General features: G+C 34.9%; 7 protein-coding genes and 1 pseudogene across 7 annotated transcripts in view; 4 read left to right on the top strand and 4 right to left on the bottom strand.

Moving 5' to 3' along the window:
• Positions 1 to 5837: 5837 nt before the first annotated feature.
• LOC106411510 (scarecrow-like protein 22) lies at positions 5838 to 7876 on the bottom strand. The gene is made up of 2 exons (XM_013852286.3): positions 7746 to 7876; positions 5838 to 7646 (listed from the first exon to the last, which is right to left on the bottom strand). Exon 2 carries the CDS (start codon positions 7637 to 7639, stop codon positions 5987 to 5989), a length of 1653 nt encoding a protein of 550 aa, XP_013707740.2. The 5' UTR covers positions 7640 to 7646; positions 7746 to 7876; the 3' UTR covers positions 5838 to 5986.
• Positions 7877 to 8123: 247 nt separating this feature from the next.
• Positions 8124 to 17197, top strand: LOC111215413 (root meristem growth factor 10-like). The gene is made up of 2 exons (XM_022718898.2): positions 8124 to 15365; positions 15982 to 17197. The coding sequence occupies exons 1-2, from the start codon at positions 15225 to 15227 to the stop codon at positions 16276 to 16278; spliced, it is 438 nt and encodes a 145-aa protein (XP_022574619.2). The 5' UTR covers positions 8124 to 15224; the 3' UTR covers positions 16279 to 17197.
• An 8170-nt stretch (positions 17198 to 25367) lies between these two features.
• On the bottom strand, positions 25368 to 27306 carry LOC125608253 (protein RGF1 INDUCIBLE TRANSCRIPTION FACTOR 1-like). Its single transcript, XM_048778303.1, has 5 exons — positions 27091 to 27306; positions 26811 to 26987; positions 26650 to 26724; positions 26376 to 26516; positions 25368 to 25967 (listed from the first exon to the last, which is right to left on the bottom strand). The coding sequence occupies exons 1-5, from the start codon at positions 27091 to 27093 to the stop codon at positions 25638 to 25640; spliced, it is 726 nt and encodes a 241-aa protein (XP_048634260.1). The 5' UTR covers positions 27094 to 27306; the 3' UTR covers positions 25368 to 25637.
• Positions 27307 to 31405: 4099 nt separating this feature from the next.
• On the bottom strand, positions 31406 to 32284 carry LOC106447775. The gene has a single exon (XM_013889744.1). The coding sequence runs from the start codon at positions 32282 to 32284 to the stop codon at positions 31406 to 31408; it is 879 nt and encodes a 292-aa protein (XP_013745198.1).
• A 5639-nt stretch (positions 32285 to 37923) lies between these two features.
• On the top strand, positions 37924 to 43442 carry LOC125608409 (annotated as a pseudogene).
• A 6308-nt stretch (positions 43443 to 49750) lies between these two features.
• LOC106449087 (auxin-responsive protein SAUR36) lies at positions 49751 to 50696 on the top strand. The gene has a single exon (XM_013890894.3). It carries the CDS (start codon positions 49980 to 49982, stop codon positions 50490 to 50492), a length of 513 nt encoding a protein of 170 aa, XP_013746348.1. The 5' UTR covers positions 49751 to 49979; the 3' UTR covers positions 50493 to 50696.
• A 5910-nt stretch (positions 50697 to 56606) lies between these two features.
• On the top strand, positions 56607 to 58594 carry LOC106445050 (plasmodesmata-located protein 8-like). The gene is made up of 3 exons (XM_013886532.3): positions 56607 to 57452; positions 58148 to 58255; positions 58375 to 58594. Exons 1-3 carry the CDS (start codon positions 56720 to 56722, stop codon positions 58377 to 58379), a joined length of 846 nt encoding a protein of 281 aa, XP_013741986.2. The 5' UTR covers positions 56607 to 56719; the 3' UTR covers positions 58380 to 58594.
• A 715-nt stretch (positions 58595 to 59309) lies between these two features.
• The window catches only part of LOC106445049 (tubulin-folding cofactor D-like), a 5902-nt gene continuing 4263 nt past the window's right edge, over positions 59310 to 60948 (bottom strand). The window contains exons 13-17 of the mRNA XM_013886531.3: positions 60593 to 60948; positions 60245 to 60505; positions 60118 to 60162; positions 59858 to 60043; positions 59310 to 59763 (exon numbers count right to left, since the gene is read on the bottom strand). The exon at positions 60593 to 60948 is cut by the window's right edge and continues 142 nt beyond it. Coding sequence (XP_013741985.2) covers positions 59485 to 59763; positions 59858 to 60043; positions 60118 to 60162; positions 60245 to 60505; positions 60593 to 60948 — 1127 coding nt within the window. The 3' untranslated portion in view covers positions 59310 to 59484. The remainder of the gene's footprint in view (positions 59764 to 59857; positions 60044 to 60117; positions 60163 to 60244; positions 60506 to 60592) is intronic.

Raw genomic sequence — 60948 nt, 5'->3', positions numbered from 1 at the left:
TATCATTATCCCTATACCCCCCTCAAGTTGGCGGGAAATGTCTTGAACGCCTAACTTGGACAGTAAGTAAAGGAATGTAGGAGTAGGGAGAGCTTTCGTAAGAACATCTGCTGGCTGCTCCTTGGTAGTAATGTGGTCAGTAGTAATCAGCTTAGCTTTGACAGCATCACGCACCTGATGACAATCTCGTTCCATGTGTTTTGTACGTTCATAAAAAAACAGGATTTGCGGCAATATAAATGGCAGATTTACTGTCACAGAACAAGCGCATCGGTTCCTTGTGTTGAACGCCAAAAGATTCCAGAACTGGTTTGACCCATTTGAGTTCGCGTAACGCATATGCCATTGATCGATATTCTGCTTCAGCAGAGGAGGCTAACACGACTTTCTGTTTCTTGGTTTTCCAAGTGACCGGAGAATTACCCAAGAGTACCACATATGCACTGAGAGATCTTCGAGACAGAGCACAAGAACCCCAATCAGCGTCACAATATGCAGTGATTCGCAAGTCAGAATCAGCACGTAGAAGTACACCCTGCGAGAGAGAACCCTTAAGGTAACGAACAACACGCAAAGCAGCATCCCAGTGATCTTGCATTGGTTTATGCATAAACTGGGACAGTATATGAACAGAGTAGCACAACTCCGGTCTAGTAAAGGTGAGATAGATGAGTCGACCAACTAGGCGTCTATAAGCTTTGACATCAGAAACCGGAGAACCAACTGGTTTTGTAAGTTTGTGATTGAGTTCCATTGGAGTAGAAGAGGGCTTACAGCCAAGAAGACCAGTTTCCGTAACGATATCAAGCGCATATTTGCGTTGAGAGAGGAAAATCCCTGCACTGCTCCGAGCGACTTCGATTCCCAAAAAATACTTCAACTTCCCAAGATCCTTCATGTGGAAGCATTGTCCAAGATAATTCTTGAATTTATGTAGAGTAGATATATCATTGCAGGCGATAACAAAATCGTCGACATAGACGAGAATGTGCAAATTAATCTTTCCTCGGATGAAAGAGAAGTGAGAGTAATCTGAATGACTCTGCACGAAGCCGTAGGAGAGTAATGCGTTGCTGAGCTTAGAGAACCAGCAGCGCGGAGCCTGCTTTAGTCCATATATGGATTTGCGTAAACGACCAACTTTGGTAGGATCCGAACCATGAAATCCCTGAGGTAGACACATATAAACTTCTTCCTCGAGATCACCATGAAGAAAAGCATTATGTACGTCCATTTGATGAACTTCCCATTTCTTGGCAGCAGCAACTTGAAGAAGAATACGAACTGTAGAAGGCTTAGCCACTGGAGCAAAAGTTTCCTTATAATCAAGACCTTCTCTCTGTCTGTTACCGCACGCAACTAGCCGAGATTTATGACGCGAGACGGTTCCGTTGGCATGATATTTGATCTTGTAAATCCACATGCAGTTTATGCATTTCTTGCCAGGAGGAAGAGTTGTAACATCCCACGTGCCGTTTTGAATGTGAGCAGAATGTTCAGCAGTCATTGAATTGCGCCAGACTTCATCTTGTACCGCTTCTTTATAGGATCGCGGTTCAACAGACAGAGTAACAGCTGCAACAAAAGCCTTATGGCTAGCCGAGAAAGTTTCATCAGAAAGATAGTCTGAGATAGGATAAGGAGTGTTACCTGGACGCGTTGAACTAAGACCATTACTGGAGACAGGTGCAGGAAGAGAAGAGTGTGTATTAAGAGCGTAGACAGCATTGGTAACGTAGTTTTTAAGGAGACCAGAAGGTTTGCGTTGTCGTTGACCTCGACCAAGTATTTCGGGGAGTCCCGGAGAGTGAACCTCAGGAGGAGGTAGAGAAGACTGTTCCTTAGTAGTGGGTGAGGTCGGTGCCGTAGGAGACAAGGTAGAAATCGAAGTAGGATTAGGAGTAGGGTTAGGAGATAGGGTAGAGGTAGAAGTAGGATTAGGAGTAGGGTTAGGAGATAGGGTAGAGGTAGAAGTAGGATTAGGAGTAGGGTTAGGAGAAACAACAGGTAGAGAAACAGGGTTCATATTTTCCTGTTGAACTGATTCTGTTGGTGGAGAAGGCTCGGGATTAGGTGATGTAGGGTCTGTAGCTGTAGTATTCGTAGGAATTATGGAAGTGACAGGGGATGGAGACGGAAGCAGCCAATCATCAAAAACAACATCTACTTGAGCCGATGGAGGAGGAGAAACATGTTCTTGATCATCAAAACCAGGAAACTCTGTTTCAACAAACGTAACGTCCCGACTTGTAAAGAATTCATTTGTTTCCAAATCATATACGTTCCAAGCCTTCTTCCCATAGGGATATTCGACAAATATACAACGACGGCTGCGAGAACTGAATTTGTCCTTTGTTCGAGAACGGTTACGTGCATAGCACAAACAACCAAAGACGCGTAGAGAATCATAGTTTGGAGGCTTGCCATAAAGAATCTCATAAGGTGACCGACCCTGCAGTAACCGTGTTGGAGTCCTATTGATTAAATGTGCTGCAGTAAGAACACTCTGACCCCAAAAACTAACAGGAAGTCGAGCCTGAAAGAGGCATGCTCGTGCGATATTTAAGATATGGCGATGTTTTCTCTCGACACGACCATTCTGCTGAGGCGTATCGACGCATGAAGTCTGAAGCTGAATACCTTGTGAACGAAAGTAAGCTTTAAGAGCCATGAACTCAGTACCATTGTCAGTTCGAACTACCTTTACTGATTTTCCAAACTGACGAACACTCATAGCACATAAGTTTTGTATCAAACAAGAGACTTGCGATTTCTCAAGCATTAAGTGAATCCATACTGCTCTTGAGCAGTCGTCAACAATTGTTAAGAAGTACACAGCACCACAAGAAGTGGGTGTGCGATAAGGACCCCATACGTCGCAGTGAATAAGTGCAAAAAGTTCAGAAGCTTTATTAAAACTTTCTTTAAAACTGTCACGAGTTTGCTTAGCACGAAAACAAATATCACACGGACTGGTGTGTTCAAAATCAAACTGAAAACTATCTAAAGACGGTAAAGTAGATAACACTTTGTAGGAAGGGTGTCCAAGTCGTCGATGCCAAAGGACTGAAGAAGACGATTTCTCTGCACCAGTTCGATGAGCACGAGCTACTGTAACACCCGTAAAATAATACACACCCTCTCGTTCCTCACCTGCTCCAATCAGGGTCCTCGTAAAACGGTCCTGTAAAACACATAGAGTATCAGTAAAGATAGCAATACAACCCGTTTGTCTGAGGAGTTTAGAAACTGAGATGAGGGTGCAATCGAAATCAGGCACATATAGAACATCAAATAATGAATAATCAGAACTAAGACGTAGTGTCCCCGATTGAATAGCACGAGAAGCACGACCATTCGGGAACTTGACTGATGAAGGAAGTATATCCCGAATGTCATGCAACAACCGTATATCACCGGTCATGTGATGAGAAGCGCTTGTATCTATAATAACATCTTCAAGTTTAGTTTTACCAGTCATAGTATCAGTAGATAGCTGAGATTGCTGACTCTGTAGAAGTGCAATGAGTGAGGCTATCTGATCAGAAGAAGCAATAGTGTTGCCCGAGAAAGTGTTCGTTGTAGGACGGGAAGAGTTAGAGCGACCACGACCTCGTGCTGTGCTGTTAGAACGTCCGCCACGACCTCGCTGACTGGATGACTGTGTGGAACGTTGTTGTTGTTCATTATACCAGTCCGGATAGCCATGAAGGAGGAAGCATTCCCTCGATTCGTGACCTTTGCGATTGCAGTGAGAACAGAACCGGTTTGGATCACGGTTCCGGTTTGAAGTTGCACCAGTAGAATTTGTATTTGGAGAAGAAGACTCTGTTTTGACAGAGAAACCGAGAATATCTTGTTTTAACTCAGATGAGCGAGTAGTGAGAATGGTCTGTTCAGCTCGTATGACGCGAGAGTAGACAGAGTTAAGATCAGGGAGAGGATCTTCATCAATGATTTGAGAGCGGATTGAGCTGAACCGAGAAGCATCAAGTCCAAACAGAAATTTATGAACTTTAGCTTCTTCTTTTTCCTTTGAGATAGCAGAAGACGCAGCACATGTACATGGCTGAGTAACTTGGAAGTTTTGTAACTCCTCCCATTATTTAGATAGACGACCATAATATTGCAAGACTGAATCTCCGTTTTATTTGCAATTTGTGATATCGTCATGTAGAAGATGCTTACGAACCCCGTTAGTCACAGAGAAACGTAACTTAAGTGATTCCCAAAGTAGAAAAGCATCAGGTACATGACTGACCGTAGAACGCACCGTAGGGTCGATTGAAGTTCGTATCCAACCAACGATCATAGAATTAGCTGAAGTCCACCGGGTAAGATCAGGATTTGTCAATGGTTTTGGAATAGTACCATTAATGAAACCAATCTTTTGTTTGGCCTGAAGAGAATTCCAAAACTCGGTTGCCCATTCAGAGTAGTTGTCGCCTTTGAGGATCACCGGTGTGATTAAAGAACCTGGATTGTCGGAGTGATGAAGTGCGTAAGGCGTGTCAGGAGTAGAAGACGTCATGAGACCCGTAGAAGTAGACACAGTAGAACCAGTAGTAGAAGATGTAAGTGCTCCAGTAGTTGTAGAAACATCAGAAGTAGTAGTAGTCATGATTGATTTTGTTAATCACGAAAAGAGATTTGTGAATTTAGAAAATATTAGATCGATTTTGCTCTGATACCATGTAATGAATATGAAGTGTGTTTATTATTGACAAACGATGAGAGTATATATACAAGAGAACATCCTAGCTAGATAAGGAAAAGGACTTCCTAGATAATTACAAACATAATATATGTCCTTATCGTTAACTACTTATCATTATCCCTATAGTTTGACATAAATATATGCATTATTCCAAAGAAGACGTGGAAAGGAGTTGTTGCATCACTTGTTGGTTGTATTACCATTCCCATTTTACTCTTCAAATTTTTGTCATGGCCTTCGTCTCTTCTTAGGTACCTCAAATACGAGCGACTCTACCAATTTGATGTGTTCTTTTTTCCTTGCTGAATGGTTCTTTTTACAGATAGCTTTTGAAGTTCTTAACTTCTTCGGATCAGTTTATGGTGAATTAAAGGTGAATGATCAAATGTGATGCGGGTGTCAAAGACTCCGGTTCACTCATCCCTGGACAAGGTAATTATTAATCAGGCCAGTTTTTGTTCTAGCCTAATGTATTTTCTAACCTGTTCTTGTGTGATTGCAGGTGGAATATTGGACAGAGTTGATAGTTACGTATTAACCGGTGCATTAGCCCACTCCTTCGTAAGGCTTCATGGAGTTCGAGTCTACGCTGTCATGTGACCTCAAGAAACCCATTATTATAGTTTCAAGAACACATACAAAACCGACGAGAGTGAAATTAAAAAAAGGATAAAGCAAATGATGGTGATGTGGGTAGAAATGAAGCTTCCGGTGTATTGTTTCGTTTAATTGAATATCAGTTCAGTAGGCGCGTTCTCAGGCGGGTTGTATTACCGGATTAAAAAAAAAAAGGCTAAAATCATGTGGGGATGCTAATGAATGCGTTGTTCCCAAGCAGACTATTGTAGATTTTGTTACATAAATAAAAAAAAATCTGAATGAAAAAGGAAACCATAAAATGAATAATCAATTACCAATGATATTAAAAGGTCCGGTAATTAAGAAATGATTGGGAAGAGGAAAGACATGGGTGAGAGATCTTTTTGACATCGATTACAATAAAGAATGTTACCTTCACAACTTCACTGCAGAATCTCAACACTTAAAATTAAGCAGCTGGGTTATACATACATACGTATAAAGTGGTAATACTTTGATTACCATGTGATTTCTTACTTCATTGGACTAACAAAAAGATACTTATATATATCATTTGATTGGTTAATAACATCACAATCAAAGATTAACAACACATTAAAACATGATTAAACCCAAATTAAAAAGCTAAAAAATAACAAAATACTTTTTATTTTTATTTTTTACCCTCTTTTAACATTTCCAAGCTGAGACAGCAACAAGTTCTCTCTTCTGCCAACATAACACGAGCGAAGACTGTCTCTTCTCCAAATGAAACCCTCTCATCGGATTCCTCTGCAGCAAATACTCCGCCTGCGTCTCCGCCGTCTGACTCATCGCCACCGCAGTAAACCCACACTGTCCAAACAAGCTTCTCCACGGCGGAGATTTCTCCATCCAACGGTAACGATTAGTCAACAGTCTCTGCATCCACGGCTGCACGCAGAACCTCTCGATACTCGTAACAGCTTCCTGACTACTATTCGGTGACTCGAGAGACTCGAGTAGAGATGTGTAGTACTGAAGCGCGTCGACCACAGCGTTGGGAAACGGCGCGTCGGGGATAGTGTCTGAGCAAACGACGACGTTTGGAGAGATTTGTTTGAGGAAACGGAGGATTAACGGAAGGTAACCGGAGATAACCGAACTGATTGGGAGATTCACAGCGATTGCTTCTTTCTCAGATGATCGAATCAGAGAGAGAGGTGGATTCAGGAGCGTCTCCATGTTCAGCATCTCCATCTCGAACGTTACTCCGGTCTCTCCGGCGAAGGCTCTGAGATTCTCTTCGGTGAACCGGAGCTCGAACTCGTCGGAGACGGTTGAAGGAGAGGAGAAAGATGTAATCTTTAGCGATGATAACGATGATCTGTTCGCGAGTTCTTGAATCAGAGACGACCATTGACCGCCGTAACCGACGTCGAAATCGACAATGTGGATCCGGTCGAACCGGTCCAAGGACTCGAGGATGGTCTGGTTTGCTGTGAAGTTAACGAATTGGAGAAACGGCGACGTTTCGGAGAAGGCTCGGTAGGCAGCGATTTTAAGGAGTAGCGAATGAGGAGACGGTTGGGAGTCTTGGAGTAGAGATTGGAGAGATTCTGTTACGTAGAAAGCCGCTCTTTGAAACGGAGGTTTCGGATTGTTAAGGTTGTTGCTGAGGTTGTGATTGAGCCGCGCCAATATCCCTTGCGCGAGTACGGGACTGTTGTTATCGGTTCCGGTTAGCTCCGCCGCCGCGTTGAATAGCTGCTCGGTGATCACCGCCGTTGATTCGGGGCCAGCTAGCTTCTGCGGCGGGTCGTGACCCGGATCCGAGAACGGGAAGCCCCAGTGGTGAGAAACGGGTTGACCCGAGTTGAGTCTTTTCGCCGGCGGAGACGACCCGCCGGAGAAGAAACACGGGTCCGGGTCCGGGTCCGCCGTGATCTGAAACTTCACGTCTTCTTCTTCCGGCGGCGGAGGCGGCTCGTCGAGAGGGAAGCCGTAGCCGAAGAGTGGATTCGGGTCGGATCCAGAACCCGGGTCGAAGCCCGTGAACTCAGAGCCCGGATCGGACATAATCAGTCTGAAGATGCTCTGCTCTTGTCCCGGGGAACCGGAGAGAACTCCGTCGAGATCCTCAAAAGTCATCTGATTGCATTTCCCGGCGGCGGCGCCGGGGCCACCGTGAGAGGAAGACAGCGTGGTGGTTGAGGAAGAGAGGAAGGGGCTTGGGCTTCTGCTAGAGTCTAGAACAGAGGTGGGCTCGCTACTACCATTGTTGACACCGACAACACAACAGAGATCTTCACGTGTTCCGTAAGAGAAACCCAGTCCTTGTAGCTCCTCAAAGGGCAGGGGCATGACCAATCTAAGAGAGAGAGAGAGAGAGGTTGAGTTAGAGAAGAAACAAAACCCTAGATCTCAGAAGAGAAGAAGATGAAAGCTTGAAACTGAGATTGGCGCCCACATTTTTCTTTAGTCTAATCTCATGCGTCGTGTCTTCCCTCTACAATAACATACCAAAGTGATGATCTTATTCATCAATGCCCTCTCTCTCTCTCTCTAGATTTTGTTTTTCCCTGTGTGTGGTGCCTTGTGTCTGTAGATTTACTTATCTACATCTGTATCATTTCATATTCCCCTCTCTCTCTGTTAAGCCTACTCGTATTTACAGCGCGTGGTTCTTAATCTCTCTAGGGACATTCATTTGTATTTTTCTCGTATTTTGACTTCAAAATTCGTATTTATGTGATCTGTTCTTTTGGCAAATAGCTCTGAATTTGCTAAGAAAATATTTGACGTTTGCAAAAAGAGAAAGTTTAATGTAAGATTGAGACTCTACTTGCATTATTCAAACTTTGATTTACCATTACTGTTTTATTTCTCGTTGAATATATGTCTAAATCAAATCATAGTACTGACCAATAAATAGTATACGACATTACTATTTGCTCACGATTTTCACATATTAAAAATATTTATATACTAATTGTATTATTTATAATTTTTATCAAAATTCTTATGCCTTACTCTTTAAAAAGTGATTTTGTTATCTACAATATGATACAAACATTTACTAATCAACTAAAACTAAATTTTCAACGCTTTATAATTATTCTACAAAATCAACTCTAATTAATTTTTCTGCTAATAAATATTAGATACTTTGTTATTCACTTGATATATCAATCATACTCAGTGTCCAGTCAAGTAACCTTACTAAACTAGTGAGTCTAAAAGTATATTTCAGTGTTAGTGTTGAGAAAATATAGTTTACATAAATTTAGTTACATGTCAAAGTGGGAACCAAATTTAAATCTTATATATTAAAACAGAAGTCACAACCTTAATGCATGTGTGATTTTTTAAAAAATGGACTTAATGAATCATCACTAAAAATCAGTTATTATTTATTCATTTATTAGTACTAATATGGCTTATTATATCATTCCCTAAATTTCTGTTACACGCCTACAATTTCGGTTTGGTTTACAAACCAATATTTGGTTCCTTAATTATTGAAATTGTAAATCATTATCAAACCAATGCATCAACGTTTTTGCTCAACCGTAAATATAAATCATTAACAAACAATCCTTAGACTAAAACATTAACGTATAGTTCTAGAATTGTAAATGTGAGTTGTTTGTTATTTAAAAAATGCATTAGAACCTCTGTTATATTCACTTACACGTTATATAATATATGATCAAGTGATGATCCACCTCTTACACATCCCCTTGAAGCATTTCACTTGTAAAGAAACATTAAACCGGCGGTGTTAATTTTCAACTTCTTACACATTATATACATAGATGATCACATATTCATCACACTGATCCGGTAAACAAAAAAAAATACTTATTATACTAAATATTTATATAAAAATAAATGAAAACAAAAACTTTGCGCGGGTCGAGATGTAGATCTTTCTCTCACTATGGTAGTTTCACACTGATCTGGTAAATAAAACAAATAATTATATGTGTAATATTTTTGAATATGACAATAAAACAATATTTTACTAATCTATATATATATAGTTACGATTTTAATAATAAAATAATAATCCAAAAATATATATATAGAAGAAGATACAAATGCATGTGAAATTTTAAAACAATTTATTCAATAAAAAATATACCGTATACTTATCATGTTTTAAAAATTGATAGACATATATATATATCAATTTAGAATTGAAAACAAAATGTTTATATAAAAATAAATAAAAACAAAAATTCGCGCGGTTGCGCGGATCGAGATCTAGTACTACTCTTATTTTGCAAAATAATGTAAAGTGAACCTAGAAAGTTTAGTTTTTGCTTTTCTAAGGAGAAACTGTTTAGCCTGCTAATATGGAATAAACAATAAAAATAAATTTTACGATTCAAACTGTACATAAAACTTATTTTATTTTGAGTTATTAGTTGATTGTTTTATAATTCAATATTTATAAATATTAAATAGGAGCGTTTAACAAAATTGTGATTGTTTTGAAAATATTGTATATAAATCTATTATGCTAAGATTTGTAGTGTCTAAAAACAAAAACGGTATTGATCCTCTGTGATTTTAAAAAGACAATACATGTCTCAAGTAAATACCTTCGACAAACTGGTAATATCTTTGTCATTGCAATTAAATCAAAAATATATATGAAGGAAATCAAATAACTCATAAATCACCAAGGTTGGAATTGTTGAGGGTTTTGTGTGTATGAACGAAGGGGGAGACATTGCTTATATGATTGTCATAAAGCCAATTCCATGTTTTTGTTTCTTTTCTAACCAATTAAGACGGAATAGATTAGTCATATTAATTGGATATTACAATAACAGGAGACATGTTTTTTCAACACAAACAAGAAAAAGCCATGTGAACTTCCACCATCTTTGTAATCTGCCTAACATATATTGTATTAAATTATAGATTTTTTGCTTTTTGTTATGTTTACGGTTTAAAAATACCAAATTGCGTATATTTACTTAACTTAATTTCTAGCTGGGCTGGCTAAAGGAAAGACATATAGACCGAATGTTACCTTGCATACATATTAGACTATTTCTAATGTATTCTTTTATTTTTACCTCTAAAATAAAGTATCATCTCTAAAATAGAGATGAATTTCTCTCTAATGTATATTTCTATTGTTGCCTCTATAATTGAATAATTTCAAAATATTATATTTTAATTTTACAAGAAATGTCTTTTATTTATAAAAATTGATAACCAACCCTATTTACTTTTAACTTTTAAAAGATTTTCATAAAATTATGAATTTTTTAAAAGTAAAGTTTTATTAAAAGACTATTAGGTAAATAAAAATGTAATTCCATTATAACAAAAACTTTATTTCTCTATACAATAATTACTTTGATTATAACTATAAAATTTGAAAGTTAAAGAACTGTTTTGAAAAAAAAAATATGACTATATAATTGAGGAATGCTATTTTTTCTCTATAAATAGAAAAAAAATAGCAATATCTATTTTAGAAGTGAAAATAAAGGTGGGATGGAACACATTTGACTCTATTATAACATATAGAATTATAGAGGTGAAAATAATAATGAGTTGTAGATGTTCTTAGACCATTTCCATTGGTTTACTTTGTTTTTTCCTTTAAAATAGAGTGATTTTATAGTAGAGTTGGATGTTGCTCCAATGATATTTTATTTTATAGTGAAAAATAGAGTGATGAACAAAGAAAAAAATATATAGAGTAAATATATTTTTTACTCTATTATAGAATAGAAAATAAAATGTCATTTAAACATTTTTACTCTGAACTCTATTTTATAATGAAAAAATATATTGAGATTGGAGATACTCCAGCGTACTCGTAATTCATTATGATTTAACTTAATTTAAACAAATGTTTTTAATTTTAGTGAATAAAAGAAAAAAATATCCCGACTCTTGAAAGTAAAATAATAAAAAAGGAGTAAATGATATTATCCTGGTAATTACTGAGTGGAAACAAGTGTGTGTTTTTCTTTGTTTCAAATAGTAATCAGAGCAATATAAAAATGTTACACTTCATTGATAAATTATATGTAAATTTAGAGTAATACAATACTTATAGTATATATTTACTCCACAGTGACCAATTAATAACAGCCTATAAGTTTTAACTGTTTCTAGAGTAATACAATATATGTTGATTTTCTACCTCCGATTTTGCTGTCTAAACCGGTGATTTCTTAGTAGAGTAGTTGATGTTATTTAAAAACAAATTTCAGTTTTTATGTTAAAGAAAATAAAAAAGAGATAACTTCGATGAATCACCAGCTAAAAATTTTCTTACCAGTGGTCTAGTTAGTATTTCATAAATAAAATGGAGTAAAAATGTGAAAATATGAAAATAAATAGATAAAATGGAATAAATGTTATTAATCTGATAAATAATAGAGTGAAAATAAGTGTGTGCTTTTCTTTGTTTAAATAATATTGAAAGCAGTATTTCACTTAGCTGATAAATTATAGTTAAACTTAGGGGGTGATTGGTAGTTGATGTAGGTGCTGTCCACAATCCTATTTATTTTTATAGCACCAAATTTAGAGCAATCAAGCTTTAATTTTTTTTTTGAAACCACAGCTCTTGAAATAACCTACAGCTGTACAAGTGCTCTGCAGAGTCAAATATCCAAATCAATTGTTTAGTGCTTTCCATAAAATTTTACAGCAATAAAATCTAAAGCCACAATAAAAAGTCTGTAGATTTTTTTCTACATCAAAAATTTAAAAGCTACAGTCATTACCAATCGGACCCTTAATGTAATACAAGACTTAGAGTAAAAAAATTACTTTATAATGACCAATCAGTCTGTCACAGCCTAAAAGTTTTGATCGTTTCTGGTCAAGAAAGTTTCAATTGATATGTTAAGGAATTTCGAAAGAGGGGTAACTTAGATGAATCATGTCATATCCAAATTAAAGTCACAATCCAAAACAAGGACAGTTTAATTGTTATATGTAACCAGTTATGTTATTTTTGTTGGTTTATGATTGGTTATCAATACTTATTATGATGCACACACTGCTACACACAACCAATAAACCTGGTTCGAATAAAAAAAGATATAGCGACGGCGGAAACAAAACATAAAGTAAAAGATGGTGAACAGATTGTATGAGCTTATAATTTGTCATGACAACAACCAACAGAACCATGTAGTACTAACCTTATGTTTGCTGGTCAAACTATATAGTATTTGTGATTGGCACATTATTAACGTCCCTAAGTTGTAATTTATAAAATCTAGAAACAGTTGACACCAAATTATTAGACAAACAAATCCGACCGGGGCATGGCAGTGTTACTATTCTATTATAATTTATAAGGAGTTCATCTAAATTATTTAATACTAATTAACAAATAAGGTTACGTCAGCTATGAAATTATGTCGATTATGTTCTAGAATTTAGATGACTACTGTTAAAGCTTAGTTTTCAAATCCGTTGACAACTAAAAGTTCAGTAATTTTGGAAGCGAAGAATTTAATCTTGTTCCATTGTTTATTAATCCAAATATAATCCGAGTTGGTCATAGATGTTAGCTGGTTCGCTAATTGCTAGTCAATAATCCCTCTCCCTCATTTCTTGCAATGGATTTATGGATACTTCTTTTTCGTAAGAAACTCAATTTTGGAAAATAGACGAAATGTATTTTAAGTTTTGGAATTTAAGAAGATCTATTTTTTTTCATCTCATATTGATGGTAACTTGTTTGGGGGTTTATGGAATCGTTTGAACTTCATATCTCCTGTTAACTAACTATGGGCCTTGGTCCATAGCTTAACCACTAAATTGTCTTTGTTAAATCAGTTAAAGTTTAAAACGTTCCTTAAGTCACGTTTACTTGCCAAAGAAACCAATCAAATATTACCTCCATAAGCTTGCAGTAATCTAAAAGGAAAGAGGAATCGCGATGTTTAATTCGGGTTCAGTTCGTTAACATTCCCGGATCAGGCCCATGGTATATGTTGGGCTTTACCAAGACAGTGATGGGTTTTGTTTGTACTTGATCCGTAGCCGACATGGCATTAAAAGATAAATCACATGGAGAAGAGACACGTGTCGAACTTAACGGCAATAGCGGCTTCGGGTTGTGGTTAGGGCACGATCTTTCGTAAAGCAAACATAAAAACAGAGCGGTGATGGTCCCACGCACACTTGTCTGCTGCATTGTGGGACCCCACTTTGCTAACATGGACCCACACGTTCTTTGCTCTTTTCTTATTTCCATAAAATGTTTAATCCCATGTCAACTCATACCCAATAACCCAAGTCTAATCTTATTGCATTATTTGACAAAACGCACATAATCGTCTCATCATGTACATAGATGTGTCTTTTAACCATGCAGATATTTTCTCGTTAGGTAACACGTTTATTAAGGTTTCAAGAAAAGTGTCAAATCACATCATTGAACAAGTTTTCCACCACCATCCGATCAAATCGTTGAGCAAAACTCATGAGCATCAAGTTCTTATCATGTCTGCCAAGTTTAGTGTGAAAATTTATAGACATTTCAGTATTGAACTGCAAGGTTTTAATGAGTAGTACGTTGTGATACTTAATTGGTCTTATGTATATTCAGTATAGTTTTGCATGTCTTCAAACCATAATTAAACTTCAAAATCTATATATCCATTGTATTGAACTAAGTCAAACAAATATATATATATATATATATACACATAAATTGCATGCATTCAACCATATATAGTAACTACAAATTATATTATTTGTATTGAATATAAAATACAAATATCTTTGAGACTTTTGGGGGTTTTAGCAGACACTACCAGTGTCCACTTGTTGTTAACATCAAACTATATATGTCCGTTGTTCATTAGAAGCGTGGGAATTAGTACTTTATTAGCATTAGATATATACTATATAATTGCCATAAAGTCAACGTAATGCAACGAAATACCTAGGTGGCTGTAATGTCATTATGTTCAAGTAGATACGAACAACTAAACATGTATCATGTATAAAATTGACCAACATATATTTCAATGTAAATGATTTAATAATACGTACACATACCCACACAATGAATGAATCATATACAGGACGTTGCAATACTTGATAGTTATATATTCAATTAATCACAGATAATATATATTATACATGTGTGGTGTTAGACTTTGAATAATGAGTTTAAGTCAATGAATAAGCCATGCGTATGATAAATAAATTAAACAAACTTGGTTCAATGTTTCTGTGAAAAGAAACGTAGGTTTTACCTGTCAGAAATGCAACAATCCGTTTGGAGAATGTTTTGGCAGAAAAAAAAACTGCTAACCTTTTTGTCAATCGCCATTAGAAATATCGATCTTACCGCGTATGCTAAGGTTCCCGAGAAACATACACATGAAGTGAATGAAAGACGAGTTATAGGGGACAAAAGTTAACAAGGTAGCGTAAAACCATGCAAAGTGTTTGAAGGCTCCAACGTAGAGACAAAGAGTTAGGAGCTAAAAACCGCTTCTTGGGATAAACAAAAGAAGCATATGCATCAAAAACCCTAATCCTACTTTTTGCACGTTTCAATTACCAGCTAGATTTTTGCTCTATTTATTAATACAAATATAGATATATACAAAAAATAACTAAGCGGTGTCAATCTGAGGATGCTATAACTACGAGAGAGAAGACACAAGTTTGGTCTTTTCACTTTTGCTTGGAAGGTTTCTCTGGTTTGCATCAGTGAATCCTTCATAGACATAAGAGGGGCCACACAGACACCCTAATCTGACCATCGCTACAGTTTTCTTCTTCTCACTCAGACATTTGCATGTTCTCTTCTTCTCCTCTACCATCACAATATCTTCAAAACGTCATATCTCTCTCCATCTCTCTATATATATAGGTCTGCAACTGTCTCGGTTATAGTCCAAGTCATATATCTTTCTTGGTCTCTATTACTGGTATGGATCCGTTGAGGACTACTTGCTTCTATTTCCTTTGCATCGTCTTTGTCATCCTTTCTCCGAGTTGCTTATGCGATTCTCGCCGTCTTGGACCCATGGAGAAGAAGCTTGGTGTGAATCGTGACCATTTAATTGCGGAGGTAATCCCCTTTGCTTTCTTATGTTAGAGCCTGAGTTATTTTCAATGATGTTAGGGGTTTTTTCGTGTGTGTGCAATATATATAGGGTATCTTCTTAAGAAAACGTTTTGGCTAATTCACATACGCATATATATAGTATATTATATAACAAAACACGGATTCAAGTATATCATGATCGTTGATACTAGCATGTGCACAATCCCTTAAGAATGCATGTTGGTTCATTGTGTATTAGGTAGGTTATCTTTGAATATGCCTATTTGACAAAACATAAAGAAGCTTTAAATATACTTGTTTTTAACATATAGATGAACTGAATTTCATATTTTCTTTCTCTTCAACCCAAATCTATTTATATTTATGATTTGTAGGCATGGTCCAAATTAACGTACTATTTAAAGTCAACACTAGAAGTTTGGGAGCAGATTATATGGTCAACTAGTACCGTAACTAGTTTCTCTTATATTTCATAGAATCTCATGTATTGTGATCGGGTTTGTACTAACCATAAAACGTACTTAGTGCACTTATATAGAACTATAAACCAAAAGAAAAATAAAAGCTAATTAATCATACACATATACACAACGATACTAATTATTTTTCCATGGCACAGAACAACGAAGAAATTACAAAACATGGCGTTCCTTCAACAAACGTGGCGAAAACCTTATTGAGTGAAGCACCGATCGAACATGACGTAGCTAACCATGGTCAGATAAATGGGAATAGTACGAAGGACGGTTTCAGGGTAAAACGTGCTTCACTAGACAAAACCGTGCCGTCCAAAAGAGTCTCGAGAACTTGGAAAGTTCCTAAATATTCAAAGAAGCAGCCTAGATCAGATCACGAACATCCAGCATTCAGTCTCGACTACATGCAGCCCAGCACCCATCCGCCTCATCATAATTAACTTTCTCTTGATCAAATTTCTACATTTTGACTCGTTTAATGTGGTCACAAACGACCTAGTTTGAAGCTTTATATAAAATATACTATATGTTAAATAAAATAAACTAGTAAAGCAGGTTCTTGATGTTGTACGATACTACTCCGGTTGCATTTCTTGATTTTGTGACTATATCACGCATTCGTGCGCATATATCGATCATGGTGCACTACTATATTTACTCGTCTCTATATACATGCATGGTTACCTCTCTTTTGAATTTTTTTTTTTTTGTTGTTAAAGTAGTCCTTTGAATGTTATGTTAATACTAAATAAGAATGTACTTTTGTTGTTGTAAAAAATTTCGTGATATTAGACTAACTTACTAACGATTGATTGATCATGATTCAAAATTTAAAAAGCAGCGAAAATTTTGATATACTTGATGGTTACATAGCTATAAGTTCTGATGGCATTAAAACTTTGCATAAGCAAGTTTGTAGTATGTACATATGTCAGTCAGTAAAGTTGGAGCCGAGGAAACAAAAGATTGCCCATAGTGACAAAAACCATATAAATTTCATTTGGCACACATGATGGTTGTGCATGGTGTTCGGTGTCTCGTTCGAATTAGTTGGTTCAGATTTTTGGTGCCATGTTCGTAAGTTCCGTTCGGTTTTACTATTTCCAGTTCATGTTAGTTATTTGGGTTCGGTTTGGATTGAATTACAACCAATACATATTTGAAACACCCAAAATTTGAATTAAAAAAACTATTAAGATGGATATTTGAATCACCCAAAATCTAAATTAGGTCAATCTTAAAATTTTAGTATTTGTGATTTGTTTCCTTTTTAACGTATACTAGATTCTGATCCACGCATCTGTGTGGATGTTTTCTAAAAAAATTATATTGTTCAAATTTTCTTTTACCTGTTTGTAGAGCTGGTCAAAAAATAATCAAAAGTAAATAGTCAAAGTAGCTAAACGATATTCAAAACACCAAAAAATACTTAAAATAATTTTTTCTCACAAAAAGCAAAAATACTTAAACGATATTCAAAACACCATAAAATACTTAAATTTAGGTATTTTTTCTTAAACTGCTCAAATTTATATGTTATATTATTTTTATTTTTAGATTTTAAGAAATGTAAATTATATATGAATTTTAAAAAATTTAAAATAATTTAAACGGTTTATCTGAACCCGAACAAAGCTCTTAAAGATCCGAACCAAACGATAATGGGTAACTAAAAACCCACCTCTACATCATTGATTTATATATTTTTACCACTTACCAATTTTTAAAATATGTTTACTATAATTTCCTAAGTTATATGAATCAATTTTATTTTTTATTTTAAATTATCATTTGTTTTAGTTGTTTATATATATCTTGATGGGTCAGAACTGAAATGTAGATTTGTAACAATAATGGTAAATTATCATTATTCGTTTGTTTATCTATTATTTATTGAAAATTACCAGAAATACTACATTCATAGTTACACTTTTTATGTTTACACTAATCATTTTTACCCTCACTTTTAATGAAGGATAAAAAAAAATTATATATTTAAGGTTAACTAATCCAGACTTAGAGGTGGAGAAGAGTTTTTGGAATGTAAAATTAAGGATTCTAATAAATATATAAATAAATACTTAAAAAATATAAAACAGAATTAAAAAAATCATTTCAAACATAATTTTTCGATTTTTAAAAAGCAGTTTTGAAAGAAAAAAAATCAAAAAACAAAAAAATTATAAAAAAAAGTTTGAATTTGAAAAAGTATAATTCGAAAACATAAAAAATTACTTTTTTATCTATTTAAATAATTATTTATTATATATATAGATAACAAGTGTATAAGAGCATGATTATAGCTGCCGATTTCTTTAAAAGCTCTTTTTTTTAGTTTGAAAAAAAAAATAACCAATCGTGGGCCGCCACATGTCAGTGGGGCCCGCAAACAGTGCAATAAACACTCCAAAATTGATCCTTATTTCATATGTTTTATGATCGATTATTAACCTTTTTGTGGGGTACACACTCTAAAAAACCCACTAGGACCCCGCAATAAAGATGGTCTAAGAGTCTTTTGACACTTAATGAAGATTGTATTTTTGAAAATGTTCTTTTAGTGGTGGTAAAGATGAATAATGGTACCATGAAATTGACAAACATGAAATTCTCTCATTATTTATTTATTATCATAATTCATTACTTATGTCAAATTTACATTTTTAGTTCTTAATAGAATATATAAATAGGTATTAGATGATATTTTTATAATAAAATTATTCACATTTATTATATATATTTTCTTAAAATATGTATTTTGTGCAATATGTTATATTTTAAACTATATTAGATAAAATATGTTAATTCCTTTATTACTTTTAATTATATATACATTGTCTTTGGGATTCATATTAATCTATTGTACTAAACCCACATAATCATACAAGTAATCAAAATGGGTAATTATGATATAATAGTAACAAATATGGGCTAAAATAATTAAAAATTTTTATAAGCCCAATTTGGTGAGCAAACAAGAAAAAATGGGGGGGGGGGGGGGGGGGGGGGGGGGGGGTGGGTGGGGAGGATAAGTTTTAAATAGGTACGTGGAATATTGGTTTTAATGTAACTGAAATTTATGATTTAATCGATAGATTTCTAATTTATTTTATAGTATACATATAAGGAATCTTATTATATAAAGTTAGGTTTTTCAAAATTGCTAATTAGCATGATCGCGACATGTGTAAATAATTTTTCTAAGATTGCAACATGTGTCAAAAAATAATCTATTTTCTTAGGATTTAAAAGAGATTTAAAAAAACAAAAGTTATTATTACAAAAATATCTTTTTATGATTATTTTTAACATTTTGGAAAAGAAAAATTACTATTACATAGTCTTTTACAATTATATATTGTTAAAATTATTGGATAGTAATTTTTATTTTTTTTAAATCCTAAACAAGTAAATAATTATAAAAATTTATTTGAAAGTAATTTTTTGTTAAAAAAAGTATAATTTTCGTTTTTAAACATAATAAAGAAAGAAGATTGTAAAAAAAAAATATATGCTAAAAAAAAAACTAAAAAAGCAAATTATGAAATCCTACATATACAAGATATTATTTAATAAAATCAAAAAGTAAAACTGACTATAAAATAAGTAATATTTCTTTTTTAAAAGCCTAAACAAAAGAAAATTGTAAATGTTATACTATTATATTGCTATTACATAGTCTTTTACAATTATATATTGTTTAAATTATTGGATAGTAATTTTTTTTAAAAATCCTAAACAAGTAAATAATTGTAAAATTTTATTTGAACGTAATTATTTGTTTTAAAATATATAAATTTAGTTTTTAAAAATAATAAAGAAAACAAATTGTAAAAGAAAAATATTAACTAAAACAAATCTAGAAAAAACGAATTATAAAATCCTACAAGTACAAAAAATTATTTAATAAAAATCATAAAGGAAAACTAACTATAAAATAAGTAATATTTATTTTTCTAAAGCCTTAACGAAAGAAAATTCTAAAAATATTACTATTGTTTTACTATAAATAACAAATTTCCTTTTTATACATAATTGTATGTTAATAATTTATAAATAAAAAATAGCTACAAATATTTCACAACTATATTTAGGTTTTAGTTCCACATATTATTTTCAAAAAAAGTTATTTACGAGAAAAATATTACCTAAGTATTTTCTTTTAATTTCTTGATACAACTCAATTTTCCTTAGAATCTTATTACATTTTACGATGCTAACGTAATTTTTTCAATTATGATGTGTTGTCGTTTATTAGTATGTGTGAATATAAAAGTATGATAGATATGTGTTTATACGTATAAGACAAAATATTAAATTCGTTAAACAGAAAATTTTATTAAAAATAAATTGATTTTATACAAATTTTAAACAAAAACGAATTAGAGTATCCTACCTATATAAGAAAACTTTTAATGAAAAATATTAAATAAAATAATTATAAAATAAGTAAGTTTCCTTTTATAAAAGTCTAAATAGAATAAAATAGTTAAAGAAATATTAACTAACTTTCCTTTTTCATACGTAATTTTGTGTTTAGAAAATTATAAACCAAAATAACTTCAAATATTTCACTCGATATGATTGTTACATGTGCAAATAAAAAATATTATATTGTTAATGTGTTAATAAAAACCTCGCATTACGTAAAAATATTTTTTCTTTCCTAAAATCCTAAATAAAATAGATTTGTAAAGTATTTTTTCCTTTTTTAATCTTGGCCAAATAAGATTTTTTTTAAAAACAAAATGCTTACGAAAGATAATTGTAAAAGTCTATTTAATAGTAATTTTCACTTTTAAAATTTAATGATAGACATGATACTAAAATCTATCTAATTAACAAAGAAAAATTGTTAAAATAGTTGTGATATTGAAAAAACGAATTTTGAAAATAGTAACTTCTAAAAATAGTTAATATTAACTGGAAATAATTATTTGATAGTAATTTAATTTTTCTAAATCCTACACAAAATTAAATTTTAAAATATTATTTAATATTAATTTTTTTTTCTAAAACCCTAAAAAAACTTTAAGAGAATATTTGATATATTTTTAAAAAATTAAAAACAAAAGAGATTTTATCATATTTTTAAGTTGTAACCAAAATAAAATTGTAAAAAGTTATTTGGTAATGTTTTTAAGAAATATTTGATGATGAACATGATACTAAAAATTACTCCCTCTGTTAAAATTAGTTTAGATACGAATTGTATAAACAATATTTTTTAAACTTATTTAATACTAACTAGAAATAATTATTTGATAAAATTTTATATTTTCTAAAATTTTAAAGAGAAGATAATTGTAAAAAGTTATATGATAGTAATTTTCCTTTCCTAAAATCCTAAACAAAAATATAAAAGAGTATTTATATATATATATATATATATATATATATATATATATAAGGATTGTATATGAAAAGGAGCCCTTTTAAAAAAAATCCAAACAAAAATAAAATTTAAAATGATTTAATAATAATTTTAAAAAAATCGATGGCAAGTATGATGTTAAAACTGTTTAATTAACAAAAATAAAAAATTAGGATGTCGTCATGATTGCTATTTATATGCTTTTGGTCATACGAAAATCATACATATGTTTGATATATATTTTCATGTTTGGTCATAAGAAATAGATTATTATTATTGTGAGCGAAGTGATTTTTTATGCATTTTGTCAAAAAATCAAGTTTCATCGCTATCTTATTACATTTTTTTGTTTTTACTATGTAATGTTGTTATAGAAATATATCATTAAGAAATAATAAATGAAGAAAACTATTAAGCATGAGATAAGTTTTAATAAAATATTAAACTATTACATAAGAAAGTGTATGATGTTGTCAATGACTCGATTGACCTTATTTAACTTTCAATTTTGTTCATTCTAATTCTTAATTCGGGTTGGATTGAGTTTAGATTAATAGGGGCTGTAAAAAAAAAAGAGTTTAGATTAATAGGTATGAGTGTTTTTTCTAGCACTAAGTAGAAAGTTGATAAAAATTTATCTATGCACATGATTATAAAATACAAATATTAACTGGGATTTATGTGTAAAAACGAATTCTTAATTATAAAATAAGTCTCACACAATATATGCAAAAACAATCCTACAAAAAAAAATGATTTATTACTTTTATTTCTTTATTAAATTAAAACATCAAACAAAAACCGTTGCAACGCACAGGCTCATATCTAGTATTCTATAAATTAGGCAAGTGCAGATTTTTTATTTAAAAGTTGATATGGATTGGTTATTGTGACTGGAAATTGTCAGAAATATAGGAGATGTTATTGGTTAAGGGCTAGTGGTATAAACTTATAACTAGATTTTGACCCGCGCTTGGAAAGCGCGGGGTTGTTGGATTATATTATAATAAAAAGTTTTATTATATCGAAAAACATAATTTTTAACAGCTATATAATCTAAAAATTAGTTTATTTGAGATTTTATATGTACACTTTTACGTAAGTTTCTTTTCGACATGAGAATTATATCCGGATCAAAAAAACAAACCGAACCGACCCAAAATTATAGGTTTAGTTCAGGTCCAGAGAAGATAACCTATTGGGTTTTTTTGACCCGCATGTCTTGGTTTGAGCCCGGGTCTTACCCTAATCCCGATCATAAATATGTGTTTATTAGGTATATTTGGATATTCCGAATATGTTTCCGGTATTATGGATATTGTTTTTAAGTTTTTGGTTTACAATTAGAGTTTGATTTCAAGTAAATTTTTCAAATTAAAAAAAAAATTGGGTATTTGGATAAAATTTTGGGTATTTTTCAGTTCATCGTGTCAGATTTTGTATAAGATTTTAAATTTTTAGGTATTTGAATTTTTTTGGTATTTGTTTGGAGTTTCAAATATTTTTCGTGTTTCAGATATTTTTCAGATTTTTCATATATTTTAAATTCTTTTAGGATCTTAAATACCCGAACAGATGTGGACCCATTACGTCCATATCAGGTCCAACAACCTTTTGATATAGATTTTTAATGTTATTGTACAAAAACATGGTTGATGAAATATTTTTCTAAGTAAAGGTATCATAAAAAATAATATTAAGATCTGTTAAAAAATATTTAAAATATTGTATGTTTAGAATAATTAATGTATTATCAGAAAAATAATAAATAGTTATACATAACTCCAACAACTTTTTTATATTAGATTTTTTAGAACTCTTTCCCTTTTAATAGTATTGATTCGTTTTAAGTGAAAATTATATAAAAGTATAATATCTAAACAAATAATTTTCAAAATCTTGTATAATCAATACTGATATCGTGAAGTCAGGTTAGCTTTAATAGAACCAATGAATTTCTTCATTTTTGTGAAGGTAACATGAATATTCAGAAAAATAATTTTTAAATATGAAAATATTATCAAACTATAGACGGTTGAAAGTTTAGTATATGATATGAGATTTTAGTGGGAAAGTTTATATATGATATGATTACTTTATTATAAACAAAATAGGAAGTTCGAATGTACACATATATGTCTTGTAATTTATCTTGCTTTAAATCATATATTATATGATAAAAGTGATAATATAAAACATTAGTTTCAATGCTTTTACGATTAAAATCAAAATAATAAATATAGTAATAGTAATGATTAGGATTTAGGAGTGAGATTTAAATAAATAAAAGAATTGACTAAATTATTGTTAGAGAAATATATGGTAACATATTGTTAGTATAAATTTAAGGTAAGACCAAAAAATAATGAATTAAATGAAAGGGTCCAAGCAATTTTTATAAGTAGATTTTTATAGATTCCTTCCCTTTTAATAGTATTGATATTAAAGGTGAAGTGAAGGTTAATTTCTAGTTGTACTTCAGTTTTAATAGGTTAGACTGATTTTTGATATTTGCTTTGTTTCAAAACTTTACGGATATCCAGATTTTTCGTATCAAATGAAAGTAAATAACAGATCAAATAAAATTTAACGGATAAAAGGTTCAGCTCTATGTATATACTTTGTTCTCGGCCAAAGAGACTTTAGCTAGTGGTGATGCATTCTATTATCTTGTGTATGGTTAATCTTTGGGTTTCGTTTTCAGGAGAAGAAAGGTCGTGGGCCTCGTGGCTCTCCTCCGCTTTGGTACATAACTGTTGAAGAACTTAGTTCCCTCTCATCGTAAGTACACTTTACTAGTGTTTTATGAAAATGCACATTGAGTTTCTGAGATGTTGTTTCCCTGAAAACAAAACCCAAAGATTCTTAGACAGGTTCCATACTGTGAGAAACTACATAATAATTGTCATCTTTTGATGTATTTAAACATGTTCTTAGACACCTTGGCGTGTTAGTGAGACTCGCATCGGTCAAAACCGTGTCATCATACTTAGAAATCAAATCAAGTTTGTCAGTTTCCACATCGTAAGAGGAAGTGGATCTCTTCACCATCTTTGAAGCCTCCTTCTGCGTTAGAAGGTCTACTTGTTCTTTGACCATATTGAATTTGAAGCTACTACTCTTTAGACTGTTCTGCCCAACAAACCTCCTCGCTAGGCCCGGTACGAACTTCGTTGCTCTTTTTAATACTATCTCATATTTGCACAAAAGTAGCAAAACTCGATATCTGTTACTACGTTATAGTTTCAAACTCCAAGCATTTGTGGAAACTATTTTATTATATATATGGTTCAAGTTCCAGTGCACACAAATGGCCTGTCGCATTCAAATCTACAAAGCAGCAAAACTCGGTTTCCGTTTTCATTTTAGTGAATTTTGAATTAACTGTAAGTCTGTAACTTTACATAATCTTTTTGGTCAATACATAGCTTACTTTCTTTATTTTTTTACCTTTTTTTTGATCAAATACATAGCTTACTTATTAATTTACATAAATAGAGCATGCAGTTCAAAAAAAAAGAGCATAAATAGAGCAATAGTATTGAGCAGAGCATTATTATTAGTATTCCCATATGGTCTAAGAACGAGAAAATATTAAGATGAAGTAGAGAAGTGGAAAGGAGAAAGGTGGTCCAGGGAAGCAGGAGAGCAAAGACTATTTGCCTCAGAAAACATTCACAATTTCACGTTTATCCATAATGTCTGTCCCAATCTTTTTGTCTTCTTTTCTCATGTAAACCCAATTATTCATTTTTCATTCGTGCATAAACACAAAAAACATTATGCATACAGACAAATCTCATATTCACATACCACAAACACACTCTTATCGTGGAAAGATTTTCTGAAAAATCTTGTGTCACATTTATTACCAACCAACTGATATCAAATGATTCATTTATAAGTTGTGTAACCTATATTTTCTTTGAATTTATAAGACGAGACTATCATAAATTATTTTGCAGCCACGTTTTTAGACTATATACTAGTATAGTTTCTCCATCACTATTTTACTTGGTCTCTTTTCAAACGTATCATTTATCTCAGCTAAAGAAAAGATATGGTCGGCCCAATGCATTTATTGATTTAGATTCATAATCCTCGAAAGTTGATAATTTACTACACCGCAGTAAATAATACTAGTGAACTGAATATTGCAATCATGGAAGTAAAATTATTACTCCCTCACGAAGACATTATTCATTATTTCCATATGCATTTAAATTATTCGAAACAGATAAACATAGAATTTCACCTTTAAACCATACACAGACCAGACAAAATCAGAAGACTTGCTTTCCTAAAATTCGATTATTTAGATATTTATTTTTTTTTAATTTAAAAACATATACTAATATTAGACGACTATATTGTTACGTTACGTGTATTCATTCTACTTACCACTTTAACCAACTCCATACGGACCTAATAGAGCGGTGCTCGTTGCGGCGGAGTATTCTTCCTCCGGTTGAAAAAGTTCACCGGAGCTTCCGTGTTGGCCGAAGCAACAGCCGTCGTGACTCTCCGGCAAGTCGCCGTCAAGCTGCTTCTCTTCTTCCTAACGACTTCAGTTGACGCGGTGCAAGCCAGCGCCTGACACCAGAACATGTCTACTCCTACGTCACCGTCTGACTCTGTTGCCTCGAGCGTGGAGCTAGGCGTAGTAGATGTTGCTCCTTCGTCCGTTAATTGAAGAAAGTTGCAGACGTGGAGAAACCCCGAGAGTCCTCTTTGTCTCATTATGACGTCACTAATCTACAATTAAAAAAAACAAATTTCCCTTTAATTATGATTCGTACACGCGTTTGATTAATAGTGCATCGAAAAGTAACAAAACAAAAAAATAATTCTATCAAATTAGCCATTTTTAAATTTTCATAAAAATAATTCTTAAGAATCAAAATAGGGCATTTTTATTTCGAAAATTTTATGTCTTATTTTTTATTTTTTAAAATTAAAACCTTATCCCAAAACACTACCAATTAACTCTAAACTAAGTCTAGATTAGTAAAAATATATTTTTATACTTTAATAAAACTTATTTTGATCATTTTCTTTCCTGAAAGTTATTTTAAATGATATTGGGTATTTGATAAAATTTAAAATGAATACGTAATTAACGAGAAAGGATGTTCCTTTTAATTAGAAGAAACAGATTAGTACCTTGCAGGAGAGAGAGCAGAAGACGTAAGGAGACTGGAGAGACCGGTCACAGGTGTAGCAGAAGTTGCCGGAGCCACGAAACTGTCGTGAGTGTGGCCGTTCATTGATGAACACAACTTTCGAACTGTTCGTTATGTATGGCTTTAATCATCATCATCATCAACACATAACACACAAAACGATAAAGAAACGCGTATTAATTGAAAGCAACGTACTAGCAGTATACTTAGGGCGCATGAACCCATTTAAATTAGTTGATTAAGTGTAATTAAACCTGAATTAAAGAGCAGTCCATTAGCTTGGAACCATCCTCTACCCTCAAAACGTCGTTATACACATACCTCCTTATCTACAAAAGATTACAGTAACAGAAAGTTTACAACTTTGAACGATAATTTAAAAAAAAAAAGATAATTTTCTTTTTTTAAAAGAGACCTGAAGAAGACGATGAGAGTTGTGAGAAGGGAGACAGTGAGGGCAGATGGAAAGACAACAGTCGATACACAAGATGTTCTTCTCGTTCTTCTTAACATCTTCGTGGTCCAAACAAGCGTTGAAAAACTTCTCCTTTAGCAAAACCTCAAGCCATGCAGGGAAGTCTTTAGGTTCCATCTGCAAAATTGAACCAAGACCCATGTTTCAATTTCGGATCTTTTGTCTAAAAAATTAAAACTTTATCAGAACCCAGAAGGAAAAAAAAGTGATCATAACGCACCATGACAGAACTTTCTGTCTCTGTGAGGTAGTTTACTCGGGGAAGGGGATAAAGTAGGCGAATTTTGAGCTCTCAGTGGTGAAATTGAGTCACCATTCCCAGAAGGAGAGAGAGAGAGAGAAGAGAGTAAAAGAGAGAGCGGCGCCTGGAGAGAGTGACTACTAACTTAAATTTAAATGAGCCTAGGACGTGCAATCTCTTGGTTAATTAATGTGTTTTTAATTGTGTGATTAGTGAACTTATGATCAAATAGGAATTAGGATCAGGTCTATCTGAGGTTACGTGTGTAGATGAGAACACTCAATGATCAAAAATGATAATTGGGGTAATTATCATTACCTTAAAATAGTTGTAGATGAAAAGACCTTTAACCTACGTTAGCAGAGTTTTAATATGGAATTTAATAAAATGGTTCCGTGATAATTAAGTTAACATGTTAAAGATGAAATAGTGTCAAAATTAATATTCGCTCTTTTTGTAATCTCTGCATACAATAGTTTTAAGATCAGAACAAATGTTTGGTTATTGTTTATATGAGTATCAAATCTTATGTATATAACTTTTTTAGCGTTATTTATTTTATTTGTTGGTCTGTTGTGTATGGTTAACTGTGAAAAAGTGCTACATGACAAGACTCTCTCCGGCTCTCCCCAACAGTCTACTTTTCATTTTATCAATGGCACTTTCGTAAAACCAGACATACCTACTAAAAATAAATTATCTTTCTGTTAATTGCATAAAAACACAAACAGATATTGTAAATATGAATAACAAACTCAGTTTAGTATTATTAGTCCATTCCAAAAGCTAAGAATGTAACCATTAGCATCCAAACAAAAATTAAATTAAGCACCGTTTATAACTAAAAAACACAAATGTAGTATTGAATTAGAAAAATAGAGAGAGCAAATTCCAAGAAGCAAGAGGGCCGCCTAGACCTCATCTCACACAGCTGTACGCTTCTCGAAAACCAGTGCAAATTAGTTCTTTGCTGCTTATACTACGAAAAATACTTATTCACACTAGGCGGCCTCCTATATTGGTTTTGTTTTACATAATAAAAAAAAAAATCGCAACTATCAATTTGAATAGTACGATTTTAAAAAAAACTGAAAAGGAATTTTTTTATTTTAAATAAGTGTTGAGAGAGAGAGAGAGAGAGGGGGGATGGGACAGAGTTGTTGGTACGGAGGACGAGCAGCAGCCTCAGGCAGAAGACGACGCACACTGCTTTTGATCTGATCCGATTCGATCCACCCAGCTGTCCCCTTTCTCGTTGAAAGCTTTCTTTTTAGTTACTGAGGGGTTGTTTCGTCATTTTCGGTTATCTACATGGGCTTGGGCGTTTTACATATCCATTGGGCTACTCTCTCAGGTATTTACGGTTGATTACTCTGATTTGGGATTCTTATTCATACTTGATGGCATATAATCAATGTTATTTAGTCAAATGAAGTCGTTGTAGAACGAACTTTTATCTAACAACCGATAAAAAGTTCTAGCAACCAAAATCGTTGGTAACCAATTGGTCAAATGAAAACAAGGGACATTGACACACGACCCACGATTTTGTCTTCATTTTATGATTTTGATGTCCCACTAGTCATAAATGTATATCTATAAATGTTCATGCATTGTGGAATCTATGCATAATGTTGTGTTAAATGCGGACCGGTAACAAAACCATATAAACTGGCTGTTGGCTTAAATTTCTAGTACAGCAAACAAAGACAATAGGTTTAAAAAAAAAAAGACAATAGGTTTAAAACTCTTACAATTGATAGTTAATAAACAGATGGCACATGATTAGATGACCTTTGAGATAAAACTAATAATGTCATAATATATTTTTTGTTCCCAAAAAATAATCATTTAGAATTCAAATGCAATTTATATCTACTTTGAATTTAATAATACTAATTACAAATGACTTGATCTTATAAATATTTTTATTTATTTTAAATACTATTTGTTAAATAAGTGTATCCAATAAGAGTATTAATATATTTTAATTATTTTAATACATGTAAAAAATATCAAAATAACATTATTTATAAAATGGATGAAGTATTATATATTGTGGTTTTTGATTTAGAAAATTACAGTTACTTTAGATTTTTACTACATCAAACAAAGACAACAAGCATAAAACTCTTACATTTGATAGTTGATAGACAAATGTCGCATGATTAAGTGACTGATTAAGTGACATTCAAGATGAAACTAATATTATATATTGGGAATTCGGCCAAAAAAAGCACGAACTTTACACGAATTGCCAAAATAAACATGTACTCGAGCCTGGCCAATAAAATCCTAAACTTTCGTTGACTTTTTTAGTTTATTAAGAAACTTACGATTGACTGACCAAAATAACAAACCGTTAACCGACAGTTAAAACTGTGTTAACCCACCGTTAAATACTACCGTTTAGTGAAACGACGTCGTTTCATTCAGTTCTTTTGTGTAAGACAAAATCTTAAAATTGTTGTTGGTTGGACTCGAACCCACACACTCTTGGACTTAACAGAGGGGAGTTTTGCCACTGGGCTAGTGAGACATTTTAAAAGATTAGATACAAATTTGTTTTTATTGATCAAAAGACGTGGATGATTGAAATAAAACAAAACATAACCCTAATTTCTCATAAACTCAAAAAATTCTCTAAAAACTTTTGAAAATCTTTAAATTTCCAAAAAATTGAAAAATAATTATTTTTTTGTAAATTTTATTTTGAAATTAAAAATAAACTTTTTCTTTCTTTAAAAAATCAAAAATCTTCCAAAATTTTCTTTTAAAAAAATCCAATTTTTTTAAAAAATCAAAGAAAATGCAAAAAATTAAGTTACAATTATCAGCTAAAAATTAAGTTTTTTAAAAAGTTGAAAATTTTGGAAGATTTTTTTTAATAGAAAAATAATTATTTTAGTTTCAAAATTAATTTTGTAAAAAAAATTATTTATTTTTTCAATTTTTAATTTAATTTTAAAAAATTGAAAATTTTGGAAGATTTTTGTTTTTTTTAAAGAAAAATAATTATTTTAATTTCAAAATTAATTTTATAAAAAAATTCTTTATTTTTCAATTTTTAATTTAATTTTAAAAAATGAATTTTTTTGAAAATGTTTTGATTATTTAAAGAAAAAAAATATTTCTAAGTTCAATTTGTTTTTTACAAAATCTTTATTTTTCAATATTTTGTAATTTTAAAGATCTTTTATGTTTTGAGAGAACTTTTTATATTCAGTGAGTACCAAATAAAGTTAAATGTGTTTGAAACTATATTGAAAACGCCTTTAGCCCAGTGGTTAAATACATTATCATTTCACCCAAGCAACCCGAGTTCGAATCCAGGGTTCTACTTGTTTTTATTTTCAGATCATGTAAAACAAAAACGACGTCGTTTCAGTTAACGGAACAATAAACGACGTCAATTTTTTTCTGTTAAGTTGCTAACGTCGTGCTAAATTGGCAAGTCAATAAAGACATTGTTAATAAATTTTAAAGTCAATGAAAAGTTTGGTATTTTTTTGGCCAGTCCAAAAGTTCAGGTTTATTTTGGCAATTCGTGCAAAGTTCGTGATTTTTTTGGCCGAATTCTCATTATATATTGTGTGTTTTTATTTAGAAAATTACAGGTTCTTTACTCCAAACTTTCGGGTAGTTTAGAATTACGACTTTATAATATCAAATGAAGCTACAATTCAATATTGAACCGTCCCTGTTTGCTGTTTCATGTGGTAACATAGCAATAACACTAATGCACCCTTGGCCACTTATATGTGTCATATTGATGGATTACTTGTGTATCCGAATGCAAAGTCTCGTGTGGTTTGTATTTGGGCTTATAAATACTTTGGAATCTCACGGTATTAAAAAAAATAACACTAACATAATAATGCATCTGATTTTTTCAACAGATGCAATTGAAGCAATTTAACAGTTGAAACGTGCCATTGTAAATGGTCTAATCAGACTGCGCAAGCTCGGTTGTCGCTTTTATTTGTAATTCGTCATGGTAGCGGATTTTTTTTCATTCTATCAATCACGTGTAGATGCTTAACATTGAAGTTCGAAAAAAATGTTGAAATATTTTTTTTTTTTTTTTTTTTTTGCTAAAAGTTTTTCTATTGAAAGCATGAGAATGAAAATGTTACAATGCGTTAGCATAGTTAGCCAAATGGCTTAATTAGATAAACAAAAACTAGAGCCCAAATGTAGTTATGAGAAAGAGTAAAGCCCAAGACAGTAGCCCAATTTTGATAGATGATAACGAAGTTGGAGAGGTTACGTGATCTTCGATCAAAAGTGGTGATCAAACGGAAGAGAACCAAAGTTGGAGAAGTTGGGAGGACTCAGCCGGGTTTGAGAGCCGGAAGCTTGCAATCCGAAGTCTGATTTGCTTATCAATTTCCAATAGGAGGGAGTCTGATGACCTGAACCGGTTTCGGTGGAGTCTTTGATTACGTTCAGACCATAGGAGGTAAATTGCCGCTTGCCAGGAGAGTAGTAGTAGCTTCCTCCATGGTCGTGTCCCCCTGTAGTTGTGTAGCGTTGTCAATGTCGCGTCCCAATCAGGGGAGGGAGAAACCGAGCAACGTGAAGCTAGAGACGACCAAACGTCCCAAGAGTATCTGCAATGGAAGAACAGATGGTTCCGGGATTCGATCTGAGTTTGGCAGAGCACGCATCCACCATCAATTTGGATCCCCCACTGGAGCATCCTATCTTTAGTAGGACAACGATTTAGGGTCATTAGCCAAGTTAAGAACTTATGTTTCGGGATACCTCCAGAGAACCAAACTTCCTTGTGCCATGGAACAGCAGGCGCAGCCGTCCTGATCAGGTTATAGATGAGTTGTGTTGAATATTTCTCTGATGGCAAGTTGTTAGGGCTCCATAGAAGTTGATCTGGCTGATTAGTAATAGAGAGTGATGTGAGATGTGAGAAGATTTTGACCTGGTTTTCTGATCTCGCTGCAGGAAGAACCCAATGATCCAGCTCCCAGAGTTCAGCCAGGGTCGAGTCTTGATGGATTCCAAGAGAAGCAGAGGCCTCACCACGCAAGAAATCTTTAATGCGTCCAAAGGGGGACCAATTTGAAGACCAGAAGTAAGTCCTCTCTCCATTTCCCAGTAGAGCCTTGATCCAAGGGTAGGCGATATCCCTTAGTGAGATCAATTTATTTGTCATCCAGGTGTGTTTCTGTTTTGTATTGATGACCCAAAAATTATTTGCATTCCCGCAGAGAACTTCAGTTACGAACCAGGAGGACCAGATAGAGTCTTGTCTGAAGAAAAGAATCCAAATGAGTTTGAGAGCAGCAGCGATGTTCCATTGAGTCAAGTTACGAAGGCCTAACCCCCTTCAGCTTTAGGTTTTGTTACACTTTCCCAACCCACTTTGCTGCATTTGGACCATCGGTTTGCCTTTCCATAGGAATTTGCTGCTAAGCGAGTCAATCTCATCTGTGCAGGCTTTGGGAAGGATGTATGCGCAAGACCAGAAATTGACTATGCCCGCTATGACAGTAGAGAGGAGTTGAAGTCTACCTGCAAAAGAGAGAGTGCGTACTGTCCAAGAATGCAGCTTGGATTTGATACTTTGGAGCAGCGGTGCACAATGTGTTAGCGACAGTTTCTTGGTGCAGAGCGGCACTCCTAGGTATCTTACCGGTAGAGTTCCTTCAGATAGCCCCGTAGCTGCTTTTATCTGAACTAACTCATGGGGTTTAATTCCTGCAGTAAACAAAGAGGTCTTTTCCACGCTAATCGCTAGTCCCGAACGAAGCTCAAAATCTTTTAGGATATTCAAGATGGCGGTAACTGACTCAGGCTCACCATCACAGAATATTAAGAGGTCATCGGCGAAGCATAGATGAGTCAAGCTCGTTCTTTGGCACTTGGAGTGGTAGCCAAATTGACCTTCCCTAGCTGCTTTGTTCAGAGATAAGGATAGGCAGTTCATTGCTAGCACAAACAGATAGGGACTAAGTGGGTCACCTTGGCGAAGGCCTCTAGAACCCTTGAAGAACCCGTAGGTAGCACCGTTGAAACCCAGAGAGTAAGAAGTGGTACAGACACAAGCATGGAGCCATCGCAGAAAAATTTCTGGAACAGCTAAGCTTCTCAAACACTGGAATATGAATTCCCATCTTATAGTATCAAAAGCTTTCGCTATGTCTACTTTGAGTGTGATTCTCTTGGGCCCTCCTATCTTGTGATAGCCCTGGACAATTTCAGATGCAAGAATGGTATTCTCTATGAGTAGTCTGCCCTGGACAAACGCTGTTTGATTAGGTAAGATGACCTCTGGCAGAATGGATTTTAAGCGCTTCACCAGTAACTTAGAGATCGTCTTGTAAGTGGTGTTACAACAAGAAATTGGCCTGAAGTCTGATATAGAGGAAGCACCCGGCCTTTTGGGAACCAGCGTGAGAATTGTTGCATTAGTTGCAGCTGGCAGAAAGGCTGTGGTGAAGAATTGTTTAGTTGCTGCAATTGTTTCAGGCCCAACAATTGTCCAAGCGTCCTTGAAGAAGGCCGAGGTGAACCCATCAGGTCCAGGGGACTTGTGAGGGTTTAGCTTTAGGATGGTTCTCTGAATCTCCTCTGCTGAAGGGTAGGAGGCAAGACTGCATTTCTGATCGTCAGAGCACCGAAATGGTTGAAGTTGATCAAACCACTGAAGAGAGGAAACTAGCTGGGAAAGGTTAGTAGGTGCCAAAATCCCTTTGAAGTGATTAACTGCAATAATACACATCTCCTCCGGGTCAGTCACAAGCACACCAGAAGGTAGGAGGAGTGATCGAATGGAGTTATAAGCTTTGCGACTGGCTGCTACTCTGATGAAAAAAGTTGTATTCTGATCACCCAGTCTCAACCAGTTGATTCGGGACTTTTGCTTGAAGAAAGCTTCTTCAATTCCTTTCAGGAAGGTCCATTGCGCCATGAGTTCTTTTTCTGTAGTAAAGGAGGCTGTGGTAGGGTCCGCTAGAGATTGTACCTGCACATCTTTGAGCAAACAGTTAGTTTCTAAAACTCTCTTCTCAATATCAGAAAATCTCTCTTTGTTTAGTGTTTTTAAATCTCTCTTTATTGTTTTTAGTTTATAGCCCAACGTGTGGAGGTCATGCGCAAAGCTCCCACTTAGAATCCATGCATTCTCAACCGCAGTGAGAAAGGAAGAGTGGTTTGAGAGGAAGTTGAAGTACTTGAAGGGACGGGTTCCAATTGAGGGAAGGGGACAGGAAAGGTCGATGAGGCAGGGAGTATGGTCGAAAAATTCATAGGGTAGGAAAGAGGCTACACTGTTCGGGAAAGCATCAACCCAGTTCCCATTCACTAATGCCCGATCAAGCTTTTTTGTAGTAGGGGAGGAGGGGCATTTGTTGGTCCAAGTATGGTATGATCCTTGGAATCTAAGATCAGAAATTCCCAACCGAAGAAAATGATCTTGCAATTCGGTCATATCGCTGGAAAGTTGAGCGACAGAGGAGGAAGAGTGTTCTTCATGGTGGGTGATCTGGTTAAAATCCCCTCCAATGATCCAGTTCCTATGATCCAAGAAGAGAGTGGTTTGAACTTCATATAAATCGTCCCAAAGGGAACGACGCTCTTCACGGAGGTTGGAAGCATAGACCGCAGTGAAAGTGAATCGGGGTAAACGAGGGAGAGAGACTTCGCAAGTAAGAGACTGCCGAGATTGGTGCAAAACTTGAACAGTTGCTGGGTACTTCCACAAGATAATGATTCTCCCGTCCTCTTCCGTGTCATGGTTTGAGGTAAAATTCCAGCTTGGGCAAACTCTAGACATAATATGGCTTAGATTAGGCTCTTTAATATGCGATTCCAAAATAGCGCCAACTAGCGGCTTGTGAAGATTAAGCCACTGAACAAAAGGGTGATGCTTGTCCTGGTCATTGAATCCACGGACATTCCAAAAAAATATATTTGTACACATAATTAAAGGGAAGGGGAACCCTCCGCTAGATCAGGGAGGGGCGGGTGAGAAGAGGAGTTTAGAGAAGATATAGCGGCTGAAGATTGGTTAAAAAGGGGGAGAACAAAAGGGTTAAGGGAAGCTATGGATGGTGGTGATTTAGGCGAGGAAGAAGGGGAGTGAGGAGGGGTATTTGAAGGGGAGGGGTCAGGTGGGGTTAGTATTTGAAAAGGGTTAAGTGAAGTGGGTTTATTTCTTGCGGTTCTGGGTTTTTTAAGACTTAAGGCATTGCTGTTAATGATTACAGGGCGGGATGGACAAACAGCTGCGAGGCCAAGAATGCAGTTTTCAAGGTGAGGAGGAGATACTGGGGAGGCTGGGGGAACAGGAGAGGCTGGGGCAAGGTGGCAGGAGGAGAGGTCAATATCCATAGAAACAGGAGAAGGAGGGGGGATAATGGGGGTATCCTCGAGAGGAGGCTCAGTATCAGAAGGAATAAGAGGAGGATCTTCCGCTGGTAAGTGAGTATCGACCGCCACACGAGGCACTGTGAGAGGATCCTCCACAGGATCTCCAACCAATTTTTTCCTGCGAGATACCTCAATCCACTCTTTTGGACCCTTTGGGCAGTTTTTCATCAAGTGACCTGAGGCTTTGCAGGAGTAGCAGACATGTTTAGCAGGGTTTGAGGGTTTGGTTTGAGGGTCAGTAGCAGGGGCAGTTTTAGGTGGTTCAGGGAGGAGAGGGCAGTTACGGGAGATATGGCCCAACTCTTTACAATGAGAGCATATCGGAGGGGTCCATGGGTAATCAACTTCCACATTGACAAAGGAGCCATCTGAGCGGCCCACTTCTACAATTTGTGGCAGCGGGATGGAGGTATCGACCTCAACTTTAACATGGGCGACACTAACGCTCGAGAGACTTAGTGTCCAGTCATCCGTTTCTTTCGGTTCACCTATCTGCCCAGCAATATGACTGAGCCCAGCATTATAAATTAGATCGAATGGGACGCCCTTTAAATGAGCCCAGAGCTGAATGCGTTGGAGTGAGGGAGTGGTTGTTGTAGCCGATTCTGACCATTGGGAGACATGGAACATGGATGTCTCAACGTACCAGAATCTTTTGAGAAGGACCTTTTCTCGGATGAAGTCATTAGAGAGTCTCACGAGGGCAGAGTTTGTGGTAGGTAACATGTGGATTTCCAGATGTTTACCTTTTCCCCAAAGATAGTTCAGTACATTCTGAATGAGCTTATATGCAGGGATTCGACCAAAGAATCTGCAGATGAGGAAGTCTTTATGAAGCTCAGCTCCTTTTTGGTAGACTTCATCCGGAATGATTACTCTAGGAACACCGCTTGGAGAGAAGGTTTGTGGAGATAGCCTACAGAGGGTCCTATCTGTATTAGATCTTACTTTTGAAGCCCAGGTAGGGGGGGCAGAAGGGGGGGAAGGATCAGTAAATGGAAAAGGATGAGGTAATGGGGATTGAGATAGGGAGGGTCCAGCACCAAGAAGGCTGGAAGGTTGAGGGGGAGAAATAGGGGGAAGAGATTGAGGGTTAAGAGGGGGGTTCATAGTAGTAGAGGAAATTGGGATAGGGTTTGGTGAACAGTTAGGGAAAGGGGAATGGAGGAAGGAAGCTAGGAGGAGAGAAGCAGATGAGGGGGGTAGTACCTTGGATAGGGTGGGGGAGGAAGAGGTAGCCGGAGAAGGAACACCAGCGGACAGAAGGGTGGTAGTAGGTGTCGGGTGAACAGGGCGCAAGGGTTGAGAAGGGGGAAGAGAGGAAGGTTTCGAGAGATTAGAGGGTGAACGGGGGGCGGGGAGGGGAGGAAAGTGAGTTGGGTCGGGAGGATCGGGGAGGGGAGGGGGGCGGCAGAGGATGCCGGCCGGAGCCGTGGGTTGCAGAGGGGGAGCACGCGCAATCGCCAACCAGGAGTTGGGAGATAACATTATTTTGATAACAGACAACTAATTTGTATCGTTGAAATATTAAAACACACAAAAATATATTTTCTTGGACTTCTTTCTAGCGGCATATGTGAAAATAAAAAGCATGTATACCTGTTATGATTGAGATACGTAAGTAGATAAAACCGCAAATATCACTATTAACATAGTTATAACTAATTAGCACTCAAATGTTTGCTAAAAGCATCACAAAGACGTGAAGAAAAAGGAAGAAACAAAGCAAGAATCGTGGATATATTTTTCGGAAGACATCTCTTCGTAAAGGTGAATTCAAAGCTCTGATTAGTCTCAGTGGTCAACAATCAAAGTTGTATACAAGTAAAACTTTATATAAATTAAAACCTATAGGCCAAGTTTACATCCAATCCGATTTACAGATTAGTAGAAAATTACATAAAAACTATTTATTAAAAATTAACCTAAAGTAAACAACTCACTCGAACTGAATTTAATTTACTAAAAGATAAACGTGGATATCCTAGTGACAAATTAATCTGAACAAAAACATGATATTTATAAATTCGTAATTTAATGATTTGATTAAAGATTCACTAAGTTTCTAAATTTGAAAGTCTACAGTTCAAGATTTGAAAATGCATTTTATTAATAACTATATAAATTTAAAAAAAAACTTTAAAATATTTAGCATAATACAAGACGAACTATCATGTAGACATGATAGTATAAACAGAAATGTAAATTATCATAAAACAAGTAGAATTATAAAAATATAAAATTATATCAATGCAATAATTTTCAAAAACATTGATAACATTTATCAACTCACTTAAATGATTACTTTGATGTTTGCCTCTTTACATAATTGGTGTAAATAATCGCATAGTCGTTGGTTTTCAACTTGTTACCGTTAACCTTATCATGAAATAAAATAAAAACTATAATGTAAAAAATAAAATGAAGAAAAAAATAGAGTGGAAAGTGAAAGACTTTGTGCATTTCTTTCTTCCAATGCATCCAAAGCACCGATCCATCATTAACGGTTTGAGGAAAGTGAAAGGCTTTGGGAACGGTTTCAAACCGGTTACAAGGTGAGATGGACGGTAAGGATTCGTTGGTTTTGAGGCTGAGGAAGAGACTAAGCAAGGCTCAAAAGTCTAACTCGAAGCTGTCGAAGAGATTGTCTGAAAACTCGTCTGATGTTGTGTTGTCGTTTAGGGTATACGAGTCTATGCTGCGTGATGTAGTGAAAGGTGTGAAGAAGTTCACTAGCGTTTTGATTGAGCTGATGGAGAAAGCTGGGTGGGGTTTGGATTTAGCTGAGGTTGATTATGCTGAGAAAGGGCATAACAGGTATGCGTTGTTGTCTTACGTTTGCTTGGGGATGTTTCGTGGTTTCGATGATGATGAAGAGAGTTATTCGTTGAGGGAGTTGATGCAGCATGTGTCGAGTAATCCCATGGAGCTTCTTGAAAGAGATAAAGATTGTGCGTTCTCTAGGTTTTGAGTTCTTGGAGGTCTATGGGCACGTTCTATGAGTGTTTTGTCGCGATGGCTAGCTCGGTGTGGACACTGAATAAGCTAGCATTGTCGTTTGATCCTGAGGTTGAGATTATTCAAGTTGAAAGTGGAGTTGATTTTTCGATTGTTTTTATGGAGGATGTCTTGAGAAGGAAGGAAGATAAGAGGTTTATTGAAATCAAGAAGTCGAAATTCACAAGTACTCGTTTCGTTTTATTCAATTCAATAAGCTTAATCACTTTCACAAATCGTATCGTTTCATCACATCTTTCATCATTATATATAGGACTAGGTAAACTCCTAAACCTATTAGTAATTATCTTTCATATATATCCTAATCTCTATTGGATAAACATAATCCTAATAAGATTAGGATAGCTTGATCTTCAAGCTACTTCAAGTTTACTTTCAACATTCTCCCCCTTAAGCTTGAAGTCTTCATCTTTCACATTTTGAACTCCGATCAGTCTTCTCATCTCTGCAAACTTCACACGACCAAGCGATTTGGTTAATATATCAGCTTTCTGCTCACTCCCCGGAACATGCTCTACTTCAACCTGTTCGTTCTCGACACACTCCCGAATGAAATGAAACCTTCTATGAATGTGCTTGCTTCGTCCATGAAATACAGGATTCTTCGTGAGAGCGATCGCAGATTTGTTATCAACCTTAATAACCACTTTCTTGCACGCTTTTCCTTCAACTTTGCCTAAGAGCTCTTGGAGCCAAATGGCTTGTTTGGCAGCTTCTGTTGCGGCCATAAACTCAGCCTCACATGATGATAAAGCCACAATCTCTTGCTTCTGAGAACACCAAGTTATAGGGCTTCCACCAAGATAAAATATGTGTCCGGTGGTGCTCTTCCCATCATCATCATCAACGTTGTGTGAACTGTCGCTGAAGCCTATCAGTTCATGGCTATTTGACACTCCGAACTGTAGACCGAGTGATGTTGTTCCACGCAAATATCTCAGCACCTGTTTCAGTGCCGCTCCATGAGACTCTTTAGGATCTTGCATATACCTACTGAGCACTCCCACGCTAAAGAACAAGTCGGGTCTGGTGTGTAGTAGGTAACGGAGACAACCTATACTTCTCCTATATTCCGTTTCATTAATGCTTCTTTCTTGAGTAAACTTCGACAGTCGCACGTTAAGATCCATGGGAATATGAGTAAGGTTACAGTCTTTCATGCTTGTTTCTTCAAGAATCTTTCGAGCATACTTGTCTTGCGACAATACAATACTTCCCTTTCGTTGACAAACCTCGATACCTAGATAGTATGTTAGCTTGCCTAAGTCGCTCATTTCGAACTTGCTTCTCATCTCCTGTTTGAAGTCCATTATTGACTGTAGGCACGCGCCCGTGACTAGCAAGTCATCCACATAAACACACACAATAATCAGTCCTTTCTTCTCTTCTTTCCGGTACAACGATGGCTCCTTGGAACATCTGGTGAAGCCGAGACCTTGTAGAATCCGGTTAAGCTTGACGTTCCAAGCCCTTGGAGCCTGTCTAAGGCCGTAAAGAGCTTTGTTAAGCTTGTAGACTTTCTCTTCCTTCCCTTTGATCTCAAATCCCTCGGGTTGATTGACGTAAACTTCCTCTTTTAACTCCCCATGTAGGAATGCGGTTTTAACATCTAAGTGATGTATTTCCCATTCCTTAGAGGCTGCAAGCGAGATAACCATTCGAATTGTTTCAATACGTGCGACCGGCGCAAAGACTTCGTCGTAGTCGATGCCGTGTCTTTGTACATAACCCTTTGCCACTAGACGAGCCTTGTACTTGCTGATGCTCCCATCCGCATTTCTTTTTATCTTAAATACCCATTTCAACCCAATAGGTTTAAATCCTTTCGGTAAGTCAACAAGGGTCCAGGTTTTGTTTTTCTCAATAGAAGATAGCTCGTCCTCACATGCGTCAACCCATACTTGCATTCTCTTAGTTTCACTGTAACTCCATGGCTCGTTATTTATGACCATCAAGAGTCTTTCACACTCAACCTCTGCCTGAAGAATATAATCATCAAGGTAGGAGGGCTGAGTGCTAACTCTTGTTGATCTTCTGAGGTTTGGTATGGATTGTTCCTCTGTTTCTTCGTTATCCTCATCCTCTGTTTCCTCGCTACTGTCTTCATTATTGTTTGTTGGTGGAGCTTCTTCATGATCATCTTTGCTTTGTAGAGGTATCATCTCTACGTCAAAAGAACCAGATTCTTCGGTATTCTTTTCTTGGGTCGTGCCCCAGTTCCACTGCTTCTCTTCCTCAAAGTGTACATCGCGACTGATAATGATTCTGTTATTATCAGGGTTAAGCAACCGATAAGCCTTCGTGCCAGGTTCAATGCCTAAGTGAACCAATACTTTCGATCGATCGTCTAGCTTTCTCCTTCCTGTCGCCTCTGTTCTGGCGTAGCAAACACAGCCGAAAATTTTGAGATGCTCGACGTTTGGACGTTTGTTACGTAATTCCTCGTATGGTGTTTTTTCAGACAGAGTTCTGGTCGCGATTCTGTTGATCAAATAAGTGGCGTGCCTCACTGCTTCTCCCCACAAAGTGTTAGGCATATTCATATGTTTTAGCAAGCTTCTGGTCATCTCAAGCAGGGTGCGGTTACGACGCTCTACAACTCCGTTTTGTTGAGGTGAATATGGAGCTGTAAAGTGTCTGTGAATCCCGTGTTTATCGCAGTAATCCCTGAACTCATGTGAGAGGAACTCGCCACCTCTATCAGTTCGAAGTGTTTTAACTGTTGCTTTCGTGTCTTGTTCTGCAAGTTTCTTGAATGATTTGAATTTGCTAAATGCTTCGCTTTTTTCTTCCAGTAATATTGTCCACATGTACCTAGAAAAATCATCAATCAGTACAAAAACATAACGCTTCCTTCCTGGTGTGGGAGGAGTAATTGACCCGCATAAATCTCCGTGAATGAGTTCAAGAGGCTGTGTTGCTCTGTATGAAGTCGACTTTGGAAAAGACTTCCTAGTCTGTTTTCCTAGTAGGCATGATACGCAGGTTTCTTTGTTGATCTCTATGTTGGGCATGCCAACAACAAGGCTTTTGCTCATCATCATCTTCAAAGTCTCATTGTTGAGATGACCGAGACGTGCATGCCATCTAGTAGACTCGGCAGATGTTGTGATCTGTAGACATTGAACGGTATCGGCTTGTAACATTACTTTATATAGTCGATTCTTCGATCTCGTACACTTGATCATTACTTGTCCTGCTCGATCAAAAAGTTTTAGCGTCTCGTCCTTCATACTCACTTCACACCCTGCTTCAGTGGCCTGTCCTAAGCTTACTATATTGCTTTTCAAGCCGGGTATATAGTAGACGTTGCTTAGAACCTTCTTGTTGCCTCCTTTCAAAACAAACCTGATAGAACCTTTTCCTTTTATCTCTATTCGAGAGTCATCTCCAAAACGGACTAGGCCCGTTACTTCTTCGTCGAGTTTGTAGAAGAACAAACGGTTACCGCTCATGTGATTGCTTGCTCCATTGTCAAGATACCACACATTCTCCATACCTTGCTCACTTTCGAAGGTGCTTGGTTTTACTTTTTGTTCATTCAAGTAAACAATTTCATGCATCATTAATTCGTCGGCTTCTTCCGTGCCATCTTCTTTCTTTTCTACAGTTTCTTGTAGTTTAAGCTTTGCATCAGGACATTCAGAGGCGTAATGACCGAGTTTATCACAAGAGAAGCAAGTGATATGACTTTTATCCTTTGTTCCGTACTGTCCCTGTTTATATGCTTCTCTTTGTGCATAGAACCCTCCAGTACGTCCTCGGCCTCTTCCTCCTCTCCAGTTTCCTCTTCCACTACGTCCTCTACCTCGACCGTAAGCATAGCCATCTTGCTGCGACTCGTTACTGGCATACATTAGTTTCTCTCGATCATCATTCTGTTCTTCTTCTTCTTCTTCTTCGCTGATTCTCTCTTCATATGCTTTCAACCTTCCAACTATATCTTCGAAACTAGTTTCATTAAGATCCAGAACTTGTTCAAGGGATGCCACCATGTGAATATATTTTTTTCTTGGCAAACTCTTTAAAAATTTCTTTACAAGTTTTGGTTCTTCTATGATTGTTCCAAGTGAAGCTGACTTTGACGAGATCTCGGATAACTTGCCGACGAAGGTATCAATATTATCTTCGTCTTTCATCTTTAGTTTGTCGAAATCTGCCATTAAAGTTTGTAGTCGAGCTTCTCGAACTCTTTCAGCCCCGATATGCCTAGCTTGAATCGCGTCCCACACAGCTTTGGATGTGTCGAGATTCCCAACCTGTAGAGTTAAAGATTCGGGTATGGATTGGAACAACAAGGCAATAGCCAAGTTATTCTTCTCTTCATGCTTGCTCCCTGGATCAATTGTTTCCCAGACTTTGTTTACTTTGAGAGCAATCTTCATCTTCATAGCCCAAACTGTGTAGTTGGTAGAAGTCAGCATCGGAAACTTGATGGACGATGGCCCTGTTTCCTTAATTTTGACCTCAGTTTCATCTTTTACGTATGCCATTGTCGTTGTCGTTGTTTCTCTTGTCGTCGATTTAATTGATTAGGATATATGGCTCTGATACCAAATATTGAAATCAAGAAGTCGAAATTCACAAGTACTCGTTTCGTTTTATTCAATTCAATAAGCTTAATCACTTTCACAAATCGTATCGTTTCATCACATCTTTCATCATTATATATAGGACTAGGTAAACTCCTAAACCTATTAGTAATTATCTTTCATATATATCCTAATCTCTATTGGATAAACATAATCCTAATAAGATTAGGATAGCTTGATCTTCAAGCTACTTCAAGTTTACTTTCAACAAGGTTGACGGTGAATCTTACTCGAGGCAAAGTGGTGGGATTCACGGTGGTTCCTGAGTTTAAAGTTGGGTGCACGGTGATACAGTCTCAAGTTTATCTTACCAGCTTGAAATGTAAATGAAAGAGACCAAACCATTGCTCAAGTTTCATCAAGTGAAGCTGTTTCAGTGGACTTCGCAGCTAGGAAAAAATATAGGGTTAATTATTTGTTTACTTCTTTACCATGTGATTAACTGTGTTCTTTAAATCTTGGGTTTGAGTTCTGCAAACAAAAATTAAATTCTTTTTTTTTTCTTGTACAACAAAAAAAAAGAGTTAATTATCTCTTCATATATAAGATTTACCTTTACCCAAAGTTTATCTATAAAAATAAAAAGTAAAAAAAATGGAACATTTATCTGTGTGTTTTGGCATTTTCGGCTGTTTTAACACCTACGAGTAGCACTGCGTGTCGTTTTTCACTTCTGACCTGTCAATTCCTCTCGACCCTCATATATATTCATGGGCTTGATAAAAGGGCCCATGCTGGAGTCTTGATGTTACTAGACTTGGGCTCTAATCATGCAATTACTAGCCCGCTTAAATAACGTATGGGCTTTTCTAGGGCCGTTTTATACCAGATAAGTAGAAAGTAGTGCACGTGTGTAAAGGTCCACGTTAACGTGACATTAGTATAAAACATTCCTTCGTCATACCTTTCAAAAAAGATTTGGTTGCCATGGCGGACTTGACCAAGCTGTACAATTCGGTACGACGTCATTTTACGTATTATCACCAAACGACAATCTTAACGACTAACCAGGATTATTGTATTTGCATACGATCGTCAATTACTGATCACGTATCAAAATATATATTTAACTGTATATATATTTGAAAATTGCATGTTTTTTTCCATATTCGTTGACTTTATTGAAGAAGAAAGTGAGACCAAATTGTCGAAATTAAATAACTTATTGTTGTAAATAACGTATTTAATTCACCGCTGATTAAGGAACCCCGACTAATCTTTGATTTATGCGAGAGCAATTAAAGATTTAACGACGTGTTTATTAATCGGACGTTTTGTCCCATATACCTTTTAATTGACCTTCGAGGCTTCGAAAAGAGTTCATGCACGTCACGTACGATCATCCGTACTAATATAGACAAAAATATTAGCAGCTACACCTATATGCATTAGTATTCTACATTATCATTGATCGAATTTTTCACCTTTTAACACCCACTTATTCATCTTTTTGCGTCTCAACAGTCAGCAGTAGCACCCAGCTTATATATGAATTTTAAAATAGTAATGACAATAATATTATTATTTTAATATCAGAATGGACATCCTTAAAGATAGTATTATTTTTCTTGTTAAAATAGATTACTCTTTTCTTTGTTTACCGTAATCAAATGAAGCCACTAGTTCAACTTTGATGCATATGTATTCTTGTTTGTTCAATGATTTTCACCTACATTACCATGTGTGTTGCCCATTAATTATATATTTCAGGATTATTCAAGTTACAATTGTATTGCAAGAATACTGAATAGGCAAAGATTGTATAAGATAATTATTATTGTTTCAACGCACACTATTATCATTGAAACAGAACTTCGCATAATGTCTCAGTTTATCAAATACAAATATACAATACGAGTTATATTCCAAACAAAAAAAATATTCTGGGGAAATTATATTCTTGTTAAATAAGCAGGCAGGTTTACTGATCGTGTTAATGTATCACGATCACCAACAATGTGTTTTGGAGGGTCACATTATTAAAAAAAAACTAATATACCGAAATTAAGTAGGTAATGAAATGGTTTTTATATAAGAAGAGTATGTATTTAGGTAATGAATTGTTCACACTGAGATATCATACATTAAATTTTTAATCATCTATGTAAATTTTATAAATAAACTCAAACGTAACCGAATTGGGGGGGCCAATGATTAAATTTTTAAATCACGATGTAGTATATTATTGTAGTTTTGTTTTTTGAGCTGACTTCCATTTCTTTGTCAACTCCTAATATTTTTTCTCGCCATTTCAAATGGGTATCATATCATTCTCAGCCGGAGAAAGAAAACACCAAATTGAATTATCTTTATATTTTGTGTCAACAAGTTGAATAATATATTTTCAACATCAATTAAATGTTAACGTAAGATAATAAACTTTCTATAAGAAAACGTTAAATAATTAACATTATGTGACTTTCTAGGAATGTCTCTGTCTTTCTTTCGTTGATTCTCGATTTGATTTTTTCCTTATTTAGAAAAACACTCTAAGACAATAAACTGTTCTTACCTGAAAGGTTGAAACTTAATGCGTTGTTCGAAAGTCATCGCATTTGCATTGTTGGGTAGTTCGTGGAAACTCACCGTTGACAATATTGTATACTGCTTTGTGGCATAAACTATGCGAGAATCAGTTAGTGCCAACTTAATTCTAGTTTACAAAAAAAAACTTAATTCTAGGTGCAATACAATAACGGATTATCTTTCCTTTGTAGATATATTATTAACTCTAATGTTGAAAGGCAGTATTGTTTTATAATTCTAGTGAGGTTGATCATTTTCCCCGGAGTCTCAGGACTTATTTTTAATCGAAGAAAATTATTTATTTTTGCTCTGTGGAATTGGTTTTTCTTCAAAATTCTATTTAAAACATTTCCTTTTCAGTGTGATTATCAATTCATGCATTTATCATTTAAACCAAGTAGTTTTAATGGCGTGTCAAGCTCCTCTAGTATAGATGAATAAGAAGAGTAACCCCTTAGAAATCAAGCTGTTTACAAATACTTAGTAACTAGGTGATAACCCGCACCATGTGCGGAATAAATTTATTAAAAAAAAATTATATTTAGTGATTATAAACTCTACTACACATTTTGTTATACATCTTAATAATAGTTAACAAATGTATAACTACTGAATAACAACCATTTATCCACATCTTGTGTGTGATGGACCTTGTATATACAAATTATTTTATGTATTATTATTTATTTTACATTTTTATATTGTATAATAACAAATAGGAAATATATAATTAATAATTGAAGAAAATTAATTATTAACAATATAATTAAATTGGTAGACAAATCATTCTTGTTTATTTACTATCATTTTATGGTAAGTAAATATAAATATCACATTTATCTATTTTGTATATAATTAAATTAAATTGGTAGGCAAAAAATTGACATTACTTTTCTAAACAGCTAAAGGGATTTCATTGACTCATAAGATATACAGTGACACATAGGCACATTGAATGTTAGACGCTTCTCCAAGTAATCTTAACAATAACAAAAATATTTTAGATGTCGCATATTTATACATAATAAACGACATATACAATTTGTAACACATAAAAAATGACTCCATGAAATGTAATTGAACACGAGTTGTCTTACGGAACTCATATGTTCTTTAACACCAGTTTAAACTTAGAAATACAGACAGATCTTTTGTTTATTATGACTAAGACAAATCCATTTCAGCTGTGTTGTTTATAATAAAGAACATGATGTTCAATACGAACTGAATAAACTTGAACGATTATATTTAGAAAAATATAGACAAAGTATTGTTTACCATGACCAAGACAAACCCGAGTGAGTTTCAGCTATGTAAAATCATAGTTGACAACCTAAGGTTCATTACTAACTGAATAATAATGAGAAATGACAAATTTGATATGGTTCACTACTCTAGGAATAACAACCTGATGGATGTTTCTTAACGATGCATCTTAAATAGCAAACTGAAACATATTTTAAAAAGATACATTTCAAATTTTGACGAATAACTCATCAATCGAGCAGACAAAAATAACTCATCAATAATATGTGTATAGTTAGAAAGGATTACACATCTTGTTTCTTGTGATCTTGAATAATAGTTCTGGCAGATTTAGGTTCATTACTAACTGAATAACAATGAAAATGACAAATATACCACGTTCAAAATAACAATTTGATAATTGATAGTAAGATCAGTCACTCTACCATTAAGAACCTAAGCTATGTTACTACTTACTGTTGCATAGTCTATATGGATGGTTCATGGAGTAAATTACAGTATTCAATTCTGAAAGATGGAGGGAAGACTTATTTACGTCAATTTTTTCCATGCAGATTACATTAAGATATGAAACATGAAGAAGTAACACACAGACTTAACTTCCCTTATATATTATAAGAGAGAATCCGATATGGTGGTTTCTGTCGCTATTCTTCTGGCCATCTATTTTCCAGTAGAGCTTTATCCTACATGTTTCTGTCGCTATTCTTCTGACCATCTATTTGTCAATAATATCATGCATAGCCATTCCAAAAATTAAGACTTTCCAATCATGCATGGCTATCTCTCGATCTCTTAGATGTGCTATGCCAGCTGGCAAAGAGAGGTCATACTGTTCTAGTTAGTTCGCTGCTCCATTATCCACTCACACGATGTCCTAAAACCCCGCCTCTTGGAATGGCACACATCAAAGTAGTTCGCCATGAGTGTCTGATGATGTATTCTCTTAACTTTCAATATTTTTTTTCGGCTAAGTATGTTCTTCCTATTGTTGCAGACTGTTAATCTCATGCAATGCGAAGTGCTATATGTTATTCTTCCACTCTACACTTTATGAAGTATAGCCTCGTGAAATATCAAAGGAAGGAAACCAACCATGCATGTTTCAGTAGGAGAAGCTTCTTTCGATGTGCTATTTCATCGAGTTCAGCTTGCTTACATACTACTCGTGACAGCACATCGAAGGAGAACAACCATGCTGGTTTCGGTTGGAGAAGCTTATTTCGATTTTTTGTTTCATCAAGTTCATCTCGCTTATATACAGCTCGTGAAAGCTCGAAGGAAGGAGAATAACCATACCGGTTACAAAAAGCTCAACAAATATTCTTCAACTTAGTCAACCAATTCTTCTCACGTTTTTAATCAATGAAAATATTAAAGTTGGAGTTTTAATCGCAAGATAACAGTCATATACCAAAACTATTTTTATGTAGGGACACATGAGATGCAAACTTGGAAACATATTTTGCTAATTAGGCAATTTTAAGCATAATAAAATTGAAATGATTGTGAGCATGACATGTGTCAATATAAGTGTGAACACATTTATTGACAATGTTTCTCTTTTAATATATAAGGGATTTAGTATCGATAGGAAGATACAAGAACATTGCAGGGACGAACTCTTCAAACCCACTTTAGTCGAAAAAAACAATTCATTCATTTAATATTTTCGTGAGAAAAAATATTACGCTAGGTTTGAAGTTTGAAGTTTGGTACTTATCAAAAAATAAGTTTGAAATTTGGGCATGCGCGAGTCAAATGGGACCTATAGATTTGAAGCTGCGAGTGTTGCGTTCATGTTGGTGTACGTATTGGACTAGTACGGAGTCGTGGAGCGATGAATTGTTGAATATACAACTAGTATTATAAAGCATCGTATAGAAAATTAAAAATTTAAAACACATTATCCTCACAAGTAAACCATATTTTATGGCGTAATTACACACCAGGTCCAATTTCGTTGAACAAAACAACACTATGCATCAAATTCAATATAAGATGAACAAAAACCACACGCATATGTAATAGATATAAGTATGTATAGTATCAAGTTCTAGTTGGGTTAGGGCCGGTTTAATCCCTATTTAATCTATAATTGATCAAGCACTTAATTATGCATACAGGCGGTGATCATCTTTTAGCCTGGGGGCGCTAAAAATATATAAAGGAATACTCCCAAAACTTCTGATTAGGTTAGCACAAATTGGTTTTAATAAACGTTTGTAACTCAGATCCGTCTTCAGTTTTTATTTTAGTTTGTGCGTTTCTTGTCTGCATATGAATGAATCTGTAATAAGGACACACCCGTACAGGCGTACACAACCTTTATAATAAACCTTGTTGCCAACATAACGTGCAGGTTGCAGCTAAATCGATCTATGACAAAAAAGTAAAATAAAAAATATATAAGAAAACAAAACTATGCAGAAGATGCGTTTTCATCTCTTGTGGGAGTGTTATTACCTAATCGATACAAAAGATGTTTGCCAAGTGGATATCACACGTGTGTTGGCATCATAATTGTCATCAAACAACATATGTTCCGTCCGTTGAATCTCTCATCATGACTCATCCTCTTCACTGCATTTAGACAAAAGTTAGTTATAAAATTCGCAAGTTAGGAATTGAATTAAAGTTGAAAATGCTTAAGAAATGGTGTCTAAATGCTTTGGTTAGAGCCGTTTAATTAAAGCTATGGAGCTAAATGGAGAAATTTTTAGGTGTGAAAAGCTAAAACGTGACGTTATTCCTGAAATCTAATCTAACGGCTGAGATTCATTCTCATCATCCAACCGTCCATAGCTTGACTAAGTCTTCTACTCTCATCATCATCTCTCTTGGCTCCTTCTCTATTTAAACTTCTCTGCCTCTCACTCTGCTTTTCCCCTTTAGCGTTTAGACAGCCACAGAATCCACAAAACCAAATCTTCTTTCTCCATTCTCACATCTCCACCGTTGATGATCTAAACCGATCAATCTAACGATAAAAAAACAGAGCTTTGAAACTCCACAAGTTTGATCATTTGCTCAGAAACAGAGTATCCTCTGCTCCTTACTCTGTGTTTTTCATCGATGAGGAGGTTAAGAGGGATCAAAATCAGAAGGCCGTTTCAACGAATCACGAGATGGATCCTCCGGAAAACCCGACTCCGCCGTTCAAGATACATCCGGTTAAGCCCGAACCGGCCGGTTTGCAAACCAAAAGCCATCGCAAAGCTCATAAGCTGGGGTCGTAGTCTCTCATCACACAGCGCCAGGTTCCTCGGGTGTAAGCCATCAAAGTCCGGATACATACCAATTGGGAAGGAACCGGTTCAAACCAAACCCGACCCAGTTCCGAAAGGCCACTCGGCGGTCTATGTCGGTAAAAAAGACGGCGACTTTCACAGAGTTTTGGTGCCTATCGTCTACTTTAACCATCCTCTGTTCGGTGAGCTTCTGAGAGAAGCAGAGGAAGAGTTTGGGTTTTGTCAAGAAGGTGGGATCACTATCCCTTGTCCTTATTCGGATTTCAAACGGGTACAGACCCGAATAGAATCCGGGTCGGGGTTCTGCAAATTTCCATGGAGCCGGCGCCGGCAATAACGACGGCGGAAAAAGACGGTAGACGATGATAATGATGAAAAAAGTTTGAGCTCTTTTTACTATTTTCTTTTTTTATTACTTTTTCACTGCTTTTTTAGCTTTTTTTTTTTTACCCTTTTTGTTAGATATGTAATGCATGTATATGTGATAATGTGAAAGTGACATTTTTAGTATTAAACTGTAAATAATTGAGAGATTTTTCCATTTCCGTGGTTGCATGAGTGCTTTTGTTTGGTGGGACGATGTGATTATGAATTTATGATTAAGATAGTAAAATTATAAAAGTGAATTATGAAAACGATAAAACCAAAGAAAAAGTTCAACACGATTCTATTAATTTATCTTTTGGACCTACACAAGATTTTGCTATCAGTCGCAATAATTTATCATTGTTAAACCCACTAATTCTATATACACGTAGTTGAACGCACATTAAAAATTCATTTGGTTTGTAATTTTCAAAAAGGGGAAACACACACAAAATATCTTTCACGTATATATTTTTTGATCATAAGTTCTCCAACATAAAATGTGCATAGACTTATAAGTCGACATGCAAAGATGATATTATTGACTTCTAGATTTGATTTACCTACGGAAACACTATAATGAGAAATTTTGGTTGTATATAATCTAATTTCTCCAATCTATTAAATGGGGCTTTATGATTGTTATTCAATGATACTTTCGTGCTCATGTTGAATTGTGGTGAATATAGGCTGGGAAAAGTTATGGGGAAACTGCTACTAAAATGACATTTTGGCATTGAAGTGATCGTCGCCATTAGAGTCCCTTTCGATATACGTAGCGACGATTTTATAGTGGAGAATTCACCAAGAATCAAGGAGAGTTTATACAAAAATACTGAAGAAAAACCATATTCACATGTTATATCTATTTAGCCATTAATATAATAGTTAAGTTGGCTCAAGCAGAATAGTCATGCTTGGTTTCCTTTGCGATTTGATTATACTTTAGTAGGGATGTTAACATGGGTAATTATCCATGGGTTTACCCAAACTCACTAATAATGGGTTAGGTTTTTACCCGTCTAAAATTTATTGGGTCGATCATGGGTATTAATTTTGAAACCCATATTTATATTGGGTAAATATAAAAGGGTAATGGTGTACCCATGAGTTTTCAGTTATATTATTATATTTTCACCATTTTAATTAAATTATATAAAATTTGCAAAAAACGTTTTTTCCGCCAAAACCGTAAAAATAAATTATCTCACAGAAACCAAAATATGAGTTTTCCCGCTGAAACCGAAAAATCGAGTTTTCCTGCCGAAATCGCAAAATCGAGTTTTTCCGCCAAAATCATAAAACCAAGTTTTTCCGTCAAAACCGCAAAACCGAGTGTTCTCGGAAAACCGCAAAACCGAATTTTCACGCCAAAACCCCAGAACCGAGTTTTCCGCCAAAACCTTAAAATTGAGTTTTCCGACTGAAAACCACAAAACCGAGTTTTCCGACTGAAAACCGCAAAACCGAGTTTTCCCGCCAAAACCGCGAACCCGAGTTTTCTCGCCAAAACCGAAAACCCGGAAACCGAGTTTTTCTGCCAAAACCTTAAAATCGAGTTTTCCGATTAAAAACCGCAAAACCGAGTTTTCCCGCCAAAACCGCAAACCCGAGTTTTCTCGCCAAAACCGAAAACCCGCAAAACCGAGTTTTTCCGCCAAAACCTTAAAATCGAGTTTTCCGACTGAAAACCGCAAAACCGAGTTTTCCCGCCAAAACCGTAAAACTGAGTTTTCTTGCCAAAGCCGCAAAAACAAGTTTTTCCGCCAAAACCGCAAAACCCAAATTTTCCGCCAAAACCGCAAAACCCAAATTTCCTGCCAAAACCACAAAACGAGTTTTCCTGCCAAAACCAAAAAATCAAGTTTTCCTGCCGAAATCGCAAAATCGAGTTTTCCCGCCAAAATCACAAAATGAGTTTTCCCGCCAAAACCGGAAAATCGAATTTTCCTGCCGAAACCGCAAAACCGAGTTTTTTCGTCAAAATCGGAAACGGGTTTTCCCGCCAAAATCGTAAACGAGATTTTGCGCCAAAACAAGTTTTTCTATAAAATTGTGAAATCTTGTTTATATATTAAAACTGACATTAATGATATTAATATTTTATATGATATTTTTATAAATAAATAAGATAATACTTTGGGTACCCATGGGTAAACCTATACCCTATTGGGTTGTTTTTTGGGTTTGGATTTCAACTTTGATGTTTCTGGGTTTTTACAGGTTAGGTATAAACTGGGTTGGGTTATTTGTGGGTTGGGCTGGGCTGGGTTATTTTACCCTAAGTTAACATCCCTATACTTTAGTCCAGTTTATCTAAGCAATCATAAGACTTGGTTTAGTGTTTTACTACTCAGCATGGATAAAAACGAGGATTTTCACGTGTTATTTGTATGGAAGTTCGCACTTCTCCAGTTTATAGATTGGACCAACAAAAGAACCAAGTATGCATGCTTATTAAACAAACAATATTCGTTTGTATATTTTTGTTTGATCTTAAACAAGTCAGTTTTTGGACCTTTATACAAAACATTTGACAGAGATGAATATATATATATTCAGTTATGTGTTTTTATAATATAAAAGCAAACAACAATCTACAGAAAAGCAATTAGTTTGCAAATTCGTGGGAGACATTTCATATTTTCTTCGGGGTTAGATTGGTAGTTGAAGTGCCAAGTTGATGATTTATAGATTGGTCCAAATTCTATCGGGTTGAAAGTAATGTGGATAAGTAGTGGCTGTAACAATCAATGAGTTTTTCTTCTCCAAAGGCATATATACCAGGTTAGATGTACGACCTGTTAACCTATTCCTTTTTTACTTCGTAACCAAACCAAACTAAACCGAAAAATGTCTTTCAGTCATCTAAAAACTAGACAAGGTAATGCAACTTTTTGTTTTGGTTAAAGTAAAACATGATTTTGGTTAGTTTTGATAATTATAAAATCAGATTTAATTGGTCTGTCAAAACAAAAAAAGAATCTGATTTGATTGAATATTTGCTAAACATGGAATACAATAGCGTATACAAAATGGTTCAATCACGAACGAGCAGGTGAAGAATAACAAGTGTGTCTATTCAAAAAAAAAAAGAAAAAGAATAACAAGTGTAAATGTAGAATAGTGGACAAAGCTTGTCAAAAAATGATGAACAAACCTTTAAAACATGGGCTTTGACTCATTCACAGCTCAACGGCCCAACAGGCATATCTCCCTTGAGTATCCTTTTAAGTTCTATCTCAGTTATGTTTATGATTGGATTGTTGTAATTACCAATTAATTTGTAATGGGGAGATGGTAGACTACATTTAACAGATTTATTTGATCACCAATTGTATTTACCAGCTCAACAAAACAGAGTAAGCTATACTGATGATATATTATTATGGTACACTATTAAGAGTAGTATTTTGATGAACACCATATATACTTCCATCTGAGTTCTTCTACCAAGATGTGTATCGATGACTCCTAAAATATGTAAGTGTTTCTTAATTTATTTGTAGGGCTCTATGGGGTTGTAACATGTCTGGCAATTCTCTAGGCTCTAGCGGTATGCATGTATGTATTTTAACGCAATATCTTCATATATCCTTCTTACTTACAAAGGGTTTGGTTCTTGAGTTCCAAGGAATCGATCCTCACTCCAAACTTCAATAACTGCTTGAATTCAAGAACTTGATCCATCTGAACGCTTGTCATAGACCTTGCCTATATATCTCTCCAGTTGTCTAATCCTAAAATATCTTGACTTGGTATGACTCTTTTCTCTTTGGTTTCCTTGTTTTGCAAGTTTCTGCTTAGCTTCTTGATGAGTGCAGTGACTATAATGTTGCTTGCTTTGTAGAGGCTTCATGGTCACCCAAAGATGGTGTAAAACGCAAGATCACCTTTGCCATATAGAGTATGTGGAGACAAAGTAACGCCTGGGCGTGACCAAGAGAGAAGCAAGAAAAAGCTGAAACCGAGTTTGCAACATAGATCTTAACGAATGCAATAATTTCCAAGAAGCTCACTCTACGGTTAGATGGATAACAAATCGCTCTTTTGTTGATGTGAAAATGGGTCAAGTACCAACTTAAAAAGACGTTACATGAACTACTACTATTCGATTGAAAAATTCATTCGGTCTTGGTCAAGAATCTATTCTATTAAAAGAGAAGTCATGACTCTTTTAATGTGTGATTTTTTAAAAATGGACCACCACTAGAAATCCTTAACATTTTAATTTGACCTATCATTAATATAACTAATTAATTTAATGATACCCCCATAATATAAACATCCATCAAGGTTTATGTACCTTTATATTCATATTCACCAAATAGAACGTGCATTGTCATACTCATATAAAAATGTAATGAACATTGTCGTATAATTTTATCTTTGAAAGTTGATCTAGAGTCATATATTGCAACTGATAAACATTTTCATAGTTTTTGATCTTGATCTAGAGTCATATAATTCATGTCTCTGTCATTTTCCTTAGTTTACACATTCAAATAAAGTTTACACTATGTACATGTAGAGAGTAACATCCATGATTTATAGTGGCACTATGTACATATTTGTACCAAAATTTGATCGGTTCATATTTCAACAATGATGTGTTAAACTTCGTTTACCATTGATATGCAGAAATTTCTTCCATATATTCATGCATATTGCTCAATTCATATATTTCTGAAAATTGAAAACATTATTTTTAAATGTCGTTAGCCTTGAATTACAATACTGCTATCTTTGACATGAGAAATATCATCACTTTCTAAACCAAACACAGTAAGCATTTGGAGAAGATGAAGATGGTGAATTACATGAAAATTAAAAATCTAATATATTCTGGTCATAAGATATGGGAATCTTTAGTTTTCAAAGAAAAAAATTATATCGTACATATAAAAGTCCAATAACTACAAACCATAAATATCGCAATAATATCCATATTTTATAAAACTAAAATGTTGAAAGTAAATAAAATCTGTTCAAATCTAACACAAATATCGTAAAGGATATATACTCTCATTTACCGAATTTTCAAGTTGGTAAGTAACTAATACAAAATGTTTATATTTCACGTATAGTAATATTTTTTTCAATTGCATTAAATGTGAATATATTCCTAGATTTAAAATAAAATTATCCTTATTACTTATAATTTTTAATAGGGTATTTATTTGTAAATATTTTATGTAAATAATATACGAGTTAAATATAAAATAGTTAACATATTTATTGAAATAAATCTATTTTAATTCTCCTAATATTCAAATTCAAACAAAAAATAAATATATAATAACAAGTTATAATACAATTGACGGTGTGAATTGGATCTAGCATGATAAAAATGTAAACTATAAAATTATAAAAAATGAAAAATCATATGTAAATTTAAAAATATGGTTAATGTGTATAGATATACTATTAATGATGTAAAAACAAAATTTCAACATATATATATGTCAAAATAAACATCCGCACGGTTGTGCGGGTCAATATCTAGTTAAATAAATTAAAGTTGTTTCTATTCCGGTTAAAAAGCTAAAAATTCTCCACTATAACATGATGAGAATATGTATGTGATGGAATCGATCTTGCGAACATATACTAATTGAAAGGACATGATTAAAACGGGACCCTCATTGCACAAAAGAAGTCTCAAGAAAATGGCACCCAAAAACACAAACCTTCTTTAATCATGTCTAAATCATTTCACGCAATACTCTATTGTTTATTCAAATAATAAACCAAATTCTTTCATCCAATTTGTCGAGTTTTTGGTATTGATTCGTTACAACTTACTTACAAGCGAATGTTTATATGCCAATTGACATGTCATAATTAAGATTATCGAGTTCTAAGCTTATCTTGGTTTGCATCATCCGTTCTAGACATATCCACATATCTCTTAGAGACCCAAACCATTAATACAAAATAATGTTAAAAATCGCTATATATATACAGTAATTAACTAGACGTTTTATATGAGATTAGTGTAGGTTAGACACTGCCTAGACCGAGATTCTTAAAAATTGTTATAGAAAAATTGTTTTGAATATGACAAATTTACGGTTTAGCCGCCTATACCAGTTTTTGAAACTGGGGATAATAAATTAAAGTTAAACACTAGGAATATACAATAAAAGCAAGAACCATTTGAAAACAATCACAAAGAACATCAAAAAGAATAAAAGTATGAGAATGCTCTTTCTCGTCTCTCTCTTGTTCTTCCTCTTCTTCCACTCATCATCCTCCTCAAGATCATCATCAGAATCTCACATCTTCATCTACGGTGGATGTTCACCGGAAAAATACACACCAAACACTCCTTTTGAATCAAACCGCGACACTTTCCTCTCCTCCGTCGTCACTTCCTCCTCCGAAGCCTCTTTCAACAGCCTCGCCGTCGGCAACGACTCTTCCTCCTCCTCCTCCTCGTCAGCCGCTGTCTTCGGTCTTTATCAATGCCGCGAAGATCTCCGACACTCTGACTGCTCAAAATGTATCCAAAACTCCGTCGACCAAATCACTCTCCTATGTCCTTACTCTTACGGTGCTTCTCTCCAGCTCGAAGGCTGTTTCTTACGCTACGAGACAAACGACTTTCTTGGGAGACAAGACACGAGTCTTAGGTACAAGAAGTGTAGTACCAAGAGCGTTGAGAATGACTATGACTTCTTTAAACGGAGAGACGATGTGTTGTCGGATCTTGAGTCGACTCAACTAGGTTACAAAGTGAGCCGGTCCGGTTTGGTCGAAGGTTACGCTCAGTGTGTTGGTGACTTGAGTCCTAGTGACTGTACGGCTTGTCTGGCGGAATCTGTTGGGAAGTTAAAGAATCTTTGTGGCTCTGCGGTTGCAGCTGAGGTTTACTTGGCTCAGTGCTATGCTCATTACTGGGGTTCTGGTTACTATGACTTCTCTTCAGGTCGGTCCATAAATTCAATTTCTTCATTACATAACATATTTTATCGTTTACAACTCACACATGACAGAGGCGTGAACACTAATTAAAACATGGATTTTAACACCCTTTTTTTCATCTGTACAATTTAGACATGCATGCACACTAATTTAAATTTGAATTATTACGTATTAACTGCGTAATGAGTTCATTGGTTATTTTTTCATGAACTATACTTTAGTGCCATGATTATTACAACTTGTAATAAATTTAATTTAAATGTGTGAGAATATGACCTAGTTTGAAAACACGCCGCTCGCAAAATCACGAGTCTAGTTGCTTCGTTGCACGAGAAAGCTGAAGAAATCATAACTTTTTTTAATCTTTCTTTGTGCAAAGACACCATTAATCTTTTGAACAATTCGTTGAAAAATTCGAGCATCATGATTATAATATGATTGGTCAGAAAAGAATGTTGTTTGCAAAATATTATATAACTATACTAATATAATATTCTTTTCTTTATAGACATAGCCACCCATGTCCACAATTCCAACTTTATTGTATTTATTCTTTATAGCTTGATCGATATCACACAGTAGAAAAGTCATAACATCTTAGATATTCTAATTCTTAGCTTGATACTATGGTCTTATCCTATGTTCTTTTGTCACATACTATAAGATCTTTCTAAACTAATCTTACTTTCGTAATATAAGATCCAACAAACGGAGATAACGTGGGTAAATCAATTGCGATCATCGTAGGAGTCATTGCTGGATTAGCAATTCTTGTTATCCTCCTCTCCCTCTGCAAAAACAACACGCGTAAGTATACTTGCCTTCCTCACATGATAAACTTAAATCACCCATTTTTAATAAGATTCGAATTTAATTGAGTGTTTAAGAATTATCATAATCTTATGTTTAATGATGCTGATTTGCAGATTGATATAAAGAAGACACGATTCGAGATAAAAGATTCAAGTGGGACTTCTTTTTTTTAATTCGCTTATGCTGTAGGAACATATCCGTTACCTTGTTGATTATTTTTGGTTGATCAAAAGGAAGAAAAAAACTCGAAGTGGCCAACATAGTCTCTCATCTAGCTATGATGTATAATTAATAATTTGATTAGTGACCCGTAGTGTCTGCCTTGAAAGATGATAGCTTTATTCCATAAAATAGTTATAGGCTTACATACCCACTTTCCTTTAGCAGGCGCAATTATTCGATACTCATCATACTTAAGACCATAAAATATAAGTATACTTTAGACTAACGTGATCGTCTTGAGAGTATCTTTAGACTTTAAAGGTTCTGCTGAGGAAAAAGACCTACAAGCTTTATCCAACCTGTGGTTCGTGTTAATACGATTAGGGTCTATCGGTTCTTACTTCTTACGTCGCACCATTTTTTTTTTCTCAACATCAAATTTAGTCAGAAGGTTTTGACCACAAAGACAATGATTTGATCTAGTATACCTCATGAAAACTCAAAAGTTATCTGTACTTTCTAATCTACCACTATTGTACTCTTACACCATAATAAGAACAAATTCCTTATACCACAACAAGTAAAAAAAATCTAAGTGGTAGTAATTTAATTGTATTTTTTTTTGGGTTCAGCATATATTCATTTAAATTTTGAGTTCGATTCTCGATAGAAACTAAATTATTATTATTTGGTTAGTCTGGATTTGAACTTCGGTCTAAGTGATTAACAATTATGTACGGTAATAGACAATTGATCCACTCCCTAATATTAGTCGAAAACCTTAATATTATTCGAAAATTACTACAAACGCTTTCGCGCTAATCCAATGTGCGGAGTAAATGGGTTTTACCGACGCATGGTGTATCAAAAAGAAAGGAAAAACAAGTAAAAAGAATCACCTCTTCTTATACCCACACAATTTCAAAAGCGTTCATAACTTATTTTGAATGTTACATCATAATACATTTAAATTACTAAATTTCATCACCTTGGAAACGAAACAAAAGAAAAATATAGTACTCAAAATCACTCAAGGACAATGCATGCATATGCTTACTCAATCAGAAGCCAGAGGAATCGACCAGAGCTGAGTAAGACGCATTCTCGTCCGAAGCCGTCATGGTCTTAGTCACCGTTCTGCTTCTGGTCCTGAACACTACTCCATGCTCTAAACCAGCCAATTCACACAACTCCAACTTCTGAGATTGGGTTAGTTCCATGCCAGCTTCCCAACAAGGCGTAGTTATTATATCTTTCACTCTCTCAATCTTGTCCTCTGTTACTAAGGTTTTGTTTCGAACGAGCGCAAGACAGGCTTCCTCAGCCGCCTTCTCTCTGATCTGGCCACGTGAAAAACAAAAGAAGTCATGTGATGTAACCAAGATAATTTTTTTTCTAAACAGAGTTTGAGATGGAGGTAAGTGAGACATGAACCTTTGGGTATCGGTGAGCAAGGAATGATAAAAGCTGAGAGAAGGCTTGTTTGCTGATGGGTTCCGAGACTGAAGCAATATACCCAAGTATGACAACCCCTGCCTCCAACTTTGCGAATATCTTTGACGCTCTGAGTTCGATGGCTAACGAGTCCACAACTCCCTTATAGAAACTCAGCGTATAAGCCTGCAATAAAAGGTAAGTTGTGGAATGTGTTTAAGGATCAATATAGTTCAAAGACGTGAAACTCTAAGACAAACCTCTTGATTCAGAAACATCTTTTCATCCAAGAGCTCCTCAATTGTCTGTGTAAAAACAAAAGTTTTAAAGACAACCACAAAGAAGGCTAAGAGGCTAGAAGTTAATATATGAAGGTAGTGTATTTACCTTCAGACAGGGTACGATAACTCGGTCACATTTCTTGTACTCCTGCAGTATCCAGAGGATGTCGTCGCACATTGCAGACTCTTTTGATCGTTGTTCATTAGCTTCACCTTCCCCCAGATACTGAAGCAATGCAGAGAATGAAGCCTCTTTAAGTGATTTTTGTAATCCTCCAGCCGAGATTACTAATCCAGACATCACCCCTTTGCTGTAACAAGGGAAGCCTAACAGCTGAACGAAACGTGGGAAAGAGAAAGTCGGCACCTACAAAAGGATATACAATAACTTATACTATATTAGATAAACCGTTTGAAACCGAAGAAGCAACCAAAGGCTTCAGGTTCTGCTTACCGCCCATCGTAGGCCTTCTTGGTTGGGAATAATCTCTTCCAGTTTTTCTCTGTAAAGTATGAAAGGGACTGTTACTGTTTCGTGATACAGAATCCTTTGAAGAGCTTTTGCAGCTGTTTCTCTCAACTTATCCATTTTCTCTACTCCTTGCTTCACAATACCTCCAATCAAACGGTTTGCGAGATTTGAATCAAAAAGCGAAGAGAACGAATCGTTGTTATGATCTCCGGCTTTCTTACAGAGAATGTATGTACATTTCTCAAGCCCATGGATTGCAGCTTCACGGACCCAAGAACCTACATCACCTCTGTTATCTACTGAGTAATCATCAAGAGCTTTCAGTAAAGTATCCATTA

This window comes from Brassica napus, chromosome A4 (assembly GCF_020379485.1).
Source record: "Brassica napus cultivar Da-Ae chromosome A4, Da-Ae, whole genome shotgun sequence".
NCBI lineage: Eukaryota > Viridiplantae > Streptophyta > Magnoliopsida > Brassicales > Brassicaceae > Brassica > Brassica napus.
Note: the sequence above shows the minus strand (reverse complement) of the source record. Positions and strands in the feature narration are given on the sequence as shown.

Coding starts and splice junctions, on each gene's coding strand:
- LOC106411510 (XM_013852286.3), bottom strand. CDS start 7,639: ATGCCCCTGCCCTTTGAGGAGCTACAAGGACTGGGTTTCTCTTACGGA.
- LOC106447775 (XM_013889744.1), bottom strand. CDS start 32,284: ATGACAAATAAATTGATCTCACTAAGGGATATCGCCTACCCTTGGATC.
- LOC106445050 (XM_013886532.3), top strand. CDS start 56,720: ATGAGAATGCTCTTTCTCGTCTCTCTCTTGTTCTTCCTCTTCTTCCAC. Junction 57,453..58,147: donor TTACTATGACTTCTCTTCAG/GTCGGTCCATAA, acceptor TCGTAATATAAG/ATCCAACAAACGGAGATAAC.
- LOC111215413 (XM_022718898.2), top strand. CDS start 15,225: ATGGATCCGTTGAGGACTACTTGCTTCTATTTCCTTTGCATCGTCTTT. Junction 15,366..15,981: donor GTGACCATTTAATTGCGGAG/GTAATCCCCTTT, acceptor TCCATGGCACAG/AACAACGAAGAAATTACAAA.
- LOC125608253 (XM_048778303.1), bottom strand. Junction 26,517..26,649: donor TGGACTGCTCTTTAATTCAG/GTTTAATTACAC, acceptor TGATGATTAAAG/CCATACATAACGAACAGTTC. Junction 25,968..26,375: donor TCTGCTCTCTCTCCTGCAAG/GTACTAATCTGT, acceptor TTTTAATTGTAG/ATTAGTGACGTCATAATGAG.
- LOC106449087 (XM_013890894.3), top strand. CDS start 49,980: ATGAGGAGGTTAAGAGGGATCAAAATCAGAAGGCCGTTTCAACGAATC.